The sequence below is a fragment of the Desmodus rotundus genome, chromosome 2 (assembly GCF_022682495.2).
Source record: "Desmodus rotundus isolate HL8 chromosome 2, HLdesRot8A.1, whole genome shotgun sequence".
Lineage (NCBI taxonomy): Eukaryota > Metazoa > Chordata > Mammalia > Chiroptera > Phyllostomidae > Desmodus > Desmodus rotundus.
In genome coordinates, this window is record NC_071388.1 from 8,232,330 (window position 1) to 8,302,054 (window position 69,725).

Genomic DNA, 69,725 nt, shown 5'->3' on the forward strand with positions numbered 1-69,725 from the left:
TGACTCCTTAGAATCTTTATTAGGTAGTTGTGACCTCTTTGTCCTCTTCATATTGACATCTACTGATTTTTCTTTTCTTTTTTTTTTTCATTTGGATTGTGACTTTCTTGGTTCTTGGAGGATGAGTAGTCTTTGATGGAAACCAGATATTTTGGGTAGCATGTTATGAGACTCTAGATCTTAAGTCTTTCGGCTTCCTCTGAGATCATTCACGCAGGGACACTTCCTCATTACTGTCCAGTGAGGGTTCAAGTTCAAGTTCCCCACTCAGCCTTTCTTGACATCCAAGAGAGTGGCTCCTCATTACTGCCGAGAAGGTTAGAGTTCAGCTCGCCACCTGGTCACTGCCCAGAACTCTCTGACTGGGGGACGGCAGGCATCATTGCTGCTCCCCACAAGAGCAGTGTCCTTGTGAGCACTGGACGGTGGTGAAAGTTCTGATTCTACTGGGTCCTCCGCCAGCACCCCAGTGAGGAAAGGAGGGGCTCCTCATTATGTGAGGCTGAGGGATGGATTCCAGTCTTCCTGTTTGGCCTTCTTGATACTGTTTTGAGTGGGGGTGGGAGCAGGTTTGGGTGCCTCATTACAACCTGAGGGAGGTAGAAACCTAAGATCCTCACTCATCTTTGCTGGCATGGGTGGGGTGGGACCACAGTTTATCAGGTTGGGCTGGAGCAGAGCAACAATTGTCTAGGCATTTTCTGTATTGCTAGGTTGCTCCTTTTCCATTTCTTTGTCTGGAGAAACCAGTCTTTGGTTAGGCCTTTGTTTGTTTGTGCCTATTTGCATTTCAAGGTTGCTGGTTTCTTCCCCTGAAAGTCTGGGTTGTGAGAGGCGAAAAGAAAACCTAGAGACCTCACCACAGTGGGGTCTCTTGAGTCCTGAGGCCAGAACTTCCCTGTCCTCCCGTCGTTCAGAGCCCCCTCCTGTCTGTCCTGTGTGATGTCCAGAGTTGTGCTCAGGGGGAAGAGTAGAGAAAAGCACGTCTACTCCATGTCCCCAATAGCCTGCCCTGTGACCTGTAACAGATTGCACCTGGGGCTTCTTATAGAGCTCTCTCCCTATTTGATATCAGTCCGGCCTATTCCCCAGCACACAGGTGACAGCTGTGGAAAGGTGGTACTCGGCAGCAGTCGTGAGTCCCGGGTCCTTGCCTGGGCACTGTGGCCCTAGGCAGGTTTCAAACCCTATAGGGCCTCCCATTCTGTATTTCCACGTGCCAGAATAATTTACTAACTTCTCATTCTGATTTTCCTGCTCTAGCTATTGTTCCCTCCCCTTGCTTAAAAAAAATAACCGTCTTTTTTATATTAATTTTTTTAATTTTTAAATTCTTTTATTGTTGTTCAGTTACAGTTGTCTGCATTTTCTCCCCACCTCTCTACCCCACCCCAATAACCAAGTCTTTTTTAAAATTGTGTTTTAATTGAAGTGTTTCTTTCTCACCTTGGGGGACCTCTGAGTCACAGGGATCTGCCCAGAAGTTTCCAGGCATGCAGAAGACAATCTCCCCAGCCCGACTTTTGCTTTCACAAGACAGGGCTCTAGGGGGTGAACACCCAGGTCTGCCTGGAGGGAAGGGGCTGGAGAGCTGGGGTCTGAAGCAGAGAGGCAGGAAGTTCAGGAACCTTTTGCCAGGCCAGGGAGGGGAGAGGTGGGATCTGCAGGTCCCAGGAGAGCTCAGCTGTCTCAGGGAGGCAAGAGGACTTCTGCAGTGGTGACCAGGGTGCCGAGCCCACTGGTCTTGAACTGTGGTCTTTGGAACCAGGAGAATTGATCTGTGCCTGAGATGGCATGATATGGAGGCACTGCCTTCCAGGGACCAGAGGCAGATTATCTGACTGATAGGAAAAGCAAAACGTGGCTTTCCCTGCAGCTGGTCTGGGGACTCAGATCCCCACGTGCTCCAGTGACGGCAGCTGCCCTCCTACCCCACAGGGGCGCTCCGAGTGTCACGTGGGTTAACATGTGTTACAGCACTTTTCTAACCATTAGCAGTTTTCAAGCAGAACTCATGATTTTTATCAAGCACCTATTCTGGCCAGATGCCACGCTAAGAATGACGTCGGAGGCGAAGAAACATCTGACAGATGCTGAGATTTATGATCTCCTTGGGGAGAGGAGGCATGTGCTGGGGGCTAGTGATCAGAGGCTAAGGCAATACGGGCCTCCAGGGTTGACCTGTAACTATCTGTAAGGATTTCCCCCCAAACTGGCTTCTGGCGCCTGACTTTCAACAACATCATCGAACTGCCTTAATCAGGACTTTTTAAGCTACAAGTGACTGAAACCTAATTCATGTCAGCTCAAAGTCAGAGGGAAAGTATCGGGTCTCATGTAGTAAATAAATAATGAAAATGACCAATATCTATTTATAAGTCATGCCGAAACACTCTGAGCTAGATATGATTTTAAAAAATAGACTCACTTAATCCTCACAGCAGTCCCATGAGAGGGGCACAGTTGTCACCCACTTCACAGCAGAGGTCATGGAGGCACTGGGGGATACGAACCTGTTTGAGGAGCCGCCACCTGGCTCCCGAGGCCTGTGCTCACCCCCAGGCCGCCCAGCCTCTTGGAAAGCACTCGGTGGCTTTCCCTTCCCTGAGCCCTGCCTCCCTCCGAGTGGTCACATCATTCTCACCTAGACACTCTCCTTACCACAAGGAATATGGCCACACCATGTGACCGCCAACTCCCAAAGGGAAAGGACCGCTCCACTTCCTGGGCCCAGGCAGGTCCCCATGAGAGCTCCGACGGTCCCATTGGGTCTGTAAGTCCTTTCTACAATAGAACAAATGCAGGGGTCCGAGGGGCGGACCGTCCTGACTGACCGGGTTGTGTTCTGGGATGGATCACATGGACTTAGGGGACAGTGGCTCCACAGAGGAAAAGTGGGGAGCACAGAGACACGTGGTGGTGGGGGATGGGAGGCTTTCATGTTTGTGGATGAAAACGGGGCCACAAACTAAACCTGACGAGCTCAGGGGAGGCCGGCATGGCGAACTTACAAACTCAGAGACCTGAAGTAACCACAGAGGATGGGCTGAAATTAGTACTTTCTACCAGTTAGCACATTAGCGGTCCATGGCTGGCCGTCATGTCCTAGGGAGGTATTATTTCCTGACAAAGGTCAGTCTTTACCTTAACTGAGCCTGTCTGTCATCTTCTTGCATTTATGATAACACACCTTTGGAACATCAGGGTAATTTCAGATATTTCCGCCCAGACCCCTCAGAGCACAGCCCACAGAACCTCTCATTGCTATAATTATAGGGCTGTTAACTTAACTGTCCTGTGCCCGCCTACAGAGAAGAAGTGTGTGTCTACCCCGTTTACTTTTTATCCAATCCCAGAGATTTCCTGCTTTGTCTTCTCCCACCTCCCCAGTCTATCACCAGTGAGTTTCAAGTAACCCCCTCACGTCGTCCCCTTTGGCTCTGATTTATGAAGTAAGTGGTACAACTCATTTCCCAGGGCATTTTCTCAATCTGTTGAGATTTTGCTTCCTGGCAATTGCCATCAGTTTGATTCAAATAAATTCATAAAAATTCTCGACAGGTTTGGACGTTTCTTACGTTTAAGTGTGGGAAGAAGGCCTCCAGTAATTTTCCAGTGTCTGTCTCTGAGACTTCGGTCCTAATCTTCAGCTTTGAAGGTCATCTCAATGCCAGATGTTATTTCCTTTTTGTTCCTTTGTAGGAATACTTTCCTAGATCTTTCATGCCACTGGCTAATGGAAGAAAACAGAAATAATCTGTTTGCAATACTTACTTTGCCTCTTCCTAACTTAGTTTATGAATTAGTCACTTGCGTTTTTCTTACCCTGTAAACATCTCTCATTAATCTTGCTTTTTCAACTCAGCCTCTGGGCACTTCCCCTCTTGCTCCCCCCACTCTCATCTTGTGGCCCCTCCTCTGCCCCTACCTCCTGGCAGGCTGGGGAGGGAGGGAACTGTAAAGGCTACAATAGAGTAGGGACATCTGCACGTTGAAGACAGAACGCCATGGCAGTCAGGCCAACAGCGGGATCCTCGAACCAGAGACCGAGTCCTCAGGGTGCCCTGGCTCCCCTTCATTTCCCAGCCTCAGTGGCTGGGTGTCTGCAGAGATAAACTGGACATGCTTTAAAAATGGACCTTGGGGGATAGAGTGCAAAGTGGGCAACTGAAACTACGTAATTATAAGGGAAGTGAATGTAGCCGACTGCTGATGGAGCGCATGCACGTGCATGCGCAGGGAGGCTTGTCCTTAGGAATGATGGGAGTGGCCCCGGGAGAGCTTGCTCATTAGCAAGGATGGAGTACACTGAATAGGCATTCAGTGGTACCCCCAAGCTTCACAAGGGACACTGAGAAAACGGAACTCCTGCAGAGAAAGGTGAGCAAGAGGAAAGGCATCTCTGTGAAACAAGGCTGGAGGGACCAGGGATGTTTGGGCCATGGAAGCAAAGGCCTCCAGAGAAATATGGTGCCATGATTGACTAGCTCAAGGCCTGCTGTGCGGAGGAGGGGCTAACTGACTCTGCGACCGTGGAGCCCAGAGCACTGGGGGTGATAGGGAATTTGATTAGTCACAGGAACTGCTTGCTAACAATGACAACTACTTAACCCTGGAACAGGCTGCCAGTTGAGGCAGGAGGTGCCTCCCCCTGGAACTTCTCAAGCCCCGCTTGGCACCCACACTTCTTAGAGTGCCCTGAAATGGCCTTGGTGAAGCACCCATGTGCCAATCTCTCTGCATGGTTCTGTTGGGACTGACTTTCCCCTTGGCTTGTTCGGCACATGTGACTCATGCCAGGCCACTCAGTGTTTGGCAACCCCCTGGGCACAGTGGCTGGCTGCCCGCTGATAGGATACAAGCATGGACCTGTTGGGAGGGCCGTGCAGAGACAGCCAAGCTGAGGGAGAAGCCAGCAGACAGATAGCAGAGTCATGAAGAGAGTTACAGACCAGGGACTGAGGACGTAGATTGGGGGCTCAGTCCTGGCAGGCCTGAAACCAGTGCATCTGGAGACTTGGATTTCTGTCCTTTACAACCAAGAGTCTCAATACAAATGTCACATATCTGACTTACTCTACCATTTGCTTATTCCCTTATTTGGCACAAGAGGGGATTCGTGAGGATTAGAATTCGAGTGTTTGCTATGTGCCATGCCTGGTGGGAGGGGCTTGACATGCATTGTTTCCCATGGGGCTGAGATTGTTATTACCACAACGTACAGATGCAGAAAGGAAGAAAGGGCATGTCTGTGGAACGAGGCTGGAGGGACCAGGGATGACACAGGTGAGGGCTCTTCTAGGGGCCTGTAATTGAAAAGCCAGCGGCTCAAGGCACACTAACAAGGAATCACTTTTACTCCCTTCCCTCTTGGGCTTCATCCTCAGGCTCTGCTCACTGACCCCTTGGGCATTCCCAGGAGCCCAGCACACAAACATCACCTTACGTCCCTGGTTCCTGACCACTTATGGCTACCAATCACATTGCATAGAACTAGGGTGGGGGAGAACAGGGGAGATTTCCAGAAGGAATCTCTGGACATGTCCTTAGGAGCAAGGAGACTAGATATTGGGCACAGACTAGATGCCAGCACACCAGGACCACAATGACATGTCACTTGTCCAGTCACACAGCTCACAGTGTTCAGCCTGATTCTCACAGACACGCCCTCCCCAGCTGCATTCCATGTCATCCTCTCCTGCTTTATGTCCTATCTGCCCCTGGAGCAGGGGGTGGCAACAGGACTGTCCACAACTCCAGGCCCCAGAGATGAGGCACCTTGGTCTCTGCTTTTTGGCCTAAACTCTCCCCAAGATGTTGTGGATTTTAATCCTCTTTCCAGGACATTCAGAGGTTGTTGACTTCCCTGTTCAGTATATTTAAGGCACCACGCAGCCTCCTGGGCATGGCATGTGGAGAGGGGCACCTGGAAGTACAGCAGGCAGGTAAGTAGAGGTATTGCATCAACTCTTCAAGTGAAACTCTTCAGATAAAAATGGAGCTGTTTCCCCCTTGAACTCATACATCATAACCCTTTTGATTTGAGGGGAGAATTTGGTTGTGGTCATCAGACCTGTGGGTGTGAAGTCCACCTGCCTGGTATGAAAAGCTGTACCTCCTTTCTAGGTAAGAAGACAGGCTCATTCATCTGAGGTGTGGTGGGGAGGGGAGACCCAGGTGTGCCAAAGGTGAAAATAGATACATTCCTGTGTGCAGTCCCAACATGAAAACTACTGAATAAAAAGGCATTAGCCTCTGAGATTGGGAGTAAAAAATGCCTTGCCACCATGGTTACCAAGAAATGGTCCCACTTATATATAATAAGGGCTTTAGCAGATGCCAGTCCATCTGAGATTCCAGTCTGGGGCCAAATGAGAGGATGTCTGGAGTGTCATTCATTATTCAGTTACCCGAACACAGCTGTGGACCAGGTACTGGGGCAGACAGTGGAAACACCACTCTGCAAAAGCAAGTCTATTTCTTATCGTGTCGCGGCGGGGCAGGGTCGGGGGTGGAGCTGGACAGACGGCTGGGCATCTTCACCTAAGTTACCAGCCCTTTGTTACCAGCACTTAGTTCTGCAACTGGCACAAAGCACGTATCTGCCTCAGTGTGTGTGTGTAGGGTGGGGCGGGTGGTCACCCCTGATACGGAGCTGTAGTGGGGAAGAGGGAGAGAGATGGCGCAGCCATCTCTTCATTAGTCTTCAAGGTTCTCCCTGGCAGAGACATGCCCAAGATCGAAAAAAGAAAACAGCAGTCTTGGAGGTGGTGGTCATACAGGGGAACCCCGTCGTCTGTCGGAGCCCTGGACCGCTGGCCTAGCCCCCGCGAGTGTCCGGATTCGGGGGCTCCGGGGCTGAGAAGGGCCTACAGCGCCTGCTTGGCCAAGGGGCGCAAGCGGCTCTGGGAGTGGATTTGCCCAGGAGCTGAGCCCACCCCCCCCAGCAGGAGCAAAACAAGAGCACGCGCACCTGCCGGCCCCGCCCACCCTGCACAGTGGCCAATGGCAGGGAGTGGGCGGGGAATGGGCGGGGCTTACGCGGGCGGGGCGAGCCCGGGCAGCCGCCGAAGCTGGAGCCCGCGTCCGGCGCATTGGCTCTGTCAGGAGCGAGCGCAGCCTCGTGCCCGCCGTCGGTCTCTTCCTCCGTCGCCGTAGCCGCCACCGCGGCCGCCTAGTCCCCGCCGCTGCTGCCGCCCCCGCCCCCGGGGCATGGCCTGTTTGATGGCCGCTTTCTCGGTCGGGACCGCCATGGTGAGTGAGCGCATCCTACGCCCCCGAGGTTTGCTTCTGTTTTCCAGGAGAGCAAGATACAAAGACCCGCACCCTCACCTTGACACCTGCCCTTAGGTCCCCGTCTCCCATCGCCCACGTCCCGGCAACCCGGCGCTGCGGGATGCTCCTTGCACCGGCCGAGGACGTCGGGAAGGTGGAGGGGCTAGGAGTGGGCGGGAGGCGGCCAGCACCCCCACAAGTGGACAGATGGCCTTGACCTCGTCCGCTTCTGGCTGAGGGGCTTGGGGCCCAAGGACCTGGAGTGCACGGGGGAGGGCCCCATCTCCAGCTAGCGCGCGCGGCCGGGGCTCCGGAAGCCGGCACTTCTCGCGCCACCCTCCGGAGCCCCGGGCATGATCTGGGGGAACAAAAGAGGGAGCTGCTCCCCTAAGCCAGAGCCTTACACTGCCCCCTGAGCTCCCCGGGAGCTGACTCTCTGGGACCGGCTCGGGAGGGGGCGGCGGAGTTCTGGGGAGGCAGACTAGGGCGAGCCTGGATACCTGCAGGCCACCTTTCTGCACCCTTTAGAGAGATGGGGTGGAGACAGAGACGCTCTTTTAACGTCTCAGGAGGGACGGGCTCCGCAGGGGGACCACCTGGTGTCGGCGAATGCACTGCTAGACGCAGCAAGTGCTATTCCCAGGGGCGGAGAAAAGTCTCCTCTTGCTCATGTATAATAGCTCCATAAGCTCACAGTAGGACAAAACAAATAAATTAACCAGCGGCCCACCCATGCCAGGGCCTTTCGTTTATTTCTATGCCTAGCAAGCCGGCATTGCAGATGGGTACTTATGGACTAGATTTCAGGTCATCTAAAGTACAAATTGAGCATATTACGTATTCCAACCCATATTGCTCTCCCTATCCATCCCTCTTTCTATCCTCCGTCTATGTATTTACTATCCTGCTAGTTCCTTCCCATAGGCTGTAAGCCCACAGAGCATAGCGGCACCAATTTGTCACCTCCACCCCTCGCCTTATTTCATTTTTAGCATCCTGTATTGAAGTCAGCAGGGCTCAGCAGTATTTGACCGACAGTTACCTCTTGCCTTAAGCTCAAGAGGAAAAAAAAAAAAAAGGAGCCGGGTTTCTGCGCATGCTCTGCTCTACCAACTGCATCCTATGATTCCAAACAGGTTACTGTAGAACATACCGCGCCTCGCCAGCTCATTATGTAATGATTTTGTGTAAACTGATAGAATGGGGCCACCGGCACGTTAAGGAGGTTGGTAGAGCAGGGGGGGGCTGGGGGACTCACAGGCCAGATCCTATCTCTGGGCTTGCTCTGCCTTTATTACTTGGCTTCTTACAGATAAGAAGGCTGGAAAAAAAAAAAAAAAAACCCTCAGGAAAGGCAATTCCCTTCTCACCACATTTGCTTTGATCCGGTTGGGTGTTTTGGTCACACTTGGCAATCCTACCTTTTACATTTGCCTACGTATTTGGGATTCCTAAATTATGCTGATAATGGAAAATTAAGGAGATTATGATTGTTAGTTGTAAGTAAAGAAAGTTTCGAGCCTTTTAGATTCTGGGTAACTCTTGACGTCCTTTCAGAGCTGCAGAAGTGCCTTATACACGTTGGAAAATAATGAATCAAAATGTTTTGAGGTGCAGAGGTTTTTATGTCAAGATTGTTTTTGTGTTACATTATGGTTCATGCACAGCCCAGAACGCACGTGTTTTGTTCCCAGGGCAATGCTAGTGGCTGGACTTTTTTTTTTTTTTTTTTCAGGGAACTTTTTAAAAAATTTTTTTCCTTTCTGAAAACCTTGTACTTTTTTTCTTTAATTAAAAGAATTCTACTCAAGTCATAAACAATGAGCCCTGAAGAGCGCCCTAGGATCCTGAGGTTGGCCTCCCCGCCTCCCCAGCTCTGGGATTTAGTGCATGCTGACTGGGCCAGGTGTGAGTTTAAAGAGAGCAGTACCACCTGGGTAGTGGAGTCTCTCTGAGTTGGAGGAAGGGCAGGCATGGGTTCCCTATGGAACGGTGGTATTTGGGACTGTGTGAAGCCGAGTTTTGCTTTTGGTGAGGTTGGCCTTCTGAGCGACCTCCCAAGTGGCATCTGCCCTTTGCTTAGTCAAGGGTGTGCTATTTGGGTTATTTTTCTGCAGGCAGTGGCCTTGAGAATTCTCGTCCGTGCATCTTCCTGTAATGTGCCCAGGGTACCAGGGAAGGACTGCCTGGGTGGGAACCAGGGCTGGTGGCGATGAGCGGAAAAGAGAAGCGACAGTGCGTGCCGACACCTGGGGCTTTCGAGTTCCTCTTCCTTCCCTCTCTTCCCCGTGATGCTGGGGTGTGTGTGTGTATGTGTGTGTGTGTTTCTATCTCTAACTATGCTTCCCTGGGTCGGTAGAGTGAGCCAGCCTCACAATGGCCTGGTGGGTGGGTGGGGATGGCAGTTGCTGCCTGTTAGAGACCCCCTCCAGCTAAACAGGAATCTCTCTCTGTTAGCATTCAAACTGAAAGGAGCACCAAAAGAAATATTCCCACCAACAGCAGGCAGGATCCTCCAAACAGGAGCTCCTGGGCATTCAACACCCACGAATGGACTTACTGTTATTTACCATTTATTATGCAGCACAAATTGTGTGTGCAGGGGTTGGGGTGAAGACAACGTTTCACTGAAGTAGGGGAACCTACCAGGAAAGGGAACCAATGGGGAAGGAAGATGTATTTGTTTCATTATTAACGAGCTCAGGAGGCTGAGGACAGCGAGCTGTAACCTACATTGCGGGTCGCTCTCTTCTAAGGTTGTGTTTCCAGAGAATTGGTCTATTTTGGAGTGATAGCCACCGCCTCCCATCATACAGGATTCCATGATTTTATTAATTGGGGGAGGCCAGTGGGCACCCACGGAGGAAAGGTGGATGATGGTGTGCACAGCTTCGGTGTTAGTTTATTTGGGGGTGGGGTTGTATGGTTTTCTCAGGGGTTTTTTTGGGGGGTGGCTTTCCTTATAATGGACAGGGACTGGGATGACCCAGGGTCATCTACGACCTGTCTGTAAAAAGCTACGTACTGTTAAGGATGCTGGCTGGGAGGACAGGGTGCAGACCTGCAAGCCATACTAAACGTGGGGTCTTGGGCACACTGCTCACTAAATGTGGGGTCTCAGGCAGGTTGGGCGGTCTCTCTGTGCCTTAGATTCCTCCTCTGAAAGGGATGAGGGGGAGATGACAATACCCCCTGCTAGAGTTGGGGAGAGAGTAAGAGGCATACTCTCTTCAGCCTGGAGTTTAAAGGGCACATTGTACTTGCTGAATTAGTAGTCATTGTTTACTGTCACTCACCTACTATGCAGGGGTGTTATTGTTTAATTCTCTAAATAGCGAATACTGGCTCCTCTCTCTCCCTCTCTCACTCCCAGATCAGGTTAGTCACCCAGCTTCATCCTGCGCAGCATTGCATGTCCCTTCGGAGTCTCTGCACAGTCCTCCTATAGCTCTGGCCTCACAGTATTGTAACTAATTGCCCCTATTCTTGCCTGGGGCCTGATCTTGAATGGGAGTTGCTGAGGCCATAGACCATGCCTGTGTGGCTGAGCACTAACCCCCAGGGCTTTATTTGGTGCTCAGCTTGTTAAATGATTGAGTGAGTGAGAGAACAGAGAAGCTCAGGGTCTAGAGGGGAAAGTCAGGCCCTTACAGGTCTGGCTGCTACGGTAGCCGGTGGTGAGCAGGTGGTTGGAATAATAGCTGTTCATTCCTGTGTTCATCAGAAGGGAAAGCTGTGGCCTATCCTGGGCCTCCTCAGGGGCTGACACCTACGGTGGATTCCAGGGCAGAGTATGGATGGTCTGTGGCAGCTGGGATGCTGGCCACAGTGGAAGCTAAGGGGACCACCACTGGAGACGAGTTGCTGAATACTCTTGGCCCCCAACTGAACACATGGCGACTGGGAATTCCAAGTTGGAGCCAAGTCTGCCAGCAGGATGTGGGCTTGGAACCAGATGGTCAGCCTTTTCTCTTGGGTGGCATGGTGGGATGAGAAGGAACCTTGGGGTCCAGACCTGGAGCTTGGTTTGCCCATTGTTCTCTCCACAACCCCCCACAGCTAGGGTTTGGTGCTTCTGGGGGCCGTTATGGAGTCAAAGTGGGTTGTAAGCCTGGGACAGCAGCACATGCCCCAAAGGACAAGATGGGTGGGCAAAGGGATGGCATCTGGGGCCTGCTCTGGGTGCCAGAGCTGAAGTTGCACATTTTCTCCCAATCACTGAAAGCCAAGAGTGCACTGAGCTATGGCAGAGCCTGCTATTATGGCAGAGTCTTTAAGGGGCCCCGACACAGAAGGCCCAGGGCAAGCAGAGGCTCGGAGGCAGAGGTGGTGGGTCCTGTGACTGTCTCTTGGGAGTTGGAGAGACACCTGTCATGCCAAGCCTCTGAGGAGCCCCACTGTTGGGCTAACACAGACCTTCTCTGATTTCTAGAATGTATGAACCTACTTATGTTTGCATTGGAAACATTTCACAGGCTCGGTGCCAGTAGCGAACCAAGCTTAAGTTTGGCAGTTTTAGTTTGCACTTTAATTTTTATCCACAGAGTGTTATAGTCAGTGAGCTGAGCTTTGCTTTGGTTAAGCTTTCCAGAGGTAGGAGATGCCTGAGAGGCACGTGTGTGCCTATGTGGGCACGGTGCCTTTTTCTTAAAGGTCAAAGCAACGTTTTCAAACATCACACGAAGCAGACACCCTTATGCCCACATCTGCCCTTCCCTCTGTGCTTTAGATGTTCAAAACCACCAAGCCCTCCAAGGTTTTTGAGCCCTTCGATACCATGATGGAGAAATGCCAGCTCTTCAAGAACACAGTCAGGTGCCCTCAAGAGGGCATTCCAATGGGGGAAGGGCTTGTTGTGGCCACGTGAATTGCTGGGTTGGTAGGAATATTGATGGATGATCCACTCGCAGGTTTTACTTTGGATTTTTGATTAGAAACAATAATGATCAAAAAGCTATCAGCTCAACAGCAATGCCTAGCAAACGTTTGTGGACAAATAAGTGTGGCGTTGTTCCTCTTCGGGACAAGCAGCTGCCCTGCAGTGGGTCCCCAGCGCTACTGCAGTCCCAGGGGCCCGAATGACCCAAGGTGGTTGTCCATGGCCAATCCCAGTCGGGCTGACTGCCTTCAGTGGTGTGAAGGAGAGTCGCCGCAGGCCCACGCTTTTGGGCTCTATGGAATGTTCCCTCTTGATTCAAGACACAGCTAGAGAAAGCACAGCATAATATTTGTCCACCCCAGGCTTCTTCTGAGTTTTGCAGATGGATTTGTTTGGGGTTGCCAAGCCATTAGAAAAAGATATTCCTTTCTTTGCATAGATACTTCTGGTTCCTGGCACATCTGTGGCAGTTCAGTTGACTCCAACGGGAGCTGGGAAGCCATTGAGTTACAAAATGTTAGGCACTGGCCTGCTGCAGTGGCAGGGGCCTCTAAGGGGGTTTTTTGTTTTGTTTTTTAATGACTCAGATTCTGGGATCACTTCTGCCCTTCCCTTAATTATAGAGCTTAGAGCAAGTTCAAGTTCCTTAAATTGTCTGTGCCTCAGTTACCTCGTCTGTATAACAGAGAAAAAAATATCAATCCTTCTAACTTTTTTCAGTGCTATTATTAAGATATAACAAAAGAGGAGAATCGTAAGTGATTTGGAAAATTTACCAGGGAAACAAAGGCCAGCTCCCACAAAACCCAAGAAGTTCTTGAGAAACGCTGATGAGTTTACACTGGAAAAATGCTAGAAAAGCTCATTTTAAATACAACTTTCAATTACAGATTTTTAGTAGCCTTATGTGCCTTTATTGGGATTTTTCATGAGTAGACTGTACACAGAGAATATTTCACGGTGGCTAGTGTTTCATTCTTTGAAACAACGATTCATTTATTGTGGCGTGCGATTAGATTTTATGACTCCAAAGGAAGACTGGTTAGATGAGGTTCATATCTTATATTAAGCATTGTTTTAACAGGAGAAAAAGTGACAGCTAGAGAAAACAGATTCCTCTAGGGAAGCTCTCATCTCTCGCAAAGTCACTCCGTAATTTAAGAAGCGTTGTTATGAATATTCAATGACCTTGAACCTCGTAGCCAGTCTCCTGTGCTCTTTTCCTTGATGTGGCTCATATCCTCTCCTGGTGCTTCCTCCCTGTGTTTTCTAGAATGCCAGCAGTTACACTGCAGCTATGACGGAGCCCAAGTCGGTGTGCGTCTCTGTGGACGAGGTGGTCTCCGGCAACCTGGAGACCACCGAGAAGGACCTGCTGAATGGGCACCTGAAAAAAGTGGACAACAACCTCACAGAGGCCCAGCGATTATCCTCCTTGCCTCGGAGGGCAGCTGTCAACATTGAATTCAAGGACCTTTCCTACTCCGTTCCAGAAGGACCCTGGTGGAGGAAAAAAGGTAGGGAGGGCGGCCGCTGTGGGTTTCGGGAGGTGAGAGGAACCCATGAAGGAAGCAACAGGTTGTTTGGGGAAATCTGGGTCTGAAGTTGGGAGGCTGAGTCTTCCCGCTCCGTCACAGCCACGGCTGATTTATGTGATTACTTGGTGCCTGAGTTTTCTCTCACCTATAATATGAACAGGTGGATAGATGACTCAAGACTCACAGAGGCTCTTAACTTCTGATCGAGTACAAAGAATTTACAAAGATTGGCCACATCTTTGTGGCTGGATTTAGGAGTGCACTCAGCGGGTCCTCCTTACTGGAGGCTATTTCAGTTAGTCTCTCAAGATGGGACAATTTTTTACTGTTTCAGAGCAAAATGGAAGACAGGTGCTCCCTCCCAGGTTTGAAGTGTTAAAAGATAGCTGGCAACTTAGCAGGACCTCTCTCGAAACCAGTCGTTTATGTTTGAGGATCTTGAAAGGACTCTCATGGGTGGTGTTGATGGGATATTAAGAAAATAAACTATCGGCCAAAGAACCATAGAAATAAAAGTAGAAGAGAGGGAGGATGGAAGTCGGGAAGTCTCTGAAAAGCCACACAGTTTGCCACCAGCTTTTTGCTCATGAGCTGAACTGACAACTGATGGTATTTTGACTTTTCTTAGCAACCTGGATGTTCCTTGGCCAGCTCTACATTTGAAAAGTGGGTAGGGTCAGTGCCACCTGGGTTGGTATTTCTGACCTATTTCTTCCTGTGGCGCTTACTCCTCATCTCCCTCTGCTCTGTGCACCCATCATCCACCCGACTCTGGGGTGGGGGACACATTGGGAGGGGATACGTTGAAATAGTCCCTAGTTTGTAACAAATCACTTAAAACATCTTGAAAATCGATGAGGAATTTGGAACAATGAAAGAGAATCGCATATCACTGAATCACTGTAATTTTTTTAGAACCCCTAACTTGAATCTAGATTTGACCCTTTCTAATTTTTGAAAAAGATCCACCAAGACTTACTTTTTTATTTTTTATTTTTATTTTTTCCTCTTACCTCCCTTTTGTTTTCCTACCTTCTGGAAACTAAGCATTTGAGGCTGTGGACCTGGGCACTCTGGACTTCTCGGTAACCATAATTTTAGAACCCGGACTGACTGGTCCCTGGGACCTGCCCGCCACGCTGGTTGCTGGCTGACTTTACGTCTGTTTGCACAACCAGGAGCAGATCCTAAACCTTCTCACCGGCTGGTTGTGTAGCGTTGTTATCTGACACATCTTCACAGTGTCCAGCCTGTCTTGTTAAGAAATTCTGTGACAGGCTCAGCGTTGGGCTCGTTCATTTGTGCCTGCTGAAATGTCAACATAGGGTTTCAGCCTTTTCCTCCTGAACCTGAAAGAAAAGATTTTTCCCCAAAAAATGCACCAAATGACCAGAGGGGCCTTGGTATGTTTGGCTTGCCTTGTCTACGGAGACAAGCCCATGAGCAACCCAGGTCGGTTTCTGTCCATCTGACACCTGTGGCTGTAGGAATGTTGTCCTCGTGGCTGGAAATGCTTGGATGGCTCTCGTTTAAAGGGAAGATAGCTTGCAACGCAGACATGCAAACATTTGAAAACTGTGGCAGAGTCTTGGTCTGAAATCCAGCCCAGCAGGTGCTCAGCCGATGTTTGTAAGTGAAGAATAGCATTTCCTAGTCGGGTATGTGGCTTGTCTACCCTGTATTTTCTGAATGTTAGAACTAGTCACACTGATTGTCCAACTTAGCCAATGATGATGGCATCTTAACCAGCAAGGGAGGGGCCACCACTTGCAAGCTCAGCTCGTGTGGCTACCAGATAGACACTTGCCCTGTAGTAACCCCTGCTGGCTCAGGGTGGGAGGAGGGGTGAGGTGGAGGAGGAAGTGAGCCCAGAGGGACCTGCCCATGAGTCAGAGATGGTTAGGGCCAGAGGAAGCTGGGCATGATGGGGCTTCTGTGTCCCGGTGGCTGGCTTGTGGACTGGCGAGGCCCAGTTTCTGGCTTCCACCCAGGCCCCTTCCTCAGCAGCAGCTCCTCTGTCTGCTTCAGCTGCCTGTCCTTCCCCAGCCTTTGTTCGTGGTACCCTGCAGTTCACACTGCAGGCAGTTTTTCACTCCTGCATAAATTCCAGCTGTGACATTATTGTCCAACTTCTCACTGAATAGAAAGGAACCCAAGTGTTTAAGGCTTGCCCGTGCGTCTGAGCTAGCCAGGCTGGCCTGGGACTGTGGGGGGTCATTCCTAATGCTGCAGTCTGACTAGGTGCCTGTGCCCTGCCTGGCACAGGCCTTTGGGGTGCCAGGGTCACTGCAGTGCTCCTTCCCTAGGCCTGGTGCCCGTGGAGCCGGCTCTGCTGCTGCTTGCTGAATTGGTTGCCCCATGAGGCTGGAGGCTGCACCCAGGGAATTTCCTGAAAGAGCTGCTGAGGTTCATCTCAGCACTCACTGCGCCCTCATTACCAGCAGGCTCTGAAGTGCTACTTCTTCAGTGAGCTAGTAACTTGGGGAGCAAATTTCCCCAACTCAGAGCCGCCTCCAGGATGAACAGCACAAGTCAGCATTTAGTCTGGACCCGGGCATGGGGCTCATACCCGTGAATCCCACCTGCACCTTTCCCACCGGTCCACTGCCCTCCTGTGGGCTCCGCAACCACTCCTCAGGTCTGGCTCCTTGCCCTCAATGTGGCCTTTCCCACTTTGTCCTCCCCATTGCTGGTGGCTGTTTCCATCCCCAGCAACGATGAGGGTAAGCTGAGAAGTCAGATCCCAGCTTCTCTCTCATTTCCCCTTTTCTCTACATGGCAGTTGTGTATTTGGCCTCCCCTCGGTGTGACAGCCAGGGTGGCTGGCCTTTGGGACAGGAGCTCTTTCTCTGCCCTATCTCACTGTATCAGTTTTGCCGTCTCTATCAAGTTGACTGTTTTAATTTTTTAAATTCAACTTTGCACGTGGAGCTCATTGCACTGACCGCACCGGGGTCGGACGGCAGGGCATCTCGCAGGGTGTGGGCATCTCCGACCTGACAGCCACAGTGCCCGGTCATGCCACAGAGGGAGCAGAGCCCCAGAGCAGATGTGATGGCTCAAGGTCAGAGTCGACACTGGGCTCTGGCTGTCTGACTCCCAGGCCAGTTTCTTCCATCGCAAAGACACTGGACGACTCCAGTAAATTCCAGGGAAGTCCTCATCTCACACCGTGTCTGCCATGAAATTAGCACCGTGGCAACGGTGCCATGACACAAACTCAACTAGAATGCCACAGCAAAGCTTGCTTTGCGATTAGAATATTCTTTAAAACTCCTACGGAATTATTTTAAAGAAAGAAGATCGAGAACGAGAACGTCACGATCCTCAGAACAAAGGTGTGAGTGACCAGGGCAGTATTGAGGAAGGAGGGGCCAAGCGCTGGGTCTTGAACATTCTGGAGCTTGACGATTGCCAAGTGTTGAATACGGCATTGAACAAAACATCTTGTATTTTCAATTGTAGTTGCTTTTTCAGCATATGATTAATGATGTCTTGGGAGGAAAACCTTGATCATATAATAGACTCCTAGAAGAGAGCGTAATTATGAAAGGAACTATTCCCAAGAGAAAAAAGTGCACCCCGAGGATGATTTCACCGGCTTGTGACACGGTAATGAGTTTCCCTCAAGGAATTCACTCCCGTGGCCTAAGTTGATGGGACAGAAGATTCAGAACAATGTGGACTTCCATGGGGGCACACCAGCTATCGTGTCAGGGACATAGCTGAACAGTGCAGGTTGGTCGTTCTCACTGAGCTCTCAGGGTGACTTGCTTTGGAAAGCAGCTCTGCTTCCTGCAGTTGGATGCTCTGTTGGTAACACGCGGGACCCCAGGCAGAGAAGAGAGCCCACGTCCAGACCCTCTGAAAGGAAGATATGGATAGTCATGAGAACCTCTGGTTCTGAAATGCACCTCACAGCTTTCAGGGCTCGTCTGTCAGGGTCTCTATTATTCTTAGGAAGTGACTGGTCATGACGTACAAGTGGAGTGCTTGGGGTCTTCTGGATAGTGCTTCATACCCCGGCCCCAGCCCCAAAGGAGACCTCAGCACTTTCCACTTGTGAAATTAAAGCAGGTCCACTTGGCTCAGGGGCCAATTCTGCCCTTTGTACCCATGGAATACATGAGGTTCAGAGTCATATCCCAGATCACAGGAGGACAGATGGCGGGGCTTGAGAGCTGGCCTGTGGGATTTGAGGCTAAGACCCAACAAGGAACCTGCTGTGCAGCTGACCCTGAGGAGGGCCCACCACTGGACCACCATGGCATGGATGGGCTTCACCCCATTTCACAAAACTGTCAGTGATCAGCCTGGACAGTTCTGGCTGATTTTCCTTTTAATTGACCTGTTTGGATGTCAGTCACCTCTGCCATTCATGAGCAAATCTCCTAGTCCTTGGGGAAGTCTCTAGCTGTTCTGTCCCCTCATCGGGGAGGTGAGGCTAAGGCAGAAGCATGGTGTGGCATGCTTTCCCATAAACAGGTGACATGATTCTTAGAAATTAAATACCCCTCCCAGGATTACGTTGTGCTGAAGTTCAGGCTGAGAACAAAAGTAATCATATCTGGGGCTTTAGCACGTTCTTTACTGTTCCCTCAGCCAGGCTGTGTCTCAACATGGTAACACGCCAGCCCAGTGGGATGAAATAGCATCTCCTGCTTTGAAATCCGACCCTCCAGCCTTCTCCTTGCCAAATGCCAGGAAGGAGTTAAACAATCTGGGCAGCTCCAGCTTATCTGTATTGGTTTGCTTCTAAGCTATAAAAATGCATTTCAAAACCCTTCTCAAATTCGTTTGCTTTCTCTTAATTTCCGTAACTTTTCCCAAGGCCTGTAATGACAGGCTGGTTAAAATGAGTGGAATGTGCATTTAATAAATTCCTTTAAGGAATTCCATGAAGGGAAGATTGGAGTCTAACCAAGTGTTGGGTGACTTGATCCAACTCACTCAGCAGGGACGGGAAGGGCAGCCAGTCACAGGGGGGCTGCAGAAATCCCAAGGTAGCAAAGGGTTTTGGGGGGAGGGTTGCTCAGGTTCAGCAAGGATTTCTGTTCCCCCAGCATGAATGGATGGATTACTCTTGTGTTTCTTGGGAACCATCATGCTAAGGTGGGTTTTCTTTTGTGTGCAAAAGAAATTGCTTTTCAACACTCTGCCTTTGTCTTTATTTGAGGCTATAGCCTTTTATAGTCTTTTCAAAGACTATAGTCTTTAGACTGTATAGCCAAACATAGACTTTTATTTGGTGCAGCGTGGTGAGCCTAAACCTTGCTGCCTACAAGAGTGCCTCGCTTGAGGCTCGGGTGTAATAAATGGAGCCGAATGCAGAGCCCCTCCCCTCCCCTCTGGGGCCAGTTCTCAGGTTCTCAGTTCTCGTGGCTCCCTGCAGCAGGCAGGCTGGCAGGCAGGCAGACAGGAAGGATGGACACCCGCTCAGGGCCCTTTGATGATGGGTCGTCTGGAACAGCTCTGATTGTTTACCTTAGAGGCTCCGAAAGAGGCTTTGAAAACTGCTGAGGATGGGCCAGCTCTGGCAGCAAACTCAGGACAGATGAATGTGGAGTGACTATGTACAAAACCAAAGGGTTTGCTAGTTTACGAGAACTTTCACACAAGGAGTCTAGATGCTTCCGTACTCTAGCTAGCACGCTCTCTCCCTTTGAGCGTGCTGCATGGAAGCCAAGCCACCATCCCGCTGGGACCTGGGGCCTGTGGTGTGCCACCGTCAGGCTCCGCGACCCTGTAGAAATGGCTCCAGTGGCTCTGCCACCAGGGCAGGGAGGTCTCCTTTCCTCCTCTGCTTCAGTGTTTAGCCACCTCTGTTACCTTCGGATTGGCAGGTTCTTTATTCGGCTCACACTCCCTCACTTTCCCAAAGAGCGTGCCTGTTCTTGAGCCATCTGGCCTCTTCCGAGTGACTTTGCAGGACTGTGCTCTGCACAGCGGGGGATTGGTGTCACTGTTGCACTTTCTGAGGACATTCTTGCCACACTTATTTTCACTTGCTGGGGGGGGTGCCCTCCTGCCTCCTTTTAAAACCTCAAATATGCTTGTCTCTTGAAAACTTCACATTCTCAAACTAAAGTCCTCTTTTACAAACCAGAACCTAATCTGCCAAGGCTAAGAAATAACCCAAGGTGACATTTTGTTAAACATGAAACCATTTCTTTTGTTTATAAATTGGCAGGAAAAAAAATGGTTAGTAACCATACACCTGCTCCTTTTGAGTTCAGTTCTAGAATCAACAGATTTGCTTATTTAAGAAACAAAGGTACCACATGGGTCAGATTAAATTGTTGAGAAAGAAGAAACCGCACAAACTAGAGGTTTGTAGAATGGGAGTGATTCCCTATCAAACCCATGCTGATGAAGTTCCAGAAGCTTCAGAGGAAAGTTTACCTTCAAATAAAATATATCAGATACAAAGTTTTTGTTGCCCATAGTATGAATAAAGGCAGCAAGAGGAGTTTTCAGAGTGGGGGATGGAGGCTGGTGCGTCTGCAGCATCCGCTCTGCCCGCTGCCATCAGTTTCACTTCTCCCTCTGTCAGCTGTGATGTTGTTAGTCACCCTTCTGCTTTGTAGGGTAAGTGGCATTCGGTGTCAAAATTAAGACATGCCAGACTGACTTCAAGACTCATTACGTCCATCTGAAACCTATATTTAGAGTCTGAATCTTGGAGTGCAAAGGGGACTCGAAGCTCCCTGGGCCTGACCTCTCACCCAAGTAGTCCTTCTTGCCCCATCCCCAACAGTGGGTGGCCAGCCTCTGTCTGAGCACCTCTAGGAACCAGGGCCTGACACTTCCCTGGGCAGCCAGGCCCATGTTTGCACAATCGAATTCTTAGAAAAAGACTTCTGTCTGTCGAGGTGAAATGTGAATTCGAGTAATGGTCATTAGTTGATGCAGGTTCTACTTTTTGGAACTCTGCAGAATGGACCTCGGTCTTGGTCTTGAAATGAGCTCACAAGTTGAAAGGAGGAAGCCTGACCAAGTGCAAAATAGTAACCAAGCATGTCAAGAGCCAGAGCTACCTGGAAAGGAAGCCATAAGAAGCATAGGCCCTTGGAGGAAGTGAGGCCCAAGTCCTGCTTTGGGAGCAGGCATCGGTGCGGGCAGGGCACGGGGCAGGGGCCCCTGCTGCCTTGTGCTTGTTCTCTGGAAACTGATAAGGGTGGAGCGCCATAGAAGAGCAGATGTGAGTCATGTTTTCTGTTTCTTTAGTGTTATTTGGGCAGCCCTGTGCGCTCAGACAAAAAAGTCCCTGGCCTGATAGCTCCACTGCCCATCTTGGAAGTGAACTTTTAGCAGGAGTTTTGTGGGATTTCTCAGTTGTTATTTCTCTCTTCCCACTTTTTTGGGCAAGTACTTATGTTTTTAACTAAACGTGTTTTTGTTTTGTTTTTACTAAGCAAATACTGTTAGCTATAGCACATTGCATCATTGAGGCATCATGGGAAAGACATAGGGGCATATCAGTGCGAGCATCTTACCCAGAAGGGAGAGAGACCTCCGATTCCTGCTGTAACCTCCAGTGCTAACTACCTGCCTCCCAACAAGCTCCATTGAGAACTCCCCTTTGTCATATCACGGGGTCCGTAAACTGAGCTGTGTTAGGTTTACTGTGCCCATGACATACACAACCCCAAACACTGGTGGCAGCAGAAATGCCACAAAAGGCCTCCCCACCTCTCCTGGGCAGGGGCGGGGGGCGGGGGGCGGGGGCACCTGGCTTAGGCTGTGCTGAGCACCTCCGCTGGCCCTCTCCCTCCTAGATGGGGTTACCCAGCCACCTGTCTTGCATCCAGACGTTCCTTCAAATGGCGTTGAGACTGCCTACTCTCCATGGGATGAATTCATTCTGGCCTTATTCACCAGCAGGCCCTAGTAAAGGGGAGTCTCAGGCGGCTCTTCCACGAGCTTTAAATATGTAGTAAAACCCCACCTCTTTCCCAGTACGCTGCTATGCTGACCCTGCAGGCGGGGGGAGGGGTGGGGTGATGCTTGCACTGTCCCCACCGGGCGGCTGGACACACCGGCTGCGGGTCTGGCGGAGGCTGTCTGGAAGACTTTCATACTCCTTTGCAACCCTAAAACCAGACGGGTTGGAAAAGAGTACCGCCCAGCTCTCTTGCGCAGGCGCGCAGGTGCGCAAGTGCGGGCCAGGCAAAGCGGTGCGGCAGGAGCACGCTTGCAGACGCGCTTGCGCAGTAATGCCCTGCCGCTGCTGCCGCGAGGTTACTTTCGGTCAACGCTCGCGGGTAACCTCAGCGGCCAGGCACTATTGGCTGAGCGCCCAGCGCTGTTGCTAAGCACGAGCAGAGGATGCGGAACTCCTGGGGTCCCGGTGCTGCGGGCCTCCCTAGGCGTTGGTCTCTCCTTCCCCTGGACTGGGACCGCCCTGTGGACCCCGGGAGTGCAAACCCTGTGATCCACCCCAGGTCCGTGGAACACCTGGGCCTTGAAAGTGCCAGAACTTTTCCTGTAGCCTAATTTTACTTCAGAAGATGTCTCTGAAATGGTTCTGATGGATGGAGATATTTTTAGTAATATTAGTATTATTTTAAGTATGATTAGTATTGTTTTGATGTCTCTTTGAGCATATTTGGGAGACCGCACTGGAATGGAAATAGCACACAGATCCCTAGGCCATCCTAAGGAAGATGGCTGGCATCCAGGCTGGTTTCTGTGCCCTTGTAGCTTTCATCAGAATGGGGAGGCTTCACAATTTTCCAGACTTCTATTAATTTTTTTAAAACTTTTGATTAAATTTATTGCGGCGACATTGGTCCATAGGATCACACAGCTCAGACCTCCATTTACAGTGGCAGGTCGCACCATTGGGGCAGGCAGCTCAAGCCCGTTTTCTATGAGACAAACAATATCTGAATCCAGTGTTCTTGTTGTTTTCTGTTTTGGGTTCACCAGGTGGGTGAAGGGACAAGAGGCAGGTGAGCCTCTTGGGTTTGGCCAAGCAGGTTGGTCAGGAAGCAACCAGCCACTGTTCTTCTCCAAGGTCAGTGTTTAAAAATGACCAGGGTGGTTTTTGGAATCCTGGAATTCCCCTCAGGTATCTGAATTGAGGATCCAGTCAGTGGGCTGGAATCCAGCCGAAAGGCGGCCTACTCCCTGCCAAGTCACTTCCATCCTGGGTGTGTGCGTGAGGCAAGGACAGGTGAGGTGTGTTTTCTGTGGAATAGTTTTTGGTGACAGCACAGATGTGATAAACATGATTTCTGTCACTTGGGCTGTATTCTAATGCCTGGAAGGCCTGGGACCACCCTGGTGGAATAGGAGGCACCATGCACTGCCTGTCCCTGGGACCAGGGCCTCCTCTAGTCACCTGGCAGATCTGGTTACTTTGGGCTTAATTTCTGTGAGTTATGAAAAGTTAAATGCCATCATTTATATGCTTTTGGGTTCCTGAATAAATGCAAGTTGCCAGGGGCTAATAATTTTTTTCATAGTCCTGGGTTTTACTTGCTTATTTGATTATGGAATTGACATTTTTGTAAACCTATGTGGAGATTATAGTTCTCAAAGGTCTTGAGACTCGTTGAGCTGAAGGTGGAATACAGGAAGTTAGAGGTAGTGGTGGTGAGAAACTTTGACATGATAAATTCCCTCTGTCTTTCTGAGGTTTTGCAGGTGAGGCAAGTGCAAACCTTTGCAAAAGGAAGGCAGTACACAGGTATGATAACTGAGGTAGTCCATTACTATAATCACAATGAGTATTGCTAATATAAGGATGTACTGTATACAAAGGTCTGGCTGAAAAGTGAGAGCCCTTACATTTTAGTTTCATATTTTATCAGAGTCCCCATTAAGACTTGTAGAGGAAGCCTGTGGGTTTCCTGTTTCTAAACTAAAGACCTACATATCAGCTTGTCCAGAAAATGGTTAGGTCCTAAATGGTGGGCAGGGAGCCCTCCAACCATATGCATCTAGTCCTGCCCTCCTCAACTTGTCACAGATGTGCCGTGTGTGGTGTGTGTGTCCTGGGCCAAACGATGCAACCTTTCCTCGTCCCTAACTTTTATGTGGCTTTACTAGAGGAGGGTGGCGGTTTTTATCCCATCGGTTTCTCCTTCCCAGGGGTGTTCTGTGCTCCTTGATTTTAGAATTGGGTATGTCTCTGTAGTATACATTTCAAAGAGCTTAGCCTGGCAGAAAGGGTTCAAAGAGAGACCTTTCTACCTGTGTCCCAGCCTCTTTTTCTCTGCAGCCACTCCCCACTGGCTAGCCAGGTGGGCTGCCTGTTGAGAAAGGGGTTTGTCCAATCAGGATTTGTGTGTTTTTGCCTGTGCCACACCCTCTTCCCAGGATGGGGGAAGGAGCCTGCCTTCATTCATCCTTGTGTCTGTGGCTGGAGGCCTTCCCAAGTACCTCCTTCTGAGCTTTCGAATAGGGACTGTATCAGTTACCCCCTGTCCCTATGGCCCAGCCCGGAGTGGGGAGTGGCTGAGGGCCACTTCCTGATGCTGTAGTGGGCTCAGTGCATTTTAGTGTGTAGATCACTGAATGGTTGGTTTTTGTGTCCGTGGTTTTATTAAGGATTTCACTGAGTAGTAGTAGTAGTAGTAATAATAATAATAATAATAATAATAATTCAGCGTGGTAAGTGGTTCTCTGTGAAAATTTCTGTACTGTTTCTTCTCTCCTTCTCTAAGGCTCCCCAGGTTTCTTGCTCATGGCTGCTATTAGGACTGAACCCCAGCATTTCAGAGAGGTTAATCAATGGTTCTTCTTTAAGGCTGTGCACTTTCCAGGACCAGAGAGGCCAAGGTTTCATTCTTTCTGGGAGGTCTTTCAAGACCTTCAGGTCGCCATTGATGAGAGCTGCGTGGTTGAGACCATTTACATTGATGTACCTGTTGTACATTTGCAGTCACTGGATGGAAATTTCCACCCTAGGACAAAGCTCTCAGCCACATTCTCCTTCAAGAGTTGGCCCAGGAGGAAGGTTCAGGGAGCTTATCTCAGGATGATGCGAGATGCATCAGGTGCCGCGCATTTTAGGCTTGTGGCTGGATTTTCACGGCTGAAAAGAAAGGATCTCGTGCTGCCCACTGCTCCCACTGGCAGCTGTGGTGGGCCCAGTGGCCTCGCCGACCTTGGTGGCCCACCACAGCTGCCAGTCTCTTTGTGGCAGCAGCCTCACTGGTGCACAGACGCTGTTCTTGGAATTGCAGACATTTAATGTGAAATTTGTCAGGCTGTACTTTTGTAGGAAATGCTTTTTCCTTCTTTTGCAGTAATACTAAGTTCGTGTGTAACAAGAAGGAGGTTAAGATGAATTGAACTGTACATGGGGCTAAGTCACAATTTTCTGTTTTTCCCCTCTTTCTCTAGTTCTTTTAATCAAATGATCCCAGGCCCCAGCACCTTACAGCAGTGTGCGCTCAGTGGGGGAAGGGGTGGGTTGGGAGTGTGCGCTCAAGAATAAGAGTCTGCGTGGCCCTGCTCTCCCTGCTCTTAGCAGCCAGGAGACTGGGTGACTGACTTAGCCTCCCTGTAAAAAGGGCGTATTAATAATGATAATATCCACATTCTTGCATTAAATAAGACACATATGAAGCAGTGTGCCTGCCGTGCATGCGCCGCTCAGTAAACAACCCTGATGAATGATGTGATGTGTGATACAATAGCCTCGAGTCAACAGGACGGATCAGAGCCTTTTAGTAATCATTCTAAAAGGAAGTTTGGGGTAAAATCTTACGCTTTTAAAATAAAAGAAGTAGAACTACTTCACAGTCGTGGTAAACGTCGGTCTAACTGAGCATCTCCTCGGTGCTGGACATCGTTCTAAATGCCTCACCCCCACAGGCCCCCATGAAGGAGGAGAGGGGACATGTGTGGGACTTGCCCAAGTCACAGGGCTGTATGTCTTGTCTTAGAAGGAGGGTCCAGCCCTGTGTGCTCATCTTGGGCTGAGGCGCCCTGGTGTGGGTAGAAGAGGAGGTCGGTGGCCTGACCTGCCTCATCGGGTCCCCAACAATGCCCTGTGTGAGGCATTGTTCCCACACCATCAATGAGAAAACTGCGGGCAGAGGGTGTAAGCAACAGGTTCAGAGTTCCTCCGAGGGCCACTAGGACCCCAGGATCAGTGCACACTGACTGACCCTCATGCTCCTCCTCTTTGCCCCTTGTCGTGTGACACAGATCCCGCGACCCCCCAGGCCCAGGGCCATTTTTAATGAACTAAAAACATGGAAATGTTTACTTCTTCCAGGCTTGTGCCTTAAAATGTTGCTTTCAGTGAGTTCGAGGCAGTGTGGGAGGTAAGTGTGAGGAGCTTGCAGGGCTGCACAGTGTGGAGGGCTGCAGCAGGGTCTCACGACCCGGCCCAGGTTAAATAAACCCGCTGCCCAGCTTCAGGGAGGCTGAACAGCTGTGACAATGCACACTACACATGCTCACACGCAGTAGGCATGCCCTCTGGTGCCATCCAGGTGACTGAGGGCAGAGGTGGGCAGTGAGGGTAAACTCAGCTGCTTTGTCCTGCTGCCCGCACGGGGTTGGCGTGGGCAGAAGGAGACAGGGCTCGGGGGTTGGAATGGCCACTCTGGCTGTCGGCAGTCCTGTGAGCAGCATGGTGATCTCTGGGAACATTGCAATTCTGACGTTCGCAGACTCACGGGAACACGGCCCGTGTTCAGAAGTGACTGCATTGCCCAGGCCAGTGCACTCAGTTGGTTGGAGCATCGTCGCATAAGCCAAAAGTTTGCGGGCTCGATTCTTGGTCAGGGCACATACCTAGGTTGTGGGTTTGGTCCGTACGAGAGGCAACCCATCAATGTTTCTCTCCCCCCCTCTCTCTTTCCCTTACCCTCTCTCTAAAATCAATAAGCATGTCCTCTGGTGAGGATTTAAAAAAAAAAAGTGACTGCCTCTCAGGATGCTGGGCTACCAGGTTTCGTGCAAACGAGTGCAAAGTGCACATTCTTCCGTCATTATGACATCAGTGAGCTCGCTGCGCGCGGAAACCGCTCCTGCGGGGAGCCTGCAAGTCCAGAGGGCATTAACAACTTCATACTGTTTCTTAAGGAGCTCCACTTTATGAAGAATGCCCTGTGCTGCTTGCTTACTCGTTTTACAAACATGCCTGTTACTGAAAGCACAGAACAATGAGCTATGTTTCTAAGAAACGTGCAGCCAGTGTGTTAAGGTAGATCCTAGTGCGTTTTATTTTAAGCAAAATTATCAGAGCATGTGCCACTCTTACTAGTGTATTTGATATTCTGAGTTTCTATCAGGGGACATTGGCTTTTTAGCAAACTTGCTATGAGAGGTGCTGTAGCAGTTAAGGGCATAGGGGGCTGATGTCCAGAACCAAATGGTAAATCTAAGGATGGGGTAAATGCTAAGTGATGAGTCAGGTGAATTAGCCACGGGAAGAACACTGACCTTTTAGGGGCTGGTTCCCCTTCCCTAGCTCTGGTGTTGTTTCCCACCCCCAACACCCCCAGTTCCCCTCCAAGCTGATGGAGAGAGCAGTGGCCCTTGTGGTGGTGGTTTCAAGTTCGTGCCTCCAGAGGCTTTCGTGACATGAGGCAATGGTCTCAAACCTGGGTGAGCACCAGGATGACCTTGAGGGCTTGTGAAACACAGGGCTGGGCCCACCCAAGGGTCTAATTCAGCAGGCCTGGGGCAGGTGAGAGTTGGCATATCCAGAAGCGCCCCGTGATGCTGACCTTGCTGGCTTGAGGATCCCACTCTGAGAACTGCTGAGCTAGAGCAAAGAGGAACAGATGGCCACCTGAAAGCCACACTTGGCCCTTTAAAAGCTGGAGCCAAGTGCTCCTAAGTGCCCATCAGTAGATGAGTGGATCAAAACACTGTGGTACATTTACACAATGGAATGCTACGCAGCAGAAAGAAAGGAGTTCCTGCGTTTTGCAACAGCATAGCTGGAACTGGAGAGCATTATGCTCAGTGAAATAAGCCAGTTGGTGAAAGACAAATACCATATGATCTCACTTATAAGAGGAATCTAATGAACAAAATAAACTAACGAGCAAAATAGAACCACAGTCATGGAAACACGGAACAGACTGACAGCAACCAGAGAGAGGGGGTAGGGGGATGAGGGTGGAAAGAAGGGGAAAGGACTAGTCAAAGAGCATGTATGAATGACCCACGGACATGGGCAACGGTGTGGGGATTGACTGTGGGAGCAGGGCGTGGGCAGGGTGGAGGAGGGAAAGGGGAAAACTGGGACAACTGTATTAGAATAACAATCATAAATTTTTTTTAAAAAAGCTGGAGCAGGAAATGGCCTTGCCAGCCCCTTGGGGAGGGTGGAGAGGGGAAGTCCAGCTCCGGGTCTCAGGATCTCAGCAGCTCCAGGGCGCACAGTCAGCTTCTCTGGGGCTGGGGTGGCGGGGCGAGGACGCCTGCGCTGCTTTGTGTGGGATGCAGGGCCAGGCACTGGCTTCTGAGCCCCTGTGCCCTTGGGGAGCCTGTCAGCCCTCTCCCCTGCACAGGGGCCTGAGGAAAAGCTTGCTGTCCCCTGGGACATCTCTGTGGGGACAGCAGGCTTCCAGATGGGGGATAACAGGGCAGGAATGCCTGGATTCTGCAGTTTCTGTTCTTATTTAAGAGAGTGCAGCTGGTATTTGTATCTTAATCTGACCCGAGTACTGTGTTTCAGATAGGGGTGTGTGTGTGTGTGTGTGTGTGTGTGTGTGTGTGTGTACTAGCTGGTGGCAGTATCACCTGTGTGGGGTAAAGAAGATAAGGTTTCTTTCTGCTTCTTTGTAAAACCTGTTCAAGCCCCAAATAAAGCATTGTGAACTCTAGTGCCACCTTGCCCACTGGCCAGCTCCTCTGTGAAATCTGCTAAGAGGGCTGGTGTGGAGGGGCAGGTGTGAGTGGCAGGATCTAGCCCTGTCCAGACAGACAGCACGGCCGAAAACCGAGAGGTCTAATCTGGTCATTTTCTTTCCTTGTCTGCAAACCCTCCTTGTCTCGGGCTAGAAGAAACATTGCTCTCTTCTGGCGAAAACGTCACTGGAAGTGGCAGAGTCATTGGCAGAGGCCGGAGCCTGGGGTCAGCCTGGGGCGGAGAGAGCGTGGCTGGGGCAGACGTGGGACTCACACATGCTCAGGATGGGCCACCCGGACCCTGAGCGACCCCTCTCCCCTCCCGTGCCAGGTTCCAACAGGAGCCCACCTGGGCCGCTCTCTCAGTATTTAGTACTATACTTGACCTTGACAGAATAAGGTCGCCCTGGCCACAATCCTCTGCACCAGCAGATGAGAAACTAGATAAGGCAGTTGACACAGATGTAGCTTTGCCAATAAATCACTGTATCTAAATCACCTCAAAATTTGGCCCTGGCTGGAGTGGCTCAGTTGGTTGGAGCATCCTTCCAAAAAGCAAAAATGGTTGAGGGTTCAATCCCCAGACAGGGCAGCCTGTCGATGTGTCTGTCTGTCTGTCTCTTGTCCTCCCCCCTCCCTTCCTCTCTGTCTCTCTCGAAAAGCAATGAAAAAATGTCCTTGGGTGAAGATAAAAGAAATAACTTCGGTCCCCACTGTCTTTGGTAAAGAACGTCAACCACTTCCTTATCTCGCAGCTGGCAGATTCTAAGTCACAGGGGTCATAGCTCATGAATTGTAAGAATGATGCTTGGAATGCAGAGGGGTCCAATGGCTGGAGCATGAACCAGCCACATGAAGGCTCCTTGCCTCCGTGCTGAGGGGCGGGGCTGTTTACATGGCACCTGTTTTTCTGTCACAAGATAACCGACTCTCCAAAAAGCTTGGGAAACACCTGCTGAGAGCTAACAGTGACCTCCATCCTGGGGGAAGCACTTTCACATGCAGAATAACCATAAGCAGAGAAAGCCCCCAGCTAGCTGATTAGACTTGAGGTTCAGAAGGTTGTTGGCCTGGCCAGAGTCTTACCAAGAACAGCCAGTAGAAACCAGAAGTGTGAACTTCACCACTTCCTGAGTCATTGGCTAAGAGTGACCTCCAAGTAAGAAGACCCTGTGCGTGGCAGGTCCTGGGTCCCCCCATCGTTGCCCCAGCTCTGTACCCCGGTGGCCTCTGCAGTGCAGGCCCGTTTTAGGGTCCGAGTGTCCGGAGTGGAGAGCCGTGTTTCCTGGACCTGTGTTCCCGGGGCTGCCTCCGGCTTCTCCAGGGAATTCTGGACCCCAAGCTTTGTGCCAGAGTGTGTAGGATGAGGGGAACTTGTGGGTCAGAGGGCTTTTGAAAGTCTGTACATGAAAGAACCAGAGAAAATGGGATTTACATAACAACGTAGGCCTTTCCATTGGCTTGTGAGGACGCTGTGGGGCTGGGGATGTTGTGGTCATGAAAGTTATAAGGGACCGGGGTATCACACTCTTCTGTTCACTTACGTTCAGTCCACATAAAGGGCTTCGCAGACGAGGGAAACGGCATATGTGGGCCCCAACTTGCTTCACAAAACTGCCTGGACAAAGCGCTCCCCTGGAGGGTGGGGTCCTTTCCTCTGTAAGCTGTGGTTTGCAGAAAATCCTGCCGTTGGCCCAGGCAACAGGAAAAGGACAGCAGATGGCAGAGCAGACACAGAGACTGAAGCCAGGCTCCCTGGTGTGAGGGTGGCAGGGAGAGGCCCAGGAGGCTGGGTGCAAGAACAGGAGTCCCATTACAGGCAGAGGAGACAGAGCAGCTCAGGGCTGGTGCTAGGCCAGCTGGGTGGGCGAGAGGTTTGCTGGGCCCCGCTATGGGAGCCCCAGGCCACTCGAGCGCTTGCCCCACTTGTTCCCGAGCCCCACCCTTTCTCGAACGCACCTGCACATCTGAGTGTGGAGCTCTGACTTTTGAGTAGACAGGGCAGCGCAAGACATCCTGAAATTAGATCGGGGACAGTGGCTGTCACTCCACAGGGCATCCCAGAGAGGCCAGGGCGGGTGGGGGGTACCCGAGGCAGCTCTGGGCAGGTGGAGAGAGCGAGCTGATGGCGAGGAGGGTGGATTAGCGACACCACGGTTGCTGCTGTCAGCTTCTAGGTTTGTGAGATGGCAGAAACTGCATTTGCCATCCGAGCAGCTCAAGGGAATAAATGCAGGGTTTTTACAGAGGCTGTGTATGTACCTGTAAGGCAGTTTCTTCAGGGGAAAACACAGTCACCAACGGACACAAAATAGCTTTTAAAGGGAGTTATCGCTATCGAGACAATTCTTCACTTGAGATACTGGCAAACCCAATAAAGCCATTCTGATAGATTACCTGTGAGTGAATATTTCCTTAAAGTAACCTCAGCTCAGGACAAAGAAGTGAACAGAGCTGCTTGGGCGTAGAGGACGCTCCTGTCTGCCAGAGCTTCCTCCTTGAGATAAAGGGATGAAATGTAATCCCATGAACTTTTTAGTTTCTTTTTCATCATCTTGCCTTGCAGAAAGTCAGAAAGGTCATTTCAAGAATCAATGGCAAATGTATAAATTTGCACTTGTGTGTTTATATACATCCATGGATGATTACATTTATTTAGGAGACCTTAAGGGTTCATATAGTCCATTCTCCTCATTTCATAGATTAGAAACCAAGGCCCAGGTTGAGAGGTTTTTTTTGTTCAAGAAAAACCGGATTTTGAGACCAAATCTTGTTTTTCCCATATCTAAATTTTATGTTATATGCACATATTTATTTCATTCTGAACAGGAAAGTGGTATCTTTAATTCTGCTCTCAATACTAAAGTCCTATGTAACCAGAGTAGGGTAATTTTTTTAAAGGCAAAACATTATAATTACAATAAAGCCACAAGACTGTAAACTTGACCGTGATTTAAAAACTGCATCAGGGAAACTACTAAAGTAAGAAATGGTAGCTGTTGTAAACTTTTGAGAGATAATTTCTAACCGACTCTTCTTCTGTTTTTTGGTGAGTTTGCTTCTTTATCTAAGGAATTTTCATAGTAGAAAATATTTGAACTTTTCCCCCATTTTCATTCTGAGGGATAAAGGCTCCCGCTGAACTAGGATTTGGGGGAGTTTGGTGCCTCTGGTGACATTTTGAAGGCACGGGGCTGTGGGGGTATCTGCTCTGTGATTTAACATCCCCTCTGTGAGAGGAGGGTCCCAATGAGGACACGGACAGGCAGGATGTGACACTCCATCTCCAGCCCCCTGGCTGATGGGTGCAGGGACCCCAGAGAGGAAAAGAGGGGAACGCAGTGGGGGGGGGTGAAGGTGGACAGCTAGCTCCCTGACCAACTCTCTGCTGAAGACCAGACCTCTATGGGCACTGGGGACCCCTTGTCTGTGACGAGACTCCCCGCGAGGCCTAGAGGAGGCATATTTGGTGTGGTCCCGCCACCTTGGTGAGCTCTCAGGTGAGAGAATGAAGCCAGGATCAGGACCCCTTTGCAGTCTCCGCCTGCAGAGCTCCCCTCAGGGACTTGTTGATCTGTGACAATGACTTTTACAGCATGTTCACCCCAGCGATCAGCCTGGCATTGACATTTGGACAAGCACAACACGAGCCTGCTTCTCAGAGGGCACCCAGCCCACCTGCCCCAGCCCAGCCCCCTCAGGGAGACAAGAGCCTTTGGCAGGTGCAGCCCATGAACAAAAGCCCATGACGGACCCCGAGTCCCCTTAGAGACTGCCGCCCCTTCCCACAGCAGCTCGCTAAGTGAAACCCGAGTGAGTGAGTCACTCGCTGCTGGAATTAGAGGGACAAGCTGCTTGTTATTTTCTGCAGGTCACCAGAACCGGGCCTCACGGTTCCCAAGGGGCCCGGGTATGCCAAGAGCTGCTCTGAAACTCGTCTGCTCCAGTCCCTGTCGTTGGGCAGTGGCGGCGGCAGGAGATGGGTGTTTTTGTAACAAAGAGCCGTGGGGAGCGGCGTGCGAGTTGGAGGGTGTGCATGTCCCACCACTGTAAGGGAAGGTGACATCTTTAATATCAGACAGAAGCTCCTCAACAGCACGGGGCTCCAGTCTGCCCTGGATGGCAGACACCTGGACACACGCCAGCAAGAATTTCTTTTTTTTGACTTGAGAATGTTTCATGGGAAGAAGAGGAGATTGAAGGGTGAGGGACAGTTGGATGAGTTAAGAGCTCTATGCGTGCAGGACCTTCGGGCCTTAGCGTTCGGCTCTCCTTGCCACACCCACACTGGGAGTTGCTCTGCCCGCACTCAGGTGGTAGCCTTGGCCTTCGGCGACCAAGGGGATTTCATTTTGGGGGAAGGAAAGGCGTGTACTTCCTTCCAAGCCTCTGTTAGATGTTTCATGCAACGGTAGACTAAAGGCATACTCCTGAGTTGAGCTGGCCATAGCGATTGATGGGAAGGAGGTCGGGTGGGGGAGGGAGCTGCCCAGGCTGGCAGAGGCTCTCAGTCGGCCTGGTGCAAGGGCCACCTCTGGAGCTGAGCAGAAGTGGTCGGGATGTTGGCTCCTCTGCTGAGCTGCTTGCTGGGTGGCCTTGGGCGGGTCGTTAACCCTCTCTGAGCCCTTGTTTCTTGTCCGCAAAATACAGAAAAGAACCTGGCCTTGCTACAAGGCATTTGGGGAAAATGGGAGCAAAGCTGGCACATCGCATATCCCACACGAGCCCGTCCAGAGCCGGCGGGGCTGTCCTTCAAGGGCACATTTCTACAAGTGAGAAAATCTGAGCCCCCACCCAACCTAAGCTGCTGTGTGTCCCCAAACCTTGTGGGTGTTGACAGGCACCATTTCCCTTCAAAGCGCTGCTACTTCACATAGGACATGTCAGTGGTCATCATTTCATTTCTCCATGACTTCTTGACATACGCTCTGGACAAGAGTCAGCTCATCCCGGGCAAGGGTCATAGGGCAGCAGCAGGCTCCCGGGATTATTGGGGCACAGTTTCCCATCTAAGGAGTGTTCCATGGGCACAGGAGTGTTGTCTTCGTTGCCAACCGAAGAAAATAACTTTTTTTTTCCCCTTTGGGAAAAATATATTCCTCTGTCTAAAAATCAGTGCCACTGGGGTTCTACTTAAGATTCAAAAGCCATTACCCACTGACGTGATGGGAGGGGCTTCCCAGGGCCCTTTACCTCCCATTTCTGACCTGGGGGCTGGCTCCCGAGGAGGTTCAGCCTGGGGGAGTGTCTAACTTTGCATCCACTTACAATTTGTGCATTTCTCTCTCTCTATGCTCAACATTTGCATCAGAAAGTAATTACACTGAAGTATACATAATGAGCATTTTGCTTGTGATTATGTAAGGGTTTACTGGTGACTTCTGTGCATTCACAGAGGAATACCAGAGACCCCTCCCAGGTGCCCTGCAGAGCAGTACTCAACCCTGTGGGCTGACCTCAGGGGCCGCCTGAAGAGCTGAACTGGCAGGGGCTCCTGGGAATTTCTTGCTGACCCAGCACACGCTGGTCTGAAGCCCAGAGGGGCCTGTCGGAGGCCGTGGCTTGGAAAGGAGCTGTGACCAAATGGTGGTGCCTGAGACAGTGGCTGTGACTCTGAATTCACTTATGCAAAGAGTTCACCTTCTGTTCACTCATTCCATAACTTTTTTTTAAGTGACCACTGCATGCCTAGTCCCGTTCTACCCGCGGGACATGGTGATTCAGGAGATAGTTCTGGTCATGTCATCATGGAGATGACGTGCTGGGGCCTGTAGGGGCAAAAATAAGTAGAGCTGGGAGGAAAACGAGGTGAGCGTGGCAGCGGTTGGCAGATGTCCAGGCTTGCCTTTAGGAGGAGAGGTCTTGCTGGACATCTCCTGTATTCCCGCCATTACGGAGCCTCAGGTCATTGAGATTCAGGGCGGCCCTTCCTGGCTGGCCCTGCAGATGTCACACGCATGTGCTCCCATCTTTCCGTGTCACCCTGGGAACCGCTGTCCCGTCTGAGGCATGAGTCATCAGTCTTGGGAGGCCTCATAGCTCACTGGACTCGACAGCAGATCTGTTTAGTGCCAAAGCTCAAGGGCCCCTCCATCCCAGGCTGGTGGCTGTAAGGGAGGAGACCATGGTCTGTCGCCCTCTCTGTCGGCCTCTTCCCTGGCAAGGGCCAGATGCTCCCCTGGCTGCCACACCCGTGACTGTTCCTGGCTTCCCGGCTATGGGCAACACAGCTTGTGACCTTCCTGCAGCCACTATTGTTATCCGTGTCCCAATGTGGACCCCAACCCCAAGGGCCAGCGCCAGGTGACGTCAGAGCAACAGCGGTGCCTATGGGCTCCACCCGGAGGGAAGGTCCTCCCAGAACCCCAGGGGTGAGGCTGCTTTCTGGTTGTCACGACCCATGGGCAGACTGCACGTGGCCTCCACGTGGCCAGTGGCCATCTCCGTAAGGCATCTGCCTCCTCAGGCAGCTCCTCATTTATGGGGGACCAGCTGGGGATCAGCCTTGAACTTTGAGAAGGAACAGCTTATAGGGAGTTTGCTCGGGAGTAACCCTGCTCTGGACTTGAACCGAAAAGAGGCCACTAATGAGCAGATGTCTGGCATGCCTGGCATTTAACGCTCCCTCAGTGATGTCAGGCGGGTCCCCTGTGGCCCAGGTCCCAGAGCTCTGAGCCAACACAGCTCCATCCTGACTCAAAGCCAGCTGCACTGGGAGCTCGACCTTGCAGAGGAGGGGTCTCTGCTGTCCCGCAGCCCTTCCGTCTGTCTGTCCACTGAAGGGCTGATGCGGTCCTTCGGGTCCCCACAGGCCTCCGTTAATTCTCACCGGCTGGCCGGTGTTTGCTGACCTCGGGTCACAAACATCCCGGCGGCAGGCGTCTGGCTCATTGGCAGTTCTGAGCTCCTCTGCCCAGCGCCCTCCCTTTGTCCTCTGCCCCTCTCCCCCCGGGACAACTGTCTCAGCCCTCCCCAAGTGACTGTCACCCTCCGCAATGAGCCAGACCTCAGAGCCACAAGCTTCCTGCCTTTGTTTCTGCTTCTCTCTGCCTGACTAAACAAGGCCTTGGGGACTCCTCATCCAAACCAAGGCGGCATCTGGTGACAGGTTGCGCATTCAGGCGTCTGGGAGACACAGGAACTCTCCCGACCCTGGCTGGGGCTTGAACAAACAGGCCGGTTTCGGGTCTCGGGGCATGAAGCCACGGACTGGGGAGAGAGTAGGCGCTGGTGGGGCAGCGCAGGCCCCCGAACCTCGTGCGGGAGCTAAAATGTTGCGTTTGCGCGGTCCTGGTCATTTAAGGGTGTGTTCTGAGACTGTTTCTCAGGAACCAAGAACTGTTTCTGAATTAGGAGTCTTCGTGCACGAATCCCGTTTCTTCTGTTTTACTCTTTATCGCACATGTGAACAGTATTCAAAAAATCCCCAAGCCTCGTGCGGTGCTGCTCCGGGTATAGAGAGTTGTGCTCCTACGAAGCTCTCGGATGGAGACTTGGCAGAAATTCCAAAGCAATTTGATGAGGCCGCAAAATGATAAACTTCTAATTATAAATGAATTAATATAGAGTAATGATTTATGAATAAATCCTATATGAATAATTTATATTTGTGTAAATTATAAATAAAAATTCACAAAAGAAATAATAAATTAATCATGAAGCTACCCGTCATGGGGGGCCTGGGTCAGGATCTGCTCACGCTGGCGGTGGGGACCAGGACCCGTCCCCTGGGCCCCAGACACCCGAGTCCTCATTCTGAAAGGAGAATGGTGGAGCCCTCACACCCCAGATAGTGTGTGTGAAAGTGCCCCGCACGGTCTGAAGCATTGCACACCCACTGGTAACTGCCGTTCACATAACCCATGAAACTCGCTAGAGGCGCATCTCGCCCCGGCCTGGGTCCCCTGGCCGGGGTGCCGGGTGTGTCACGAGCTTGTCTGTGTGGCACCGGGGATGAGACCAGTCGGTCAGTCCTGGGATGGTCGGAGAGTGAATGTCATCTGCTGTTTTGCAGGATACAAGACCCTTCTGAAAGGCATTTCTGGGAAATTCAACAGTGGGGAGCTGGTGGCCATCATGGGCCCTTCCGGGGCCGGGAAGTCCACGCTCATGAACATCCTGGCTGGGTACAGGTGAGCGCACCCACCGAGGAGAGCCAGGTCCTCACCTGGTGTGGCATGGTGACAACAACACAGATGGTGAAGCCACTTCCATCATCCCATCTCTTCGGGTTCCACGCAGGCTCCAGTGAAGCCCGGGGGTGGGGCTGAGGGGCAGGAGGCCTTAAGAGGCTTTGACTCTGTGAAGGAAACAGCCCAGGGAAGAAAGTGACACTGAAAGCATCAAAAGTCAGAGCCTGGTCACTGCACCACGAGAGTGGAAGTGGACGCTGTGCGCTCAGCCCTCTGGGGAGGGCGGCCATGGGACGGAACGGCCATGGTCCCTGCCACCTCCCCAGGCTGAGCCGAGGCTCCCGAGAGAGCCTCGGGCAGTGGAGATACGTGTGGGTCTGGGAGATCGGGGGTGAGTGCATGTGGCTGGCCAGGCTGTGCCCCTCCGCTTCCAAGCACACATGGGGCGCCCCAACTCGTCCACCATGGTCACAGAGAACGGCATTCCCAGGGGAGAAGGACCATGTCCTTGGCTGAGTGGGCCCAGGGCACTGGCCCTCCTCTTTGAGCCACGTGAGCCCAGGGACCCTGCCATGTCCGCTCCCTGTCAGCCTCAGAGCCGGACCCTCAGGAACTGGTTCTGATGCAGCAGCCCCACGCCCAACTGCAGAGTCTTGTTGCCGGGGGGCAGCCGGTGTAGCCTGGGCTACCCACAGGACTGCTCAGAAGCCCACCTTAGAAACCCCCCGAAAAGCCAGGAGTGTACATGTGACCTTGTGGCTACGTGTAGGAGCATCCACGGGTACCTCTGCTTGTTTATGGGCACTTCTCGCAAACATGCCCTCCCCTCTCCGTGCTGGGCATTTGCTCCTTGCGGTTCCTTCCTGTGAGTGCCGGGGCTGTCTTGGGTCTCTGTCCTTCCTGCCCCCTGGGAGGGTGCTGGGAGGGGCTTCCTGGACGGGGAGGAGGAGCTGGAGCGTGGCTGACAAGTCCCCCCCTGGCCTTGCAGGGAGACCGGCATGAAGGGGGCCATCCTCATCAACGGCATGCCCCGGGACCTGCGCTGCTTCCGGAAGGTGTCCTGCTACATCATGCAGGACGACATGCTGCTGCCGCACCTCACTGTGCAGGAAGCCATGATGGTGAGCTACCTGCCCTCTCCTCTGCTCTCAGGGGCAGCGCCCAGCGTGGGGTGGGGTCTCGGCCAGGCCCCTCCCTCCAGTGGCGTGCTGACACCAGCCACGCTATTTGGACAGCTTCATGAAAATAAACCCCTAGACCCTGGGTTATCACAGACCCTGGACGGCAAAATCCAGGTCAAATTCCTGAGAAAGCTACTGACCCAATTGATGTGGGTGACCCCTTGGGAGGTGACCACAGTCCTGCCCCCTCGGGCCGAGGGTCTGCCCTTCCCATTAGCTGTCCTTAAGTCATTTGTGGCTTTGGACCCGAGTTCCAGTCAGCCTGATGCCAAGTTAGGGCATGAGGGCCTCATCCTCCTCTGACTCGCCTGCCTGCCAGGTTGGGGAGTGAACCAGCATTTGCTGCCAGCCCTGCGTGCACGTACAGAGCTGACAGCCATCAAATGCATGGTCCTGAAAAGCACGGGAGAAGGGCGGCCTCCGGGTTCAGCTGTTAGCCCAGGGTGTCCTGTACACTGGGGTCCAGGACGGCCAGGACACTATGCGCTTTGAACACACCCCGACCCAGCCAAGTGCCCTGCCTTGGGGCCACTTTTTAAAAAGGCCCAGCCCACACCAATAGGGACCACACGGACCCAGCTCTGTGCAGTGGGAGCCACTAGAATGTCTCCCATTGAGAAGAGAAAGGAAGGTCACTCAGCTGCCCTTTGCTCATCACGGTGCATTTTGTGGCAAGGTTGCTCGGTTTCCTGCTTTGCCCTCGTCCATCATAAAAGGTAGGGCTCCAGGCTGCTCCTGGCCCGCGATGCCATGTCCTCAGCCTGTCTGCCTTGTACCCTTGGTCAATGGATGGGGTTTGCCTTGGTTCCCAGCCTAGAAAGGTCTCACCCTACCCTTGTCATTGGGACTGGGCAAAGCTTCCTCCCGCCACCAGCATCATAGGGTGGCGGCCACTGGCCTTACATCCCGAGGGCAGTTCCGAGGGGATCTCAGCAAAGGGAAGCTGGGTAAGGTGGCAGATATGTGATCTGTGCCCTAACCTGCTTTGTGCGGACACAAAAAGGAGAGCCCTGTGTGCTTGTTCCTGTCATCGTCCCTGGTACTCAGTGTTCTGGAGGTCAGGGGACACCTCTCCCCCAGGCTGGCCTCCCAGGAAGCACGGGTGGCCCTGATTGTTTATTTGGCCTCGATAAGACATTCTGACCAGGGCACAGGGAACTTAGGAGGGGCCGGCAAACACAATAGTAAGTTCAGGAGACACGAGCTCCATGCACCCCTGTTGACTCGCAACTTGCCCCTTCATTTCTCTCAGGTGGCCAGAGAGAGACCACACTTTGATTTCTGGCTCAGTCACTGCCTCTTTTCGCAAACAGGATTGGTGACTGGAGTTGTCATCTCCCTCCTCCCCCAACCTCTCACCAGGCTCTGCTGTGAAATCCGTTTATTTCAGATCAAATTAAGTGAGGTTTTAACATGAGGTCTTGTCACACAAGTCAGGATGATACTGGCTACCAGCTATGGGTTGTGCGTTTTCATGAGCTGCTTCTGACCCTCACAACCACCAGGCCAACCAAGAAGTGCCACTTGGTGTCACTGGGCAAGCAGCAGGCCTGACTGAGCTGACCTCGGCCTGGCCCTGTCTGACTCTGGGACAGTGGCTGCTTCTCCTGCATCTCAGTCTGTCACTGATCCCCATGACAACTTCACCAGCTCCGCAGCAGACGGGTTCTGACTGTGCCACTGTGGCCATGGGGAAACTGAGGCTCCTTGGTCCCCAAAGCCTCGGAAGTTAGCAGAGCAGAACCAAGGCTGACACTGGACGTGATGATGATGACCCAGGCTTCTACCCAGCAGGGTCGGGGCCCAGGGGTGTGCTGGCAAACAGGGTCTCAAACAAAACAACCCAACTGGATCCGCAGCACTTTGCCAGTTTCTGTGGTGTAAATACTCTCCAACAGGCTGCGATGAGCAATGGGGAGTTTTAAGCTACCAGCGGTTTCACCGGTGGCTTGTAAAGTTCCTAAATATATACCACCAGTCCTCAAGCCCTGGGGCCCGAGGTTTCCTCATCTCTCAGCTGCCCACATGTAGCTTCTCTCAGGCACACGGCAGCAATTCCACCGAGAGAACGAGAAGCACCTCAGACACGCACGGCTCTCCTAGACCCCACCTTCATTGAGCCACGGGAGGTAGGAGGCCAAGACCCCCTCCAAGGGTTTTCCTCCAGCCCCTGGGGCTCTTGGCCTGTGGTGTGTCTTGTGAGGTTTGCTCACCAAGGGCCACCTGTCCTGACTACACACGGTGTCCCTCTTCCCTGCAGGTGTCCGCACATCTGAAGCTCCAGGAGAAAGACGAAGGCAGACGGGAAATGGTAAGTGTGTGCATTGGGGCCACAGGTGGTCCAGAAGCTGCATGAGCGCCATTGGTCAAACACCTGGGCAGGGACCTTTTCCATGCTGGTTTTGTTGGTTTGTCACCTTGCCTCCTGTGGCGGGGATGGGGACATCACAGTGTGCTGTGCTCTAGCCTGGCAGCCAGGAGGGGCCCCTCCGCTGTAGGAGCCACGGCCTTGACTCTCATGTCCTGGGGCCTCCACGCAGGCAGCCAGGACACAGCAGGACAGCAGCCTGAGAGCTTCGGTCCGGCCTCAAGGTCAGCCCGAGTGCCGTCCCTTTTCGTGTTTAATATGCCTCGTACACAGTTGTTTGTTATAAAATACTAACTGCGAGGGTGCCTAGTCATTCAGTTAAAAATAGCCAGCCTCCACCCACCCACGCTTGCAAGAAGAAATTTGATTCTCACGTGTTATTAATCAGCCTTTTAAAAACAAAATGAACACGTTTGCAGGCTGAATAAGGCCTTCTTCTACTCCCGTTCATGGCCCTTCTCATTTCCCAGAGCCCCAGGGAGCAGCGAGGGCGGTAGGCAAGTGGACCTGGGGGAGCCTCAGAAAGCCCCATTTGGGAGACCAATGAGTATTTACACACACCGAAGGGGAACTCAGCCCTCCTCCACTCCCACTGTGGGCGCCAGTGGGGTTTTCGGTATAAGAACAGAATTTGGTGAAATTCCGCTTACGAACTATCATCCCGTCTTCTGAGGTCCTTGTAGGGCCGCAGCCCAGCAGCGGGAAGAGTAGGGTCTTGGGGGGTGAGCCCCAGTGCAGCAGCATGGCTCTCTATCTGCTGACGGAGCCGGGGTGGTGATAGGGCACAGACACAGGAGGAGGAAATAGTAGTAGCAATTCTATTTACATTCGTTACCTCTCCTGTAATGGTTACTGTTGCCTCAGTGTAAACCACCTTGGTGTGAAAAGAAAGGCTGGCATCTTTAGGGTTCTGCCTCACCCTCCCTGTCCTCTGCTCTTCACCCCACTGCGCCATTCAGAACTCTTAGGGCTCAGCCCTTGCATCAGGGGTAGGGAGGGTTAACTGCACAATATACGTGGAAAGGCCCCATTTCTGCAACCAGTAAAACTTGTCCTGCCAAAGACGAAGACGTATCACGTGGAACTCTTCTATTCTGAAATTGAAAGGGATAAGTGGATTTAACGGACCCAAAGCAGAGACGCAGAAAACATGGGAATCACACTTGCTTGTGCCTCCCGTCCATGAAGGTTGCTGGCGTTGATGTGGCGCCCACAGGAGCCCCCCGTCTGGGGTGCAGGGAAGAAGGAGACTTGATTCAGTGCAAACAGCTCAGTTGTGACACAGCACAGCAAAGGGCTGTCCCCTCAGGCCTGGCCTCCTGGGACCCACTGGATAACCTTGGGCCCCTGCTCCGGCCGCTCTGGACTTCCGTCTCTATAAAGAGGGAATGGAAGGCCAGGCACCACCCGCCTCTGGGACAGCATGATCCTGAATTCGATGATGCCGTTAAGGTGCCCGAGCAGCCCCGAGCAAGCGTGACCCATTACTAAGTAGGCCACGGAGGACTCCCCAATGCATGACCTGCATGGCCCACCCTTTCTGTGTGGGACAGGCGCTCTGAGGAAGGCAGCCTTTGCTGATGGGCCGGGAGGACAAGGGCATGCTGCTCAGCTGACTTTCTATATTGAGGAGCACAGCCTCCTGCAGCAGCTGGTCTGCTCTGTCAGGACCTTCAGAGGCAGGTTCCAGCCCCGTCCAGGTAGCTGGCCAGCATCATCAGATTCAGCCTCCACTGCCCCGAAGGCAGGTGGCACCTGGCCTTCCGTTCCCTCCTCGCAGATGGAATCCCAGAGCCCTGGAGGCCCGGGGAAAGGCACCGGCACCTAGGCTGCCTGCCCCAACAGGAGGGGCAGGTGCGAGACAGCTTTCTTGGGAGGGAAAGGAGATGTCCTCCGGGAGGGCCTGCCGGGTGCATGTCCTTTGTGCCCTGAGACACACCAGAAGGGAGCCCCATGCTGTTCTCTGCTGGACTGGGTGCTGCATCACCCCCAGGGAGTGAGAGCCTCGCCCCTCTCTTCAGGTTCGTGATGCCGACAGAACAAGGCAGTGAGCCGCCCCTGCGGGGCAAACAGGCGTTCTCGGGTTCTGCCCACACTCCTCACCAACCCATCCTCCCAGTCCTCAGCCCTGCAGGGTCAGGTCCCATCTCCGACAGGAATCCATCAACAGGATTGTGTGATTATTTTGAGGATGAGAAGCCCATCACATGCCCTGGCTCATTTCCCTCCAATTCCCTGCGTGGAAACACAATAGACTGGAATGTTCTGGCTGGAGTGGAATGTGTTGTCGAGCTTTCCTCGTTTCCCAGAAAAGCAGCCTCAGCTCCCGAGAGCCCCCAAGGAGGGGGCTTCCTCAGGAGCAAAGTTCCCAGGGCCAGATATTGTTCTCTCTGACTCGTTTGGAAACCAGGCCGACCTGCAGTGTCCCTCCAGGAAGACGCCTGGCTGCAAGGGGCGCCGCCTCGGAGGAAACCATGCACAGGCAAAGGGCATGTGCCCTGTCACGGCCAGCATGACTCTTCATCCTGTAACTTTGGCCCATACTTCTGTCTGCACAGGAGGGGAAGTGTGCTGGGAGGAGCCGTCCCCCCTGTCCCACCTTGATAGCCTTTTCTGAGTGACCTCGATGACCTCTTTTCTGGGTTGGTGTCCCTCAAAGACATGCCATTCCAGAAGAGGCAGTGGAGTGGGGTTTGGGATCGAGAGAGAGGATGAGCAGGATTCGAACCCAGGCCTGTCTGACCAGCTGTTTCCCAGCCCACAGAGCAGCAGTATCCCGGGTCCTTCTGTCATCAAAGCTGAGTTTTGTACCGACTGCGCTTAAGTAATCCAAGCACTGGAACAGAAATTTTCTTCCTCACGAGTTCTTTCTCCTTTTGGATGACCTCATCTCCCCAGAGAAGCTGCTGGACTAGGTCCACCCAGACGGACCCAGGGGCCACCAGCATCTGTGGTGATGGCCAGGAGAGCTCTGGGGGGACCCCGGGAGGTGAGGCTCTGTGGAGACAGGGAGGCTGACAGCTGCCCCCTGAGAAGACGCTGGGCTGCGCCCCAAACACTGCAGCTGAACCTGCGCCCCCGCCAGCCATGAAGACTGCTGACCCTTCTGTTCCCAGAGCCAGCACTGGACCAGTGATCCCATCCCACGGGGCGGGCTCAGCGTGCAGTGGGTGTCTGTATCCCAGTGGCCAGCCTGCGTCCCAGAGAGCCTCGGGGCCATGGAGGGAGGGAGATACTGGCTGCCTCAGGCAGGGCCCTTGTCAAGCTGCCCCTTCAGAGGCCTCGTTCTCCTATTGGCATGTGCCCGGGGGCTCCATCTGCTTTCTGAGAGGCCTGCCCTGCCCTGCCTGCCCGAGTGTGTGCACGTGTCTGCGGGAGCGGCCTCCTGGTGATAGCATCATCGACAGCTGCCGCCGATTAAACACTCACTCGGGCCACGTGCTTTCATTCATTCTCTCATGTCACTGTCCTGGTGGCCCTTCCTCTGTGCTGGTCAGAAACCCGATCATCTGTCCATCTGTGTGTCCATCAGTCTACCCATTCTACACACCTGGGCCCTGGGTGAGGCTTGCAAGTGAAGGTCACAGCAGGAAGCAGGACAAGGACTCCACCCAGGCAGGGGGCCTGGTGTCCCCACTGCTTCTTGGCCTCCAGGACCCAGATTAGGACTTGGAAGCGGGCAGACTGGGCTGGGACTGGAGTCATTGGCGTCGGTCCGTGTGTGTCTGGGAGTGAAGTGGAGGCAGCAGGTTTCCATGGGGACGCCGCAGGTGGTGACGTGGTGGCAGGTCCCTGATGGCCACTGTGACTCTGCCGCCCCCCCAGGTCAAGGAGATCCTGACGGCTCTGGGCTTGCTGTCTTGTGCCAACACGCGGACCGGAAGCCTCTCGGGCGGGCAGCGCAAGCGCCTGGCCATCGCGCTGGAGCTGGTGAACAACCCTCCCGTCATGTTCTTCGACGAGCCAACCAGGTATTATTCAGGAGCAGTGGAGGGAAGAGCCCCTGACCTCTCCGCCTGCAGATGTTCGGGGGCCCCTACTGTAGCTTCAGATGAGGGAGGCGTGAGCCCTAGAGCCCCATCTTTTCCTCCCTCTATTTTGGGGGCACAGAGCAGAGGCCAGACTTGCCCGCTCTGCCTGTCTGAGACGAGGAGACACCGTGGCTCAAGGTGGCACACGGACCACCCAGTGCTCTTTGAATGTGGGCGTGGTTTGGGGGTCCCACAAGCATCTCATGGTGCCCTTGACTTGCAGCGGCCTGGACAGCGCCTCCTGCTTCCAGGTGGTCTCCCTGATGAAAGGGCTGGCTCAAGGGGGGCGGTCCATCATCTGCACCATCCACCAGCCCAGCGCCAAACTCTTCGAGCTGTTCGACCAGGTACGCAGGCCCTGCCCCTTCGCTCAGCTTCCCCTTTGTTCGAGGGGTCGAATTCGTTGCTGGGTGGCCTTCAGTGCTGTGTTTCATAGGACACTGGAGCCATAAGCAGCTGGGGAAGGGGTTGGGGAGAGTGGGCCAGTGTCCTCTCCCTGGGGCTGGTGTGTGGCCACAGGGCCTTGGGTGAGTCGCTGATACTTCTGGGGCTTCATTACCTTCCCTGTTACAGTGGGGAAATTCCTGTTTTATGGAATCAAGTGACAGGTTACTTTATTTGTATAATATCATGTTTTATAACTCTTGGGTTTTGATATTATTATGAGCAAAAAAAAAAGTCCCAAGGGTTGAAATATGTATGGCTCCAAAATCTTTCCTAAGTAGGTGGTTAGTTAGTGTAAATAAAATCAATGTAACAAAATAATTCAGGGCCTCATGATATTCTCAGTTTTATCTGACTTATCACGGATTTCCCTGTGAACTTTAACAGAGTCTTGGGGAGGAGGGAGGGAGGAAGCAAGGAAGGAAGACAGGAGTGGATGGATGGATAGAGGAGTAAAAGGGTGGGTGGATCGATAGGTGGGTGGGTGTGTGGGAAGATGGGTGGGTGGATGGTGGATAGATAGGCGGGTGGGTGGGTGAGTGGATGGATGGTTGGATGGCCGGTAGGTGGGTGGGTGGGTGGAGGAATGGAAGTGTGGTTGGGTAGGTGGTGGATGGATGGGTGGATGGATGTGTGGGGGGCTGAAAGCACCAGCTTTATGGAGGCATCAAGCATGGCTGATGTTTACCTCTCCTTGCTTTTTCCAGCTTTATGTCCTTAGTCAAGGACAGTGCGTGTACCGGGGAAAAGTCTCCAATCTTGTACCATATTTGAGGGATTTAGGTCTGAACTGCCCCACCTACCACAACCCAGCCGATTTTGGTAAGTAGAGCCTTGACCAGGAAGGAAAAGAAAGGGTGTTTGTTTGCCCACTCTGGGTGGGTTTCCTCTTTTACCTGAGGCCCCCAGTCAGGAATTACTATTTCACAGACAGCTCAAGTGCCATCCTGTGGTAGAACTTTTAAGAGCAGAGAACAAGAGGTGGTTTTTGCTCCAGATAAAATATCTGGGAACGTAACATGTTTCAGTGCCCCCAGGGTGCCAAGCACACCTCAGGGCCCTGAGCACCCCCTTTTCCGTGGTCCCACTGAACTGCCACCGGTTTCGTCACTCACACCTGACTCTACGTGCAAAATGCAGCTCGACTTCCAGCTTCCGCTCCGAGACGTGGGTGCCCACTGCAGGCAGGCGTTCAGTGAACACTGGATGGATGCCTGAGTTAATAGGGATCGAGCTCATGATTTTCATCTCCAGGCTCCTGACGTGAGAGGTGGCCTTGCTGGGGGTTTAGAGGCGGAATAACAGCGGTTGCTAATAATTTTACCTTGTCATCGTCCTCACGCAGCTCAAGTACAGTCCGTTAAAAATATTCTGCCCGATTATTGGCCCTGTCGTTGCAAAGATGCACGAGGCCCACAGTTCGTGTCGGCCATCTCGGGCGCTGGCCTGGGGCCTGGCTGACCCCGTGCACCTGTGTCCCCTGCAGTCATGGAGGTGGCGTCTGGAGAGTACGGCGACCAGAACGGGCGCCTGGTGAGAGCCGTCCGCGAGGGCGTGTGCGACTCGGACTACAAGAAAGAGCCCAGCGGGGACGCCGAGGTGAACCCTTTCCTTTGGCACCGGCCCTCTGAAGAGGTAAAGCAGGCAAAACATTGAAGGGGCTGAGAAAGGTAATCCCACCCCCGGCCTGGGGGAGCACTCCCTGTGTGTGCCCCTGCCGCACGGTGCTGTTTCTGAGCTGCGAGGAGGGGCGTCCCGGGGTTGGGGTCTCACCTCCTCTCCCTGCTCGGTGTGTCCGCAGGACTCCGCTTCCATGGAAGGCTGTCACAGCTTCTCCGCCAGCTGCCTCACGCAGTTCTGCATCCTCTTCAAAAGGACGTTCCTGAGTATCATGAGGGATTCGGTAAGCACGTTTGCAGCCACCTCCGAGGCAAAGGAAGCTGCCCGTCACATTCAGGGGTGTCTGTCCTGCTGGACCTTTCAGACTGTCGTCCCTCCATTTGCATCGGTCAGCTTCCACTCTGTGCTGCTGCTGTGACAAATGCCCCCAGATGCCGGCAGCTACGGCAGTAAATATGCTGAATGTTGTGACCCTGCTCCATCTTCTCGTCCTGGGGCTCAAACGGGAGGCACAGCTCCTTTCTAGAAGGTGGCACAGGGCAAGTACAAGAGAGAAACCAAATGTAAAACTTCTGGTGGCAACTTGTCGCTTATGCTCACCTCCCTCTGGCCAAAGCCGGTCATCAGCCAAGCGTGGCGCGAGGGAGCGTTTCCCATCCTCAGGGAAGCACAGCCAGGCACGGGGCTCTGGGGCCGAAGGGAGGCTTGTCAGGAAGGAGGGGGTGGCAGTGGAGAGCCACAGTGATGGCCGCCTTTAACGTGGGTAGTCTGACAGCCCACCCGCGAGGGGCTGAGCACTCAGTGGGCCTCTGGAACCTAGTGTGGAAAATGGAGCTCTTCAAGGTTGGGCCTCCGATGTGTCCACCCGTTGTCCCTTCCTCCACCCTCGTCACTTGTCCTCTCCTTCTGAACAGTTCGGCTTTAACAACGAAAAACTGCTCCCGGGTTGTGTGTGTGGGAGAGCTGAGAGCTGGCTTAGGGAGGGGGCTTGTTTTGCTGGAGGAGAAGAGGCAGGGCGAGGCACGCGGTCTGTGATGGTTGATGCATCCGGAGGTGTTGGCCCCGTTGTCCGTCACTGCCCAGCCCCCTGACTTCCTGGTGCGAGATTAACAGCCACATCCGCCCCCAGGTCTTGACACACCTGCGGATCAGCTCTCACATTGGCATCGGCCTCCTCATCGGCCTGCTCTACTTGGGGATCGGGAACGAAGCCAAGAAGGTCCTGAGTAACTCTGGCTTCCTCTTCTTCTCCATGCTCTTCCTCATGTTCGCGGCCCTCATGCCCACCGTGCTCACGTGTGAGTGTCTCCCTGGCTACCCACCCACCTCTCCTCCGTCATCCGTCATTCTAGCCCACGAATCGGGGGCCAAGGTCAGGGCTCAGCTGAGAGATGAGTTTTCTGAACACACAGTGTCTTGTTTTTTAAAATACCATTTTCCTTGTAGACAGATGTACAGTTGTATTTTTTTGTTAGACAAGAAAATACACACCATAATTTAAGCCAAAAGAATGAATCACTAATGGAAGACTTTTACACATGGTGGAAGGCTAATGAGAGAGAGATTTCTAGAAGGTGTTCTAACCTCATTCGGTTATTAAGACAGGCCCAGTACAGCCAGGTTGGTGAGTGGGGAAGGCTATTCCAGACGGATGTCCGTGCAAGTCTAGATTGTTTGCAGAGCAAGCTGCCTCGGCCCCCGTGGGCTGACAGTGTAGAAACCCACTGCTCCAGCTGAACTCCAGCGTAACTTCCTCCCCACGGCACCTCCTCCCCAAACCGCCTGCAATTTCCCAGACCAGCTTGCGAAGTCTGCCCATAGGAAGGAACCACATTGTTAGTTACTCAGTGAGAATCAGTTGAGTAAGAAATGCTTACGTTAATCACTAAAATAATATTCAATATTCGCATAGATATTTCCCATTCAATGATTCTACAGGTTACAAGAGTGGTCAGCAATTTTCCCAGGCTAGTGAATCAGTCCTTACCATTTCCATCCAAACCCCAAGGACCGCAGTGTTGAAAGGCCCAGGCCAGCTCACCTGTGTCAATATCTGGCACACCAGGTATATCTGCTTGACCCTTTTCCATTTTCCTGCCTCCTAGTTCCCCTGGAGATGGGAGTGTTTCTTCGGGAACACCTGAATTACTGGTACAGCCTGAAGGCCTACTACCTGGCCAAGACCATGGCCGACGTCCCCTTCCAGGTACGTATGCAAAGGGCATGTATCGGAAGAGAGGCAAGAGTTCTTCGCCACACCCTGTAAACCGGGGTGGAAGGCCCCGTTTCTGCAAGAGGGTGACGAACCCTGTGTCCCCAGATCATGTTCCCGGTGGCCTACTGCAGCATCGTGTACTGGATGACGTCTCAACCGTGCGATGCAGTGCGGTTCGTCCTGTTCGCTGCCCTGGGCACCATGACCTCGCTGGTGGCGCAGTCCCTGGGCCTCCTGATCGGAGCTGCCTCCACGTCCCTGCAGGTACCAACCAAGGAAACGCCTCCCTGCCGCCCTGGCGGGGCTCAGCACCACACCCTCCTCCTCATTCTGCCCTCACTTCCTAGATCAGCTTCCCTGGGTCAGGACTCACCTTGTCCCGGCTACTCAGGATTGGCATAGTGACAGCCACAGAGGCCCTTATGTGGCGTCTCATGTGTGCCAGGTGCTGTTCTCAGTGCTTCCCACCCAATAGCCCATTTAGTCCCAAGCACACCCCTGAAGTAGGTGCTGTGCAGTCCCCCTCTGACAGGTGGGGATACTGAGGCCCAGAGAGGCATGGGGTCGGGTCAGGGCCCCACAGCTGGCTCAGAGGCCAAGCTCTCAATGCCTAAGTTGCTTTGGAGGATCCAGTTGCCCATCCCTTAAACCCCCCTGCACCCCCACATTCCCACCCCATCCAAGTCCCTCTGCATGCCCCCTCCTAGACTCCCGGTACCACCCACCCACAACCTGTCAAACCCATGTGCATTTGCCATTTCTGTGCCTCTGTGGCTTCAGGGAGCTCAGGCCAGGCCTTTCCGTAAAAGCAAACCAGAACTCAGGTGAATCACGAACACCCGAGAGCAAACCGCTCACTCCCCAAACCGGACGCTTCTCAGTGCCATCCTGGCCCGTGGATGACCTGTCCTGAAAACCGGTCCTCCCCCAGCGATGCACGTGACTGTCCAGGAGCAGGGCCTCCAGGAGCCACCTGCAGAGGAAGCTGGGCAGGACTGTCAGCTCCCCTTGTGTCCCCCCAGGTGGCAACCTTCGTGGGCCCCGTGACAGCCATCCCTGTCCTCCTCTTCTCCGGGTTTTTCGTCAGCTTCGACACCATCCCAGCCTACCTGCAGTGGATGTCCTACATCTCCTACGTCAGGTAGCCTGCTGGGCGCCCTCTACACCTGGGGAGCTTTACGGTGACAGAGGGGAAGGGGCTCTTGTTCATGTGCAGACACTCACAAAAGCCACACCCTGGCTGTCAGCTAAATGCCGGCACGATTCCCACATCATGGATCCAGGATCTGCGCCTTTTATTTTTATCCCAGTTTTCTGTGCTCCCGCCTCACCCCCACACACAACCGGGGTAAGATCAGGGCTTCTTCCTCACACCCTGAAGAAGCCCGGGTCGGCCCGCATTTCGGGTCCTCTGAAGAGCTGTCTTCAGGAGCGTTTCCACCTTCGAGGCCCTTCATTCCTCTCTGGAATAAGCGGTGCTCATACACATCTCTGAATATTGTGAACCCAATGAGCAATCCCGTGGGAAACGCGTCATGACTGAAGCATCCCAACATCTCTGCACACGAGCATCCTGGCCGTGACCCCTGGACCAGATGGTGTGCTCCACACTCAGGGGCCGCCGGGCACGCGGGTCCTCGGTGTGCCCTGCTTGTCTCCGGAGCGTTTCTGCCCAGCTGTAGCGATTTCACGGGACGCATGGCTCCCAGGTCAGGGCAAGCTTTTCTTTCTATGCCAGTTCGGGCCCAGGCACGTTGTTCGGGAAAACAAACGGGAAACAAAGCGCCTGTACAGAGTTTCAGCGATCCGTGCGCACGCCAGCACCAGGAAACCCAAAACCTCCTCTTTCTCCTCAAAACTAGCGTTTTTGTTCTGACAGTGTGGGGCTGGCACGGAACAAGAGATGGGGCAGAAGTGTTTTGTTTTGTTAGAGTGCTGTGGGTGCTTGGAAGGCTGTCAGACCCTGTTACCTCTAACTGCTAAACAGTGTGTGCCATCAGAAGTAACCAGAGTGGCATTCACGTCCTCCAGCCACGGAACAAATACCTACAGTTTGGAGGGAGCAGAACTGGAAAACATAGTGAAGCTGCCGCCTGCGCCTCTCTCAGGGAGGTGCTGGGAGGAGGGGAAGTATTCCAGCGAGGACGGGTCTGTGGGAAGGGAGCCACGGGGAAGTGGACGGTATTTTGCCCTCGGCAAACGGAGGCAGAGTCAGGGACAGGGGGAAGTCATCGGGCCACTGGGGCAGAGCCGTCCTCACACCGGGCTCTTTCCTCTGCAGGTACGGCTTTGAAGGGGTCATCTTGTCCATCTACGGCCTGGACCGAGAGGACCTGCACTGCGACATTGACGAGACCTGCCACTTCCAGAAGTCAGAGGCCATTCTGCGAGAGCTGGACGTGGAGAACGCCAAGCTCTACCTGGACTTCATCGTTCTGGGCATTTTCTTCATCTCGCTGCGCCTCATCGCCTATTTTGTCCTGAGGTACAAAATCCGGGCCGAGAGGTAAAGCTCCGGAACGCCAGAAGAGAGGAAACTTAGACATGGCCGCCAGGGGCAACTTGTAGAATCGTGGCGGCCAGCCTGTGCCCGAGGACGCAGGGACAACTGTGACCCAACCCCTAGCCATCACGTCTGGTTCGTGGGGGCCAAGTGTTCGACAGCTCCGCCCAGTGGGGTCGGGCCTTCTCTCCATCACCCTTTCCAGCTTTAACTAGAAAGAAGATGTAGAAAGGATAATTTTCACATGCAGAATTTAAAACTTCCAGAGCCGGGGCAGGACTGAAACCCGCAACCAAGCTGGTGACAAGAGGCTCTCCCTCGGTGGCATTCTTCCTCATGACCAGCTCGCTCTGGTCCCAGACGGGGGATGCAGGCAGCCTCTCTGCTGGGCACTGCGCAGTTGCGTCCTGGGGGAGAAAGGCAAAGAGGGAAGTGGTCCCATTTTATGACTTGTTTTTCGTAGTTTTCGTCTTTCTACAGTTTGTCTCTTTTTCCAATGAGAAGTCATTTTCCAAGCCAGAAGTCGATGAATTGCATTCATATTTAAGAAACTGTATCTTTTTAGTGCTTGTTGAAGAGCAATGTTCAGGGTGAGCTGGCCTCATTGATGAACTTGGGAAGGTGCAAGCCCGGGTTCCAGGTTGAGAGGGGACGCTGCACCAAGCCATGCAGACGTTTTAAAAAGTCAAACGGAAAGTTAGAAGGCGAAATTGGCCAAGTCTTTTAAAGTATTTTATTTTCCCTTTGCTTCTTATTTTAAGCAAAATATATTTTCTTTCTTCCTAACTTTCTGAGCACCTTAATTTTGCCTAAAAAAAATTCTAGAAGATCTGCCCTGTTGCGTTTTTACAACCATTTCCTCTTTCCTCATTAATCACATCAACTACCTCCACTGAACCTGGGAACGCCGGGCTGAGGGGCATCCGGGTGTGGGCGTTGAGGGGTCCAGGTGCAGCCATGAAAGGTGAGCTGACCACACGAGATGGAAGCTGCTGAGACCTCGTTAGGACCCAAGGCCCGAGCAGGAGCCCAGCGGACACTTGGTGCGGCCAAGGTGTCTGCGGCTCGCCAAACAGGCTGTGGGTGAGTGCGCCTCTGGAGGCTGGTTCTTGTGGCATCTCAGCCAAACTGCCTTCTCAGTGTTGGCCTTGGGCAGGCCTTGCAGACCTAAGCCCCTGCTTTCCGGGGACGTAATCATGGGAGTCACTCTCTCTAGGGAAGGAATAGCAGCATGTGCAGGGTGAACAGCCTCTGACTTCCTCACAGGGCGCTGTGTGCCTGTCAGCTCTCAGACGCAGTGTGTCCACAAGGTAGGAAGGGATTCCGGCCAAAGAAGGCCATCTGAAGGGAAGTGGAATTGCTTTCCTCTGCGAGAACATCACTGCCCTGGGATCAGCGCCCCCTAGTGAAAGACGGTGTGTCTGTGGGCGAATTCACAAACTCTCTGACCCTCAGCTTCCTCTACTGTAAACAGAAGCACTAGCTGGTCTCAAGGCCACGTCTACTCTAAGAGATTCCTCGGTTCGATTCCCCAAACGCTTATTTCCTACTTCAGAGAGTGAAAAGAGTCCAGTTTTTACTTGCCCACAAATTCAATCTGCCAATTCTTAGAGGTCGCTTTTTCACCCTTAGATCCGTTTTAGCAAACACCATCGAGGTATATTAAAATGGAATTTTAGGTTTGCTTGTTCCACACAAATACGGCATTGCCTCCCAGACTGTGTTATGTGACCAGGGTCAAACTTAGCCTTTGTAAAAAGGCGTCTTAATTTCAAGGTAGACTTGCCCATAAGATATCACACATAGAAAGACCCACGTAGGAACAGCCTAACGCGTACAGAGCTGGGGAGAGGAGAAAATCGCCCATCATGCCTCAGCACTGCGTCAGGTGAGGTCAGTGCTGGAGGACCCACCCCCCACCAGGCAGGCCCTTCCGCTGGCGGCTCTGTGTCCCGACTCAGGACACACATGCCAGGCACCGCCCTGAGTGGGCCCGGGTGCCCCACTGCACCGGCAGCTGCATCCCATTAAATGAGCCCTTGGGGTGATGTCTCAGCAACTGCAGAAGGAATCCGTGAGATTCTTCTTTAGATTGAAAATCTCAACTCCTAAGCCCTCGGAAGGGATTTTTCCCATAGGAGTTGGTGCTCTCTGCACTTCCGTTTTTCACTGTTAGCAGAGGTCAGTCGTCCCCTCATAGATGAGGAACTGCTGGAGGTCGCCCCCTACCCAGGGGCCGATCTTTGGGGACGTGACAGCTGTCGGCTGCTAGGAGGGAAACCCACATGCAAAGTAACCCAGGGCTATGTTTAAAGGATGCTAAGTGGGGTATAGCAAGGCTACTAAGCCAGCTCCCCAGGATGATTTGCCTTGGAAGACCTACAGCCATGTTGAGTGAGGAAGAGTCACCCCTAGGATGCTGCCTTCACCCCAATTTAACCGTCAGCAAGTGCCCCCTACTTGTTGTGTGTTCTCATTACAAACCCTTACCAGCTTTTACTGCACTGCGGCCATTCTGTTCAGATCTCCAGGTATTTGCCCTCTGCTTTTGTTTCAAGGTAGTTTGAGAAAATACCTGATTCCAGTGGCCTCGGATAGCTTCCAAGCAACATATTGATTGATTTTTCTAAATGTGGTTAAGAGGTAGGCGAAGATGTGCAGGCCGCCTTCCCAACTCCGAGGCTTTTCAGTGATTTCTGAATGCAGGGATGAGAACTCGCCTTTCACCGCTGACCGCTTCTTGATTTAGAGAAGGATGAGCCCCCGGGGAAAGGATGGATGGCTTCTCCAGAGATGGACAGAGTGGAGATAGGAGCTCGGAGAATTTTGCTTTCAAATGAAACTTGTCAGGAGAGAAAGGGGCACTTGGGATTCTAACCACTATCCTGGCCCCAAGACACTGTCAGGGGAGCCCCTTGCCTCTGTCACCCTGGAGAGCATTTCTGCCCCCTCTGTTACACTCGCTGAATATCAGCTAGAGCATTAAATTCTTCCAAGTTGCTGTGGGTGAAGTGGAAGCTCGCCCCAGAAAGGGAAGAAGCCCCTCATGAACATTGACATAGAAGATGCTGGAATCAGATTATGTCACCTTGGGGGAGGGCCCTTCAGGACCAGCAAATGGGACTGATCAGCTTTTAGGTAGAAACTCCTCCACAGAAAGGTCATCTTCCCACCCTGAGAAAGGCACGGCCAGGCCAGCAGGGACAGGAGACGTCCACGAGGTCGAAGTCACTTTGGTGGTGTCCCTGAGAAAGACAATCTCCAGTGGACTGAGCATCTTTCTTGGCCCAGTGTTCCAGGCACCGCGCTGATGCCTTATGAATTCCTCATTTGTTTACTCAGTCAACATGGGCTGGCCATCCCTGAGTCTGGTGCTTGCCCAGGCGCCGGGCTTGGGGAGGGAGCTCAGATGACATGGGCCAGCCCCCCAGGGCAGAGAGGCAGGAGGGGACCCATGACCGTGTCACTGTGTTCATTCAGGAGACACAGGACACCGGGGCTGGCAGAGGGGCAGCATGGTCCCCGGTCCCAGGGCCAGGAAAGAGCGGATTTGGAATTCGATCCCCAGTCTGACCCCAAGGTCTCCTTTTTTTTTGTTTGTTTTGTTTGCTTTGCCACATTGCCCCCTGCGCACCGTGAACAAGTGTACGTGACAGTACTTTGTAAGGTATAAAATGCAATGCTAGCTTATTGGCCATTCACTCTGCAACTCTAGCTCTCAACAGTAGCTGAGATGGGAGGGGGGCCACGCCTCTCCCCTTCGGGCGCCTCGCCAAGGGGTGCCACCTGTGGACGAGCTCGGGCAGAGGGGCTGGGGTAAGTGCGTGTGTGCGTGCGTGTGTACACACACGTGCACACGTGCAGGCTTGTGCTAGGTTGTACGTCATAGCACATTCCTTCATGTGTGAATCCTTGGTCATCCTCTACTCTGAAAAGGAAAGAAAAACCCCCACTTCATGCCTGCCCCGCAGATGGTAAGAGCACAGTCAGACCCACCGAGGTGCTCCTCCACACCCGCTGAATTGCAGGGTGACAGAAACTAAAGCAGAACAGCTCAGGGTGGGGGGCGGGGTGTCAGAGTGTATGACTATAAAGTTAGATACTTTTGAGAAATGAAGACTGCTAATAAAATATTTTACATACAGCTTTTGCTCGTGTTCACTGTTAAATGCTTCAAATTCAAAACGACTTGCTTGAATTTGGCTAGTGACGATGCATTTTGAGGTTCTATTTTGAATATATTTGCCGTATGTTTAGGAGGATTTGGGGTTTATTACTTAGGGTTCTGGTCTAACACTGATTGTAAACAATCGCCTTTGTCCCTTGGGAACTTCCATGTTTTATGCTGAACTGTCTTAAAGTTTTGTGGTTGGTCCCCATCCTCCCAGACTCCTCACCCACCCTCTCCTGCCTTGTTAATGTTGGTTGTGACCTCAAGAAAGGGCCAAGACCTCCAGTGCAGGTGGCCACGCCTTCTGGCCCCCTTCACCCTTGCAATGGTCTCCAGGCAGTGTCCCACCAGGGTGTCATCCTCAGTCATGGCTCCAAGCGTCTGGGACACCCACTTCTCAGGCCGTGGCCTCTGCGGGTGGCTGCTCCGGGGAGAGTGCCCCCACGAGGCTTGGCTCCCAGTCAGGCTGAGCAGGACCCAGCAGGAGTCTGGCATCACCCGCTGCATGAGCTTCCAGGGCAGCGGTGTGTAGGGCTGGGCTATCACATGGGGCTTCCCTCCCACCTGGGACACACAGCAAAGAGCAGGGCTGCATGAAGTCACAGAACCGATGGCCTCCACTAAGTGACAGGGAGCCAGGGGTGGCGTGCACAATCAGAGAGCACCCCAGATGCTGCACGAGCTTGTGATGGAGATGCCTGCTGACTGAGCCTCCCCGCTCTGCAGAGCACGGGCCCTCCCTTGCTCCAGCTTACGTGAAAGTCAAGGTCTCTCTGGGTCCCTGCACCTGGCCTCTCACATCAGGGAGATGCCTCTGAGACAACCATCAGGGCCGCTGTGGGACCAGAAGCAGGGAAGGAGCAGGGGTACCCCCACCCCTAGTGCACATTAATTTTCACACTTGCAAGCTCATTCCAGCCTGTGCTTAAACGCACGCCTCCTGGGCAGGAAGGCAGCATGAAGAGGATGCTCTCATGCCCACCCTTCCCCTGGCTGTGGCTAGACTTTCTCAGACAAGGGCATACCCCTCCCAATTCCTGTTCCCATCTTTGAGGAAAGAGAAGGGTTTGGCCTTTGCTCCACTTCTGATGTTCTCTCTGAGCATGCCAACTTGGAATCTTCCTTCAACAGATGTGTTGGGGCCCCTCCAGGAAGCTTGCTCTGCACCTGTGCAAACTTGGGGCATGCACGTGATTCCCATGGGTGCACGCCAGGCTCAGGGACCGGATGCTGCTGGGGTCAACAGCAGAAAACAATCCACACACACCGGCCACCACATTCCGGCCAGGGTGGGCATTGTCATGGGCAGGGACACTGCTCTGGGGCTTCTCCACCATGTAGTGACCATTGCAAAGCTGAAGAGAAGGGAACGGAGGCACAAAAGCGCCCTGGCCCTGTCCCCAACCCCGGCGGAGCCTGCAGCTGGACCTGGGCCTAGTGAGGGCGTGTGGGAGCTTGTCAGCTCTGTGCGGTCCTTCCACGGCTGGGGCACTGACTCCACAGCCACCGCCTTGCAGTCCATGTCAAGGACACGGCCACGAGCACGCGTGAATGTCTCGCGGGGCTTTGTGGTTTTAACCAGATCTTGGGAGTGGCGTGAGCCCCAGCCACATAAATAAAAAATGGCCAACTTTGAAATGATTACATTCAGTGGGAGTTTTCTCTCGGAGGAGCACCTGTCCTGTTTGCTGCGTCTGCACGGAGGAAACAGGACAGAGACTCGGGCTGATCACCTGTGCGCGCCTTTGGCCTACAATTCGCACCTGAATTTAAGCACGGCCCCAATATTGGATACAGTTAAATGGCATCCCCTTAATGTTCACTGATGTAGGACACCTGATTTGGGGGCCCTTGTAAGCCACCTGCTGTACCATTCATGATAGGGGTGATTGGTCACGGCAGCAGGGGCCCAGCTGAGCTGTGACAAGATGCTGAGGCCTGGTGAGCAAGCGTAGGAGTGGTGAGGTGTGTGACCCCCCTGCTGGACTGCTTGGTGCCTTTCTCAGGTCCCCTGGACGGGTGTCCCTTAAAGAAGACCTCAGGGAGCCCATGCTGTCAGGACCCTGAGCGAACTGTTGTCCTTTCGCTTTCCCTGCCCTGAGGCCTGGTCCACACCAGCCCTTCCTCCTGGCCTAGCCCTTGGCCCAGCCCAGGGAGCTTTTGAGAAAAAAAGGTCTGCCAAACAAGGCTATGCTGGAACACCAGGCACATCCTCTCTCTCCCTGTTGGGGGCCCCACGGGCCCTCTGCTGCTGAGTGGATTGGATCAGGCTTCCAGGGAAAGGCAGTAAGTCCGGGGTTTGTGGGTTTACAGCTGAGCCCCGCTTGCTGTGGGTCCCTGGAGGCCCAGTCTGAGCCCTGGGACTTGATTTTTCTGAGAACATTTCGGTGGCTGTGGCGGCCCTGTTGTTTTAATACCTCTCCATGTTTTACAATCCCGTCGTTATGCACCTGTGGGGTCTCCTTTTCCGTGACCTTTAGATCACAGACCGCTCCAGCTTAGTCATAACTATCCCCTCTGTACATCCTCAGCTAATTAAAAGGGAAAAGGACTTGTCAAATTGCTAATAAAATCCCCCACACGTGAGGTTTCCATTTTTACCACGTGATCCCCGTGGGAGGGGGAACGGAGCTGAGTTGCTCAACAGAAGAGGCCGTGTGTTTCAGAGTGAACCTCGGTCCCCCATGCCCTTGGCCTCCCCTTTTCTCCTGCGCGGCCCTGCGGGTGCGGCCCAATCGCCACAGACTCTGTTGTGAATCGTTGCCTTTCGTTTGATGCGCAGCTATTTTAATAACGTCTTTCCTTTGTTCTTCCTTCCAAAGCAAGAGTCAATGCAAGTAACCTTTCTTAACCAGCGTGCAAACACGTGCATATATCTGTATATCTAATATGTAATTATATACGCCCTGTTTTTTATAATACAGTACCGGTAACTTTGAATTAGACAGCTTACCTAGGAAATACAGTTGCTTGCACGCTGCGAGAGGTTTGCACTGGTGTAGATAAACTTGGCACACGCACATACATACATACATATATATTTAAAAATAACACAGGCTCCCTTGGGCACGTGTTCCTGGACTGCTTCACTCCATGAGAACGCAGGCCCGGGCCGACCCCGGACGCGAGCCCTAACTCTACCTAACACACCGTGTCCTGCTTTGTATATTTCTCTAGAGTTGCCTTCTTAGATTTGTACGTGCATTTTTTGCAGATTTGAACTTTGTTTTCTCAAACTAGATGCCATTTATGAAAATGTGACATAAATCAAATAAAACCATTATTTTTCAGACTTCACCTCTCTCTCTTGCTTGCTGTCAGCACCACCAGCCCTCTGGACTACCGGGAGGATGGGCCTGGGTCTGCCTGAGCCCGAGGAGAGTTGTCTTCTCCTTTTCGAACAGCCCCAGCTCCTAATCCAGCCATTTCCTCGGTTGGTGTGGCCATGGGTTCAGAGGATGCTGGGAAGGAAACTAAGAGTGAGGGCAGTGATACGCCAGCCCCGGTGGCGATGTGGTGGGAAGCATAGGGTCAGGTGCTTTGTCGTGCCTGATCGGATGTAACTACCATCCTTGGGGCCAGAGAGCCACCGCCAGCCCCATTTCTCAGATGAGGAAACTGAGGCTCAGAGACACTAGACACTGTGCCTGAGGCGAGTGGTGGAGGCAGAGTTGGAATGGTGACCACGTGCATGGCTGGGGAGCCGGGGCTCCCGACCCCTTCATCACACTCCTCGTCTTGGGAAGGGACATTGAGAGCAAAGGAGGAGAGTCCCTCTTGTCACAGGAAATGGCCTGGCAGAATGCGTCCCCAGGAGTCAGCTTTGGGCTCTTTACAGTCTAAGAGCCCAGTAGGGGGCAACAGTGGCGTTTGGGTGGGCCTGGGCCACCTGGTATGGCCATGATGGGGATGACTAGGCTACCTTCGTCCGTGTGGAGCAAGGCGTGCACGCAGGGACAGGACAGAGAGCAAGGCCGAGCGAGGCCTGATGACCTGGCGCTCCAGTCCCTCCTTCCTGACCAAGCTTCTCTGTCCCGGGTGTGTCCCTGTGCTTCCAAACCATCTGCCACCTTCCCCATAAAAATCCTCATTCCTTTCCCACTTCTTCCAAAATGATCTTTACTGGAATTTTTAAATCACAAATATCCTATGTACTTGTTTCCACAAATAACACAAAAGTTAATCATCTCGTCCCCAACCCATCCATGTCGCCACTGGGGGTTGACAACAAGGTAACAAACAGTCCATTCTCCCCTCGGGTCGGCACACCAGGAAGAGAGGGACACCGCGCCTCAGCCCACACCCGCTTTCCCCCCTTGGGCCGAAGTGCAGGCAGCGCTCCCCACTCCCGCTGCGTGGCCCGGCTTTGTGGAATGTTCCAGAATCCGTGCACCATTTCTCTTTTGATAGACACTGTGGTCATTTCTCCAGTAACAACCATACTTCAAAAAATTTGAAAATTTGGAAAACATCTTTACACCGATATCCTTACAACCTGCAATTTGAACCACAGAAACATTTCTGGATACAAGCAAAGGAAATCCAAAATGTAAAATGGGGGCATCGAGAAGTGTTTTGACCGAAGGGGGGAACCTGCTGACCCCACGGGGCCCCCTGGCTCTCACAGTGTCCCCGAGTGGCTGTCCAGGCGTCCCCGAGTGGCTGTCCAGGCCGCCCCGCCTGGCACGGACGAGCTGCCACGAGGCCTCTGACCTCTAGTTCCGCCTGAACGTGGTGACTCTCTGGGCCGCAGGCTGCCTCAGTGATGCTGCCAGAAAAGACTTGCCAGGTGAAGCCCACCTCACCCAAGGGTGCTAATGATCACTGACCGTAGCCTTGACAGCAAAAGTGCCACTGGCCAGCAGCCTCATTCTACACAACGATGAAGCGGTAAAAAATAGAGATAAAACCCCATGAAGAACAGACTGATTTCCCCAAGTGCCTCCTCCCTTTCCCTGGCGCGTGAGCAGCCATTGGGCGTCTGTGCCCAGCCCTCCCGCTCAGAGGACTTTGATGCAGCCACCCATTGGCTCAGGACCTTAAAAGGTGATTTGTTTCTCCTAATTTCCCACCTCGTTATCGTATTGGAGTGCAGGCGGAAGAAGGAAAGGGACCTCTGCTCGTACAGAGGTGGAAAACGCTTCCTTCCCCTTGGGCAGGGCCGGGGTGGGAGTGGCAGCAGCAGCAGAGAAGGAATCCAGGACGCTGTCCGAGGGCTCCCTCTAGAGGGCTCTGGGGCTGCGCACCATCCTGCGGAACTGAGCAGCTGTATGGGATGCACGGGGAGGAAAGGGGCTGGCTGTGCCCCACAGACCCAGGAGGGAAAGGCCACAGTGTCCACGCCAATAAGGGCAGAGACAGCTGCCCAGAGGGAAGCAACTGATAGTTCCTGCCCCCCGAGTGGGGTCTGGATAAGGTGGAGAGAGCCCTCAGCCTGGCGCCACCTGGAAGGGATCAAGGTCCCCTTGGAGGCCGCCTGGCAGGACCAACGGCATCAAGGACAAAACAAGCCAGTCCACACCTTGGTCCTTGCAAAAGCCTTGGAACTAAACTCTTGAGTCTCATCAGGAAGTCAGCAGGAAGTCAGAGTTCGCTGCTTTGTACAGCCATTACTGCTCTCTAATTCCAGAACGTTCCATCACTACCCCAAAACCCCCAGACTCCATCAGCAGTCACTCCCCACCCCCTTCCCCAGCCCTGGCAACCACTAATGTACTCCCTGTCTCTGTGGACTTGAATGTGTCATATACACGGAATCACACAACGTGTGGCCTTGGCATCTGGCTTCTTTCACTCAGCAGAAAGCACACCGAGATTTCAAAAGCAACATACAACCTCAGGGACAAAGGGAGCCGCAGCGCTGAAAGGCTGAGGACCCCAACACCAAAGCATTAGGACCAAGAGTCTTTCTTGCTTTCACGGCCATCAAGAGCCCTGTGATACAGCTGTTGCAATTGTCCCCAGATGCCAATGGGAACTTTGAGGCTAAAGAGGGTCTCTAATTCTTTCCAATACACACAGTGCCTCTGTGGGCCTGAAGAAACGGGTCCAAGGGGAGACTTTCCAGCCTGAGGGAGACCTCACCTGAATGTGGCCGTGGCCAGCCGCTCTGCCCACCCAGTCCTACCCCCCCACTCCCCGTTCTCAGTTGGCAGACCAGCAGAGAGGCTGTGCCTGCCCTTCCCCCCTTGCAGGGCGCCCAGGGAGACTGCTGCCCCTCTCACCCTATTCTGGCATCACCCTATTCTGGAGAAGGGAGCAAAAGCCCTTCTCTCTATGCCATTGAAAGATGAAGAATTCTTGGAAGGGAGTCATGAATTCCAGCGATTCCAACATATTCTGAAATGATACACAGCCATCCAGCCAACAGGGAAGGGACCATTGCCAATAAGTAGTGTTGAAGCAACGCTTTGAATGACCAACTGCACCGAAATCCAGGTGGGGGGGACAGGCACTTAAGCAGCATGGGAGGTAATTAACAGGTTTAATGGCCACGGTGCACATGGGGTGGGGGGCGGGGGCATTGTTTATCTCCCCTTTCAGCAGCAGCAAGGGGGTCTGGCTTCTGATTGGCAAATCAAAGTTCTCATCCCATAGTTTCTGGAAGGTTCTAGAGATGCATACCATGTGCTAGTCAACGAGGAAGCTATTTGATATCTAAACAATCCCCGGATCTTACAAAACCTAATTCATTATCCTAATTCACCCTCTGCTGCTGGGGTATTTCACATGAAGAGCAACAACCTTGAACCCCGGGTCAGTGTCTGCTTCTCCGCTTGGAGCTCTCATCCTCCCTGATGTCGCAGCCCCTCCCCCCAGCCTGGTTTTACTGTCCAGTGTCCGCCTCGCAGATGGACATTGCTGGGCCCGGCCCACCGGACAGACTCCGATCTCTTCACCAGAGCTCTGATTTTTTAAAGCTTCCCAGGTGATTCTAATGCTCATATCCACATCCATTGTTTGAACCCCCACGAAGCACTGACCGGGACCCAGGGCACACGGGGCAGAGAGTCAGAGGCTGCCTTGCGTGGTGACCCCCATGACCCCTGCAGGCACAACAGAGGAAAGTGTAGAGAGAGATGGTTGAGCCCCGGGACAGGAAGATTAAGCCCCTCACCTCCCCCACCCCACTTCCTTCCACACACACACCCTCCCCCACTTTCAGATGAGAGACTCCTGTGCTGGGAAGCAGGTTGGTTCCGCCTCGGAGTCTGGCCTGGGACCTCCCTGAGGCCCTGCGGAAGCACACTGTCAGGATGGGGCCCCGAACAGTGTGGATGCAATGAAATTGAAGCTGCCATTTGGGGTAGGGGGCTAGGATTGTCCCCCATGGTGGTGTCAGTGACCTCGATGAAGATGAAGAAGCAGTGGCTCCAATCTGGCCACTGAGTCACAGCAGTGACAGCAGTGTCTGTGAGGGGTGATGGCAGTTCCCCTGAGCTGCGGGCTCCATCTGAGAGGGGTGGGGCACAGGAGCCTCAGGATCCTCGTGCCCCCAGGGTGGGGTTGTCCCTTGTCACTACCCAGGCCTGGGCTCTCTCCTCACCCGGGCCCTGGCAGCCCACAGCCCTAAAACCCAGCAGCTATGTGACCACCGGAGCACAGCCTTGGGACACCCAGGCCACGGGGGCAGTGTCTCCTCAGCCACAGGTCGGTGCACAGGGCCACCCAGGGCTGTGGTACCAAGAGCTGAGGTCGCTGGGGTTGGGGTGGCACTGCCATGCCAGGCACTGTTTGTGAATCTTTGAACAAGCGGGGTGGTTTGGGGGAGCCACCAAGAACAGGGGTGGACCCAGGACCCTTAGAGAGGAAAGACAGAGGACTCATACTTGGGGAGCGATGTGTCAGCCCCAGGGGAGTCTTGCTCTTCCAACCACATGTGATATGACAAACTTCCCATGTCATAGAGGGTGAGAGCAACCGGAGTCGCCACACCCGGGGCGGCAGAAGTACGCAGTGAACCATCTTCCTGGGGCGTCCAACCTGCGGCCCAGGATGGCTGTGAATGCAGCTCAACACAAGATTGTAAATTTACTTAAAACATGACAAGATTTTTTTACGTGTCACAATGTATTTAACGTGTGGCCCAAGACAGCTCTTCTTCTTCCAGTGTGGCCAGAGACGCCGAAAGTTTGGGCACCCCTGAACTCTAGAACATTGTCATAGCTAAGGAAGGGACAGGCAGGGCGGGGAAATGGGGCTGGCTCTGCAGTGGGTGAGTGCGGGGCCCCTGGCTGCAGATTCTGGGGTGGAAGCCGTCCCTTCCGACACAGTGGCAGACACCAGGGGCAGGTGGGGACGTGGCTGGCAGAGGCAGGAAGGGCAGCACTCAGGGATGACAGAGGTAGGCAGAGATAAGTCAGGGGTTCCTTGGGAACACAGGCAGGGTAGGAGATCATCACGGATAAGGCCAGGCAGCCAGGAGGCAGCAGAGTGCCACCCTGAAGAGAAGGCCCCAGGCAGGCAGCAAGGTGACAAGCAGAGCTCGTTGTAAGAGCTGGACAGAGGGAGGACGCCCAAGCAGCAGCCGTGTGGCCTGACCTGCGGCTGACGCCCAGGGCCCAAGGTGACCCTTAAGCCCCTCTAGCTCAGCTCAGGCCTGGCGTTCGGGGCTGGGCAGGAAAAGGGATACAGTGGCGGGAACTGCCCAGGTGGCTGCAGAGTCCCAAGTGAGGAGGCTGCCCTCGGCCTGTGCTCCCGGGTCCAAGACGTCCCCGGAAAGGCTCACCCCGAGGCCTGGAAGGTGTTAGAGGGACACACAGCGCTTAGGATTTAGAGACCTGGACGTCCTGACAGGTCCCTTTCAGCAGGGGCTGTTGGACAGGTCCCTTATCTACCAGACAAGCGTAGAAATATCTCTAGGGTCCAGGGCGCAAGCTCAAAAACAAAGACTGGTGTTCCGAAGGCAGCCGGTGTGTCTTTGCCAGCGGGAAGGACAGCTCAGAACGAGAAATAACCCCACCCCACCCCGCCCGGGGCTTTCTGGCCACCCTGAAGCCTGAACAGGCGTGCAGAAGAATTTGCTCGTGCCCTTAAGAGAGTCCCAACAAAGGAAACGGCAGAGGGCGCTCAGCCTGGGCAAATGTGCAAAACCAGTCGGGGCTCTGAGCTTGCCACCTTGGAACCCCCGCTGCCGCCCCTGGGACTGCGTGTCCCAGACAGGCGGGAACAACTCTCCATGGAGTGGTGGTTAAAACTCCAGGAGAACTTCGAGGTGACCCTACTTCCTTTATTCACATAGCCAGGTCCATTTTCAGAAGAAAAAAAGGAGAAGGCGGCCACCCAAGGTGAAACATATGTTAAACTTGCAAATAAATACAAAAAAGTGTCAGTTTGTAAGATGGTGGTTTGGGGGTGGGGTGGGGTTTTGTTTTGTATTTGGCTTTCTCTTCATTAAAAAAGACATGAATTTTTTTTTTGAAACTTACATTTGAAATGTGTTTGCTCAACTTGCAGGAGGCAGTGGCCTCCTAGAAGGTTGTCCCCCTAACCCCCGCCCATCACATCTGCATCCTGTGGGAGCAGACCCACAGGTGGTGTGGCTCATTAGGGGCTGTATTCTGCCCCTGATCCCCAGGCTGGGACAGACCCTCTGCTCAGAGATGATGTAAAGTCCCCTGCCGCTCCCTCTCTGTGACAGGCTGATGAGGGAGTGAGAGTGACTTGGCAGAAATAAAACACAACACCACAAACTCTCAGGAGTGAAGACCTGTCCTCATGCTGGTGTGGATTTTATTCTGGAAGTCATCAGGCCCAGGCAGCAGGGTTCAGCCAAAGCCCTGCCTGGAGCAGAAAGGCAGAGATGAGCAGACAGGGCTCCGGAGGGAAAGTCATCTCCCAACGTGTCTGGGGGAGGTGGGCGTGGCTTCAAAAGGTACATTCTGAAAACAAATCACAGGATGCCTTACTGGGAGCAGGTCTCCTCTCCACCCGCCACTGCCGCATTCTTCCCACAGTCACTGGGGAAGTGCTGAGTCCCCCACCTCACGCCCCACCAGGCCGGGGGTGGGGGGCCAGGTGATAAGTGAGATGGGGCTCTGCAGGACCACCCAGTCCCCCCTCCGAATTATCCTGGGACAAAGGTCAAGAGCAGCCCTTTAGGTGCTGGTTCCAGGAAGCTGTGCTCCTTAGAAGATGCGCTGGCACTTGGTCTGCCAGGTGGCTGGCGGTGACCTCCACACCCAGGATGTGCAAGGTGGGGCCGCCGGAACCCGGACAGCCACCCCTGTGTGCATGCCATCTGTTGCTGACACAGGGTTCCCCAGGGTGGCTGTCTTGCACCCCACTGCACCACCGAGGGAGGGAGGGGCGGGGAGGGGCGCACTTGTGGTGGGGTGTGGAGAGACAGCAGAGCCCCACACGCGGTGCTGCCCCCCACCCCCCGTCTGCTGCCTGCATGTCACAAGTGATGCTGTTTGTTTGCTGGCCATGCTGGCAGAATGGCCCAGCTTTCCAAACCTCCGTATTTTCCATTTCCCTCCAGGACAGTTTTTTAAACTTGTTCTCTACACATTGCCTTGACTTTGACACCTTTTGGAAACAATTGCTTTTGTATTTTGCACAAACCGTTCTGCAGCAGGACAGCAGGGAGCAGCTGCTAGCGGCCGGCTGCCCTGAGCACGAAGCCGCTGACTGAGGCCTCTGTCAACAGATGGCCACCGCACTGGGTGTCCTGCCCAGGCCCCCGTGTGGACACGCAGGCCCGGCTTACCTGTATCCTGCAGAGGCTTGAAGCACCAGGGCACCTCGGGGATGCTCGAGTCGAAGCAGCAGCCCCTGCTCTTGCAGTCCTCAGGGGTGACCTCGGGGTAACCGCAGTCCACCCGGTCGGTGCCCGGGATGGCACACTGGCTCTCCGCTGTCCCAGACAAAGCCCAGTCAGCTGCCAGTGCCCTGCTGGCTTGGGGTTGGTCTGCTGGCTTCACTTTGCACGTTTGCACCCCTCCTCCCCCCTCCTGAGTTCAAAGGCTACGACACCCCTCCCTAACATCTGCTTGAGACAAACCCTCTTTCCATGTAAATATTTAAGAAGAAACGTTCTGTAGGGGATCTGGCCATCCGCCTGGAAGCTTCCTGCACCTGTCAGGAAGTCAATACGGGCCTGTGTTCCCTGGGGCTGGCAGCGACCCAGGGCATCCGGGGTCCCTTGGAATTTTGTTTCCGGGTTCACTGTTTTATCCAGAAAAACTCCCATCCCCCTATTTAAATGAAAAGTATAACAGGATATATATGTTCAGTACAGAAAGTCACAATGCACACTGAGCTTTTCACTTCTTTTCTGCCTCTCCCTCCCCCCAGATCGTTGGGCTTGTCGCTCCTTTGGTCTCCAGTGTTCACCCTCCAGGCAAGCCTGTGTCCAAAGTTAGCAGGAGTCCACCTCGCCCCATCACCTAACTGGACCTCTGCTTAGCAATAGAGAAAGCACCTAAGTCCTCTCCTACAGCTGCCAGTCTGTACTTCCTTAGTCCCTTGCTTCCCACACATTGGGATCTGCGGGGAATCTGTAAACTGCACCAAGGCCCCCCTCCAACCCGCAGACGTTCTGACATAACTGGTGCATCCTGGGGGGGCCTAACAGGCACCCAGTTTGGGAGCCACTGCCTTGGACACAGCTCAGTAGGTAAGAAAGCCACACCCTAATTTCTTTAAACTTGGGTTAATGAAATAGCTGCACCCCACCCACCTAGAGCTGCCACGTGAGGGCTGAACAATCCAGAACGACTCTGGAAGTCATCCCTGTCATTTGTCTGTCCTTTCTGTGTCTAGCAAAGAAGGCGACAAGTCAGCGGGCCGGGCAGACCTGGCTGCCAGCCCTGAGCTCCACGCTGATGGGGGGTGGCGTGCCTTAGGACTGGTACTAACTTCCTGAGCCTCAGTTTCCTTATCTAAGACGGGACAGCAGGACCCGGTCAGCAGGGCTATTGAGAGACTGTGTGTATGTTTGGTCAATGGCAATTATGAAATTAATGTGGGGGCGTGGTCACCTCTCTCAAACCCACAGAAAGCCCCCAAGCCTGGATCTTCTGTGTGCCTTCCCCTGGTCCTGGGCCCCTTGCTGTCCCCAGCCCCCATGAAGTGAGGGAAGGGGGTACTCACACAGGCCCACATATTGCCCGGACGAGCTGGAGGACACCAAGGTCAGGACCACCGCCGTCAGCCAGAGCACTCTGGCCTCCATGGTCACGAACGGGCGCTGGGGACCCACCGCTCAAAGGACATGCTGCGTTGGCCAAGAATCCTCCTTTATACCCACCCCTGTGTTTACACTGGCGCTCTGGAGTCTGTTTGTGTGGGGATGGCCCTTCCCTACTCTCTGGCCCTGCCCACCAGTCCCAGGACCTGATGGTAAAGCCCCCAGAGGCTCAGCTCCCTGAAGCAGAGAGGGCGGTGCTGACCCCACGGACCTCCCCCCCCACCGACGTGGGGGGGTTAACACTCCTCTGTCAGGGACAGGGCTGTGTCCTCCCCATGCCAGCCTGGCCAGGAGGAAAGAATAAAGGCTCAGCATGGGGCTGGGCTTCAGTATCAACAAGCCAGCCAGGAAGAATCCGGAAGGTTCCCCAGGCAATGACCAGGGCCCCTTCACCCTAGGCCCGCCCTGGGTCTTGAGAAGACCGGCAGCAAACCTGACTCGGGGACCCCACCTGGGACTTCAGGTCTGTCTCACAGCTCCTGAAGGTACATGTGCCTTTCCGTTCTTTCTTACTTTTTTTTCCAGCAAACATTTTTTTATTACTAACTACATTTTAATAAATGTATTAAGTAAACTCATTCAATACATTTTAATAAACATACAACACATGCAGTTGGTGTTTAAAATCAGTGTAAAAGACCCCCTCCCGTCCAGCGGTGTCCATGTTGACTACTTTCTTAGATAATTTTCCAGAAATGTTCTCTCCACATCTAAGCATGTTTTGTTTTGTTTTTTAACACAAATGGGAGCTCGCTATACACCTTTACCCAGGTTGCATTTTCTGTAAGTGAAGGCTATATCTGGGAAATTGTTTTATAACAACATATCTAAATGAATTGGGAATACTTATTCCCATTTTTCAGAGGAACAAACTAAGGCTCAGAAATTAAGGTGGCTGCCCAAGGCTCAGACCTAGCAGACCTGGTGGTGCTGCGGTTCAAACCCCTCTGGAGGACCCCGAAGTCCCAGCTGTCCATCACAACCCCTCTGTCCTAGGCAGGTGACCACCTGGTGAGAGCAGGACAGACCGGGGTCCTATTGTGTTTATGTCCCTTTTCTGCCTGTGGCATTTTACCTAACTGTTCAGCACCGATGTTACCAGGACCCTGAGGTGGATTTTGCATATCATCCCGGAAGCGGGGGCACCTGGCTGGTCACACTTACCCCTGGGTTTGGGGGATGGTGTTGAGGGGAACTGACTACCCAAGGTTTGTCCACAAAGTTGTCCTCCACCGAGTAACTAATGGGGACAACAACCATGTCCCGCCTTGTGCCTCCCCAGGCCCAGCCCCTTGTCTTCAGTGAGCCCCAGATGAATGGATTTGGAGGTGACGCCCACCACTGGTCTGCCACCCCCTCCAAGACGAGTGCCAGCAAAGAGCAGGTGCCGTGCTGCTCTCAGTGCGTCTGCCTTGCTCCCAGAGGGAGGCTGCCCCCGCACTAACAGTCGGTGTGATTTTCATGTTGTGAAAAATGTCCTGGGAAATTCCTGGGGGCATTTTCCAGCCAGACCCCCTGCCTGCCTACTTCCAGAATACAGGCCAGGCCAAACCGTGGGGCTGGGCCGGTCCCAGAAAGCGCAAACACCCCAGGAACAGGCTGCGAAGGGACAGGTATTCGAGGCCGTCTCCACCAGTGCCCTGGTCTCCTCTGGTGCTTTTCTAAAAACATTTCTTTTCTTATTACAGTTTCCATTCAGTGTGATTTTGCACTAGTTTCAGGCGTATGGCACAATGGTGAGACAATCATATACTTTATATCTGTCCCCCCCCCAAGTATTTCCAGGACCCATCTGGCACCGCATGGAGTAGTCATTGCAATGTTGCTGACTCTGTTCCCCGTGCTGTGCTCTGCATCCTCAGGACCACTTTGTAACTACCAATCCCCACCTCTTAATCCCTTTCCCTTTTCCGCCCACCCCTCACCCCTCCCTTCTGGCAGCCCTCATTCTGTTCTCTGTATCTACGAGTCTGTTTTTGTTTTATTTGTTCATTTATATTGTTCTTTAGATTCTATATATAAGTGAAATCACATGGTATTTGTCTTTCTCAGCTGACTTATTTCACTGAGCATAATACCCTCTAGGTCCACCCATATTGTCACAAATGGTAAAACTTCAGTGTTTCAAAGCCGAGTAATATTCCACTGTATAGATGTACCCCAGCTTTTTTACCCATTCGTCTGCTGATGGGCCCTTGGCTGCTTCCACAGCTTCCCCGCTGGAGCACCCTCACGGCCACCTCGAGGCTCCCCCACAGTGCCCCCGCCCGGGCCCCCAGGCACTCTCCGCTGCGCCCAGGGCTGGGGCTGAGGAAGGAACATGGGAGGTGACCAATCCCTGTCCTT

The 69,725-nt window shown here is 53.1% G+C and overlaps 2 protein-coding genes across 2 annotated transcripts; one reads left to right on the top strand and one right to left on the bottom strand.

Moving 5' to 3' along the window:
- The first annotated feature begins 7,074 nt into the window (after positions 1-7,074).
- ABCG1 (ATP binding cassette subfamily G member 1) lies at positions 7,075-58,479 on the top strand. The gene is made up of 15 exons (XM_024561897.3): positions 7,075-7,254; positions 13,428-13,671; positions 36,536-36,653; positions 37,642-37,774; positions 40,095-40,145; positions 44,028-44,173; positions 44,457-44,580; positions 45,385-45,499; positions 46,164-46,312; positions 46,479-46,580; positions 47,427-47,595; positions 48,403-48,503; positions 48,618-48,776; positions 49,535-49,653; positions 50,794-58,479. Exons 1-15 carry the CDS (start codon positions 7,213-7,215, stop codon positions 51,020-51,022), a joined length of 2,001 nt encoding a protein of 666 aa, XP_024417665.2. The 5' UTR covers positions 7,075-7,212; the 3' UTR covers positions 51,023-58,479.
- A 6,422-nt stretch (positions 58,480-64,901) lies between these two features.
- On the bottom strand, positions 64,902-67,441 carry LOC112304198 (trefoil factor 3). The gene is made up of 3 exons (XM_024559853.3): positions 67,283-67,441; positions 65,898-66,044; positions 64,902-65,067 (listed from the first exon to the last, which is right to left on the bottom strand). The coding sequence occupies exons 1-3, from the start codon at positions 67,362-67,364 to the stop codon at positions 65,054-65,056; spliced, it is 243 nt and encodes an 80-aa protein (XP_024415621.1). The 5' UTR covers positions 67,365-67,441; the 3' UTR covers positions 64,902-65,053.
- Positions 67,442-69,725: the final 2,284 nt, after the last annotated feature.

Excerpts from the sequence above, each read along its gene's own strand:
- LOC112304198 (XM_024559853.3), bottom strand. The coding sequence starts at position 67,364 with ATGGAGGCCAGAGTGCTCTGGCTGACGGCGGTGGTCCTGACCTTGGTG. Across the intron at positions 66,045-67,282 it reads CGGGCAATATGTGGGCCTGT|CGGAGAGCCAGTGTGCCATC; the intron begins GTGAGTACCCCC and ends TGTCTGGGACAG.
- ABCG1 (XM_024561897.3), top strand. The coding sequence starts at position 7,213 with ATGGCCTGTTTGATGGCCGCTTTCTCGGTCGGGACCGCCATG. Across the intron at positions 46,581-47,426 it reads TGAGTATCATGAGGGATTCG|GTCTTGACACACCTGCGGAT; the intron begins GTAAGCACGTTT and ends ATCCGCCCCCAG. Across the intron at positions 47,596-48,402 it reads CATGCCCACCGTGCTCACGT|TTCCCCTGGAGATGGGAGTG; the intron begins GTGAGTGTCTCC and ends CCTGCCTCCTAG.